Raw genomic sequence first — 72,089 nt, forward strand, 5'->3', positions numbered from 1 at the left:
ACTAGGAGTCAGCTCTTGTCCAGTGTGAGCCAGTTAAGGCTGGTTGGGACCACCGATCCTAAAACTGGGCCTGCACAGTTGTCTAAGGAACGGCATTTTGACATCAGAGGGCTGGAAAACTCTAGCCTCAGATCATGCTAAGTGCCTCCATCTTGAACATGCAGACACATGTAAACAAGATGCACCTGTGCAGAACACCGATTACCTCACCTTTTCTCTACATCCAGCCAACTTTCCCCATGTCTAAGACCACCCTGCTTATCCCATAAATATCCCAACCCCCTCACTTTCAGGGAGATAGATCTGAGACTTGTTCTCCCATTTCATCGCTTGGCTGCTTTGAGAATAAACTGTTTCTCTGCCACAAACCTTGGCATGTCAGCATTTGGCTTGCTAAGTGCCAGGCGAACAGACCTGATTCTGTAACAACCCCTGTTCTCGTTGTCAGTAGAAATGTTAGTGAAACTCAAGTAGACATATTATGGCTTTCACTGATAAATTAAAAAGTAGTCAAAATAAATATTCAGTTAAAAGAAATACAGGAATATCCATCTCCATTCATCCGTATTCACTAATGACCCTGGGCTCCAATTCCTACTTATATATCTGTGATGTTCTGTAAGGATTCTACTTAGAAGCCAAGAGGCTTTGGGCTTTCAGTGGCACAATCTGAGGCAAGGCATCTATTTCTCACGGGTCACAGACAGGTCCTTCTAGCGGCAGACAAGGCACCACTTCTTCAAAACATAACTAAGACTTCCAAAGTCACCTGTGGGAGAGCATACCCACCCCTGCCTGTCTGTAACACACTCTGCATCTTCCCAAGGTGGGAGTACTTTGGAAATGTGACCTTATTAACTAAGAGACCCGGCGGCCTGGCCATGAGGCCTGGCTCCCAAGGATTGAGTGAAGACTGCCTCCTCATAAGCTTGGCTTTCTAATACAATTTCCATCCACATTTCAAATTGTTTTTAATGAGTTTAAACATTGAGAAGGTAGAAATTGACTAAAAAGTGGAAAAGCATGGAATTTGGACCAGGAATTTGCTAGATGAAACTAATTTAAATGTAGAATGCACTGAGGCATTGGGAAGCCATCTGAAGAGTTAAGGTATTTGGAAAGTGGTTTGTGAACAAAATAATTTTCAAGATACAGCTGATTTAGAAAATGTAAAATTAGCAAAAGACACTTTGTAGATTGGAGAGCTTGGAGAAGACGGCTTACATCACTAACAGATGATAGAATGGACTCCCACTAGGGCAGGGGTGGATTTAGCCTGTTTTACTCAAATTAGAACCAGTAATCTTAATGTTTGAGGGATCACATGTGGTTCCTTTGGTTGAGTGGATCAACAGGAGTCTGAGAGGCAATCTGACCTGTAAGCTTTATTCTGTCACTGATTCACATAATGACCTCGAGACATCACTTCTTCTCTGTGGGGGAGATAAAAGTGTTAGTGTTCTTTGATCTAATAATGTTTCTTGGTGGAAACTCTCAGAAAATCATCCAAGATAATTCAAATAAAGAGGAGAATAGAATAGATGGTACTGAAATGATTCATAGTGATTGCATCTACATTAAATATACCTAGGCTTCATGGGAACTGTGAATGAGAAGTTAGAAACTGTCACAGGCCAAGCAGACATTCTCTAATCTCTCAATTCCTCTCTCCCATTCTCCCTTCACATGGAATCTCATCATTGGTTCTCTCTGTAAACTGATTCTATTTATGTGTCTTTCTGTATACAAACTTTCCCTTTCATCCAATCCCAACCCCACTAGTTGTATAATCTGAGTCCATTACCTAAACTATCTGAGCACCAAATCTAAGGTCATAGAATTGAGTTGCTTGCAGTGGCACATGGATTTCAGATCTTTCACCAGTGCAGGAAGAGAAAGGAATAACTATACTCACTGAATATTGCAGGATCCAAATGATATAATGTGCTAGTCAATGTTAACAGTGAATACTGCATCAATAAGTTGTTGCCATCTGAATCCAAGGGAAAGTAGTGAACAGAGTGTATGAATATTGGGTACTTTGTATCTCCCTTTCTGAGTTTAGCATGTCAGGCTGTATTACAGTTGATGTTTATTAAGAGAGGGATCCTCCCAATTGATCAAGGGCTCACCTGGTATAAGGAGTGAAGTGAACAACAAGCCTACCTTAAGACAGAGTTTCATATCAAGAATATTCAGGAGTCAAGAAGGACTCATATAAGGTTATTATATAGATATATATTTAATATAATATATGTGATTGTGGATACAGATACATATTTGGTGCTTTATCAAGAAGTATGAGTTACATAGTACACAACATATTGGTTACAAAATTAGAAGATAAACACATTGTTTCTAAATGAAAAACTTATGGGATAAATGCTGACAAATGGATTTCCAAACCTTTCATTTCTACACTTTTCTCTTGGCTGGTCTCCTGAAGATGAGTTGCGAGTTGCAGCATTCTTAAAAAATTTAGTCCCCCCACATTCTAATAACATATGACATGAAAAGAACTTTTGGCAAAAATTATCCAGATTACTTCTCTCCATTGGAAAAATTTTCAGCATTTCACATTGTTTTGTCATGCCTTAGTTTATACATTTTCCTAGATAGGGAGTTAAATGCTTTTAATTGTATTCATTATTAGATAACAGTGGTTAGACTCAACTATTTAAAATGTATCCTCACACAGGGTGAGAAAAGAAATGGAGATATAGGTGTGAGACAGAAAGGAAAATTGTCTCAGGTGAAAAAACAAGAGGCTTATCAAACTGGATATAAATGTTGGTTTTGTAGCTTCTCTACTAGAAATGATTATTATTAAACTGTGAGGTGAGGATAATATTCCAAAGTTCGGTTTTCTGTCTTTTTCCCTTTACTCTCTGCTATGAGTTTCCATTCAAAGCTACAAATGTCTGTGTTGGAAGTCTTGATCTTTTCTGTTCCAGTATGCTGGGGAAAGCCTTTCTTTGGATATCTATTGCTCTGGTCTGCCATATAACCTATTTGAATGAAAATATGTTTAGCACAAGGAGTAGTTGCTAAATTGCTAAAGAGCCTTATCCAAGGCAAGAATTGAACACATTCTTATAGAATGGAGAGCCTGGGAAACCCATACACTGAGATGTATCAAGACATCGTGTCCAGAACCTACAGAGAGTTGCCTGACCCTTGGGTTTGGACATTTGGATGTTAGAAACTGGGTTATCCATGCTTGCTCTCTGGCACATGCAAGCCCACTGGGGAAAGAAAATCCTCCATGTTTCTTCTTTTATCTAATCAAGAATCCCTAGGATATTAAAATGGATTTTCACATCAATCTGCATTGTTAGTCAAGAAAAGCGTTCCTGCAAATCTTGGTGGTGACAGCAAAAACTATTTGATTTTCAATCAAGTGGACCTGCTTTTAAATGTCTCCTAGTGAATGGACTCACTTTGTAGGTCTGGGCACTTACTTCGTTACCACTTCCCATCTCTCCTTTCCCCCCTTTCTTTTCTCATGACCCTATTTCTCTCAAACTTGTTAAATTACCAGGAAACAAGGAAAATGGCCTGCTAGAGGGAATGATTTCAGGGATAAAAATGATTCCTCTGAAATATGATAGCCTTTGAAATGATTCTCAAATTATCAAATTTGTGATGGGACAGATAGCTTGACAAAGCCCTGGGAGGGAATGTTTATTAGTTAACCAATTGATTTACTAATGGTCAAGTTTTTATTGAAACTTCTGGATATCTATTATTCTTTGGGAAATAATAACAAGTCCACCCTGTTGAAAGGGAGTGTATACAGAGAGCACATCAACCAAGCATAACCCATGGCTTTGTAGAGAACAAAAGTAAAAACAATTTCTTTAACAACTTCTTCTCTTTATGCACTAAAAACTGAAATCTGCTTAAAGCATAATTTATACCATAGAGAATTAGAGTACATAGGTGGTATGGGGAGTGGGGCAAAAAATGTTTTCATAAATTTGATTCTATTGATTTGAAAGCAAAGTTACTGAAACATCTCAGTTCTGCATTTCAGAAGGTGTCTATCTAAGAGAAAGAAAATGTGTGTGTGTGTGCATGTGTGCATGTGTGTGTAGGGGGTTGTTCACATGAAAAAGCATTGCTTTAGCAGATGAACATGGAACACGGCCTCCTAATTTACTCTGAGAGTTGATAGTCTGTCTCTCTCTTCTGGTCAAGTTTAGATCCTAATCAGACACCAACCACAAACTATATCAAACCCAGGCAGAAAAACAGGTTATGGTGGTTACCTGACCTACCTACCTAATCTTAGGTTTCTCTCAAGGATGAGAAGCATATACTCCTATTCCCATTGACCACCTCTCTACATCCCAGATCCACTTATGACTGTTACATTTTCACAAGGGAGGAAAATACCAGCACCACAGGGCTCGCTCTTGCATTGAGTTTCAGAGTTTCCCAGGCAATTTACTCAAGGGAGAGTGGGGAGGAAGGGGAGGAGGCAAGGGGAGTGATAAACAGATGTTACACATTTTTTTTCCTGGAAAGATCATCCCAGTTTTCCTAATTTCCCAAAATTTAAAAGAATGTTTATTTTGTGCTACTATAGCAACTTCTAGTAGCTCAGTTTTTTTCCTAAGTTTAAAAACACCAAAGATTTCAAAGAATTTTCTAGGGCAATTTTTATACATTTGCTTTTTCATTTGGGGCTGTGATATTTGTATTCCTTTTAATTTTATTATTTAGAAGAGAGTATGTGTGTGTGTGTGTGTGTGTGTGTGTGTGTGTGTGTGTGTGTGTACTGCTTTAAATTTAAAATCATATTTACATATATATTACATGTCACTGGTTGACTGCAAGGCATTCATGCTTCTTATAGCCTTTACAGCGTTGCCCTCCTGGTGCTTTTCCTGCCCTCTGTCTCCTGGGTTCAGCTTATGAAAAGGTGAAGGTCCTTCTTATCCTTCACTGACAAGTCTACCCACTTACATAGGATGTGCAGTCAATTTGTGAATACAGTCAGTCCGAGTCTTTGTCACATCAACCATCTTGGTGAACTCTGTAATCTCCAGTTAATTCTCTGGGTATTTTCAAACATTTTGTTGTTTCAAATAATATGAATAAAATATTTGAAATATTAATGACATCAAAATTTTTCTTAAAAATGTTTTGGCATTCAAGAAAAAAATAACTCACCTAGATTCTTCAGGTCTTAAATTTTCTAGCTGCATTAGCAAGTAAAGCATTGGTGATTTTATACTGATTTGGGGCAGCACAGACAGATGCTGAGGATGGTTGTGCTGGGAATTCTTGTTGTGAGTTGCTTGTCACTCCTACACGAATAGACATGGTGAGAACTTCTTTTTCATGCTCACAATGTTGATCTGGCCTAGCTGCCGACTGCTTGATGACGGAGTTTCTTTGAAGTGAGCAATACTGACAAATATGAATGAACTCATACCAGACTAGCAAGAGTTGGCAGTAGAGACCCAGTCACTCCGACCCATTTTCAGAGTTTGAAATGGCAAGTATTCAGGAAGGGCACATTAGCCTTTGAAATACCAAAAAAAAAAAAGGAAAACCCAACAAATACAGTCAGTGTTTACTCAAAGAATACAGTCATATAGTTGCTTCACTTTCAATATTCTTAGGAATTAGCTGAATAAATGGGCTACAAACATGTGAAACTAGGAGTGTGTGAAAGAAAAAAAGAAACAAAAGGAGTAAATACAAGACTAAACAATGTAGTCTTCTACTTAAACATTTCAGATTTTTATTAATCCTTTAAAAATTACTTGTTTAGTTAACTCAGTGTCCTCACCTTGGTTATACTCATACATAGTTTGACTCTCTTTATTACTAGATTAAGTAAATCATTGCTTAATCAAATCTACTAAAGATAAGAAAAAAATTCTAGCGAGACTTATAATAATGAAATACAGAATTAAAAGTTTAAACCTACTAAAAAAATACCATGGCTTATCAATTGGCTGTGTGTAAGGCATGTTAGGGGTATAAATGTGCATTTTGACTATAAATACAATTCATTAATGCAGCGAGCAAAATAGGGAGGGAAGTGAGGGGTTGCTAAAAGATCAGATTATTTTGCAAAATGCAGGGTACTTTAAAATTCTATCTCACTTAGAACGTCTCTGCATTTAGTCAAATTAAGTTTTCCAAAGATAATTTGGTGTTTTAAAGATAATCGTCACTTAGTAAACAAACTGATGGCATCATAGGACAACTAATCATTTTAGGCTTGACAAGGTTTTTCCATCTTAGTGTACAGCCCTCTTGATATTGAGGTGGGAGACCACTGCAATGAGTAGCAACTGTTTTATATGATTGGAGTCAGAAATTTTGGAATTTTATACTCACAAGAATTTTAACTAATTTGAAAATTGAAACTTTGTGCCTATATACTAGAGGCATAGATACATTTATAAAGTAGTCCCTTGTCAATCTCAGGTCATTGATTTAATACAGAATTTGATAACTTTATGCATGGGAAGGGATGAGGGAAGTATAGGGAAAGAAGCTATATGGGTGGTGTTCAGATCGATTTTATATAAACACAGCATATTTATGTATCTATATCTCTTGTTTATAATCTCTAGCTAACACAAAGATGCTCTCAGAAGAAGATCAGTATTTTTTAACAATGTATTTGCTTAAAAAATCCAATAGTGGCTGCCTCATAAAATTCTTAGCAACTTTTACTAACCAAGTTCAGAAATAATGAGAGGGGTGACCCCCTCATGGATCAGAATTTTTTAAAAAATGAGATCAATTAGTCTCAGTTGAAACTGGTCTTTCCACATCCACATTCTTTTTCATACCAATTTAGGCGGAGATCCATTACCTAAACCAAATGGACCTACATTCAATGATATCATATTCTTGTCTTATATTTCCTTTGATAGATTTTTTTCTGTCGTTCTGATTGAGTTTCACAACAACATACAAGAGTAGAGCTTAATTAAGAATGGGGGCAGGAAGAGGAAATTGGAAAAGGAAGGCATTTGGGCAATAGATAAACATCCAAAACAATGTGGGCAAAGGAGGAAGCAACACTCCCTGGGGTTTTCTGTTTGAGAGTCTTTGAGCAAGCTGCTATAGGAAAATATGTGGGTTGCTGGAAAGTGCAGGGTTATTGTGGAGGAAATAACTCTCAGGATGATTCTCACAGACCAACTACATTGCTACTTGATGAACTCCTGATAAAACCCAGAGCGCACAAAGCGAGGCAGTGAATCCTTTTCCATCAGGGCATGGATTCTCTTCTGGGCCACATCAAAGCTGCTTGGGGAAGGTTCCTCCAGGTTCTTCACTGTGATGTCCTTCGTGAAATGATCAATATTCACCTGTGAGACAGGAAACAGGGTCACTGAGTCAGCCAGGTTGTGGGATTTGAGGAGGGATTGGGAGAGAAGTGGAATTTCTCACCAGTATAACACATGAGGGGAAGAGAGTCATAGAAAGTGAGAAATATCATTTCTATTTTATACGCAGTGGGGTAAGGCAACTGGTGCTTCAACAAATGCATGACTCAGATTAAGATCAACCAGTTTTAGACATCCACTGTTAGAAACAAGCAGCCAACACATGCAGACCTCATATAATCCTCACAATAACCCTAAGAATGAGTCTTTCCTTTTGTAGGGGAAAGATAGATAGATAGATAGATAGATAGATGATAGATAGATAGATAGAGAGAGAGAGAGAGAGACTTCTTCAAGATCACAGAACTAATAAATGTATTTGAATGCAGAGACTCTGAATTTGAATCCAAGTATCCTGATGCCTAATCCCACAATTCTCCTACCACAGCATTTGGTTTCACACCTAGTGGGGAGAATGAAGAGAGAGAAAGAACTTCTGACCAGGGATCCAAGACCTTTTGCATGGTTCTCGAAGAATAAAGAAACTTGGTCTTTTCCTGAAACTAAGTGGGAAACAATGGTTCTAGCACAATAATCACAATAGCAGCTAATACTTACTGAGGGTGGAGAACTTAACTTTTACAGGCACTGTGCTATGAACTCATTGAATCTTACAACTCTAGGAGGTAATACTGACACCTACATTTTACACCCGAAGAGCAGGAATGTTAAGTGACTTGCCCAAGATCATAAGTGCTAGAGAGAAGACTCAAAAGCCCAGCAATGTTGCTTTTACCCAGTAGACTGCAGTGTTGGAAGGCATTATGGCGTATTTGTCCTGAATGCAGGGCTACTACATCGAGCCACTCCCAGGGACACCATTCATGTTAGGGTCCGTGTAAATGGTCCCCTGGAGTTGTACAGTGTACAGCCTGCCTGGGCTTGTCTGAGTATGATTTGAGAGAAATCACTGTACATCACGTTGTATGTTTCAATGACTCTTAAGGTGTCTGCATGTAAAAGAGAAAGAAACAAATCAACCAATAATTCTGAATTGGAACATGAGAAAAATGTTTTAGGTCTCTCCTGGGCTGCTAGAAGTTCTTGATACTGAGAAAAGCTATTTGGGCTCAGAGAATTATGAAGCACCTTTAGGTCAGAGTCAGGGACAAACACATGATTGGGAGTACCAGGCCAGAACAGACAGGAGTGACTGTGACTGAAGGTCCAGGATGAAGTGAGTTGAGGCTATGACATGTTTTCCACAGGTGAGAGGGGCCTGTGTGCTTTATGCAGGAATGGCAGAAGACTATGCAGGCAGCACTGGAAACAGCCTCAGAGGTGAGGTAGTCTGACTCCTGCCTTCACGGCTGAAGACTCCGAGACCCAGAGAGGTCGTTACATGCCCACAAACAGCTAGTGAGGGACAGAGGTGAGGCTATCACGTATATTTCTCTATTCTCAGTCTGTTATTCTTCCCGCCACACAAAAGCAATGTTTCTTCCTTCTTTTAAATATATACTGAACTAAGTGGGCAGCCTTACTCAAATAGTTGCATTTCTAAAAATTATAAAATTATCTCCTAATCCTATTTTTTAAAGAAGTGATGTATTTAAAACTCTCTAACACATTGTACACACCAGCAAAAACAGCTATTTATCTTATTATTTTTATGTGCATGGGCTCCTCTAATGAATCATTTTGATATATACTCATCTGTTTACTAGAGAGCCAAGAAAATATTTTTCATTAATTTAAAATATGGACAGTTGACAATTTGCAATATACGAGTTTTCTACTTATTGAACTATGCAGGGTCACTTCTCTTTTTTTAATCTTAGTTCCAATTTTTTTACAACTGTATCTCTCCTTCAGTTCTTTATCTTAAAGAACTGAGGTGAATATTCAGAGAAAGAAAATTTAGATTACTATTTGCCTGGGTAAATTTGTTTTATAGGTCAATCTGCTGGTCATCCAAATGAAATAGTAAATTTTGGGGTCAAAATACAAGATTTGGAGAATTTTAAAAATAACAGCTACAATTTATTAAACATCCTCTAGGTACACATACATATATGTGAGATGATTACAGTTAAAGGAACTGAGAATTAGAGAGCTTTAGTGAGAAACTTGCCCAAAGTTACACATTGAGAAAGGTCTGGGTTGGGACATCTGCACCCATTCATCTCACAAATATCACTGAATGCTTATTACGTGTCAGAGCAGGATTCACATTCTCTCTGATGCCCAGCTCAGAGACTGGAGGCCAAGGCTATTTTAATTTGAGCTCACAGGTCCTCATAATGAGGACCACCATTTGTGTGTTCTAGTAACTCAGCCAGGGTTTTGTTTATTTTGAAACTTCATTTTTAATGTTTCATATTTTCATGATAACCACCAATGTTCTAATAAGGAACCTCGAGAACAATGTTTTCCTGGAGCTCAAAGCAATAGTCCATATGGATCTCCACGATGTGCAGATATTGCAACAAATCCTAGACTTCTGTAAAGAGGAATGATGTTGGTGGGAAGATAGGCTGGAAATGGGGGATCAGTTGAAGTCAGGAAATGGGTGTCAAATTTAATACTAATCTCCTTGGTAACGTCACAAATAGAGATTCCATGTGGATAGAAGAATAATGTCCCAGCACAAAAGGCATCAGAAGTAGGGGAAGCTAACATATATGCATAGGGTGGGAGCCTGAGGGGTAGAAGAGGAGATCTGGATAGGATTCCACAGCAAGACTAAGCCCAGTTCCATCTTAGGACTCTCACTTTCTCCACCTTGACCCATGGTGCTCTATACTCTCATGTCCTAGACCTCCACCTCCTGTGTCATGGAGGGAGCTCATCTGTTGGTATTAGGTATACAATTTGTCCATCCATTCAAACATATTTATCTTTCAAAAAGGATCAGTGATGAGTAATGCATTACCAAAGGAATAAATATCAAATGGTGGGACCTCAAGAGTCTAGAGCACCTGTGAGAGAAAAAGGATATTGGGAATTTTCCCCTCTCAAATAATCTTAAGTTAATTACTGCCTACCTAGAGGGTTTGCTCAGATCACCCCTGTGATTGACCCCAAATCTTGATGAAATGTTTGATTTCCAGATTGGATTGTGGGGTGCAATGTGAAATTAGTGACCTGACCAAAACATGATGAACAGGTCTTGCTGAGGCCATCCTGAATTCCACAGAAAGCTTTTTCAATTCAGTTTCATGAACAGCAAAGGGCAGATAAACTACCCCAAATCCTCTTTGAAATCAACACACATCTTGTCTTTAGCAGTCAGTTAACGGTATATTGTCTTCTGACATCTCTAGCACTATTATCTTGTAATCATTTGATTTTTGTAAGTAGAAACCCTGTTTCCCCCAACTAGAGTGTAAATGGAAAAGGCCTGGGGGAAACAACGGGATGGGGGAGAATAGAAGGGAAAAGAGAGAGTTTTCATAAAAAAAGAAAGGGAAGGGAGGAGAAGGGGAAGAGGAATAGAGAAGAAATTAAGTGGTAGAAACATTTAGTAAGCATTAATTAGTTCAAATGCTGAGATATATATTTTCACGTCTGCTCTTTAATTTCATCCTCACAACAATCCTGCAAAAATAGTCTTCATTACCCTCATTTTCCCAAAGAAAGAAGTTAAGTTCAGACAGACTCAATAATTTATCTACGATCATACAACTAGTATCATTCTGACTTGGGATTACATCCTACTGAAAAGAGACCCATGATTGCTTAGAAAGTGGCCTAAACAGAGTTCAAGTTCGTACCTGCTCTACTGTATTGCTCTGCCTTTGCACTCAGTAGGTGCTTATGAAAGGTGGCCCACTCTCAAATAGGAATAGCCTGTAGCTGCAAAGTGTACTGCAGTTGGAAATCCTTCCTGGGAAGTTGTTGAGCTGACCCCCACTGACCACACCCACCCACCTTCCCATCAGGACCAACCTCTTTAGGAGCCTCCGCTTGGATGAATTCTTCATAAATTTTCTTTGCCTTCTCAGCCATCTTGACAGGGGACTTGATCTTCTTGTAATCCTCACAGGCCATCCAGAACTCAAGGTTTTCCTCACTAAATTCAGACTTCAGGAAACTTTTGAAACTGGCAAGTCCGTCTAACAAGGAAAAAGGTTATTCGAGGAAATGTATTCACCCTATCTATCTATCATCTATCTATCTATCTAACACTATATCCCACGTTGTAGCCTAGGTTTATTTACTGTATATTCCTGTCATTTATGCCATAACCTTACAAAAGTTAACTCATTTGCTCCTCATTACACATCTATTTTACAAATGAAGTCAGAGAGATCAAGTAACTTGCCCTTAGTTAACCATCTGGTAAGTGGCAGAGCTGGGATTCAAATCCAGACAGTCTATATTTAGGTGATGAAGGTTTACCTGTATACAACATCGAGGGACACTGTGAACACTAATGCCATTCTGGATACTTATCAATTACCAAAAAGAAAAAAATACATTTAAAACTTGATTTGGTAGTGTAAGTAACATTAATGTTGATTCTCGTGTATGAACTACTTACAGTCTTTTTTTTTTCTACAGATGATTTTTGAGCAAATATCATGTTCTGGGAATTATGGTAAGTAAAATAGACATGGTTCCGGCCCTAATGAAGTTTATAGATCCTGGGGGAGGTAAAAGAGAAAATGAAGAAACACACACAAATAAATGTACACAACAAAAGAAAACCATACGAAAGATAGTAAGAGTAACAAAAGGGGTCCTAACCTCGTTTTAGGTTTAGGGAAAGCCTCCATGAGAAAGTGACATTCCATTTGAGACCTGAAGGAGGAGTGGGAAGGGGCCCGATGAAGTCACCACTTGCAGAGTAGTTACTATGCCCATCAATTATACATCAGTCTATAAACATATTAAATTCAGTACAATTATTATAACTACTGTGATTCTGTTTTCAGTGCACTGTTGCTCATATAGAATATATTTCAGCTTATAATTTAAATATATATATATCTATATATGAATATCTATCTATCTATCTATCTATCTATCTATCTATCTATCTATCTATCTATTAGAGATTCTTGGGCCTGATCCTTTTGTTTTCTTTTTCTTTCCTACCCCTCCAGCTCTAACCTCCAAAGTGGTAGATAAGTAGAAGGCAAGGTCTGGATTTAGGAAGACACTGGAGAGGAACAAAGGAAAAATCACTCTATATCGTCAATATTTTCTTCCTTTTAAAGCCGACTCTTTCTCTCTCTCTCTCTCTCTCTATATATATATATATACATATACACATATGCTTTTTTTAAACCCAAATTCTAACAAATGCATATGTACTGAGAGAGAATCCATGTCCATTTACTATGTAGGGAAAGTAGATTTCTAAAGGAAGGAGAGAAAATTCTAGTTTTCCACAGACTGTATCACAATTACAGGCATACCTGGCATGTCATCTGCCTCTCAGGACAGAAGGTTGGACTGACTGTAACCAGTACATCAGGGTCCACTTTTCTAACTTGTTCTCCATCAGGAGACACTTCTGCAATTCATTAGTTTTACTTGCAGACATATTCATGTACTGAATTCATTTCCTTTGTCCTAATTTCTATCTATTTCCTTTCCCCTTGAGTATTTCTCCCTACTCCTTTTTATGGACTCTAAATTTTCATTCATTAGTCATTGCTTAATACATCGATTTCATACAATATGCACAAAATGTGATGATTAAGCCTGAAATATATGGTTGTTTTTTTTCAATTTTCCTTCTGTGCATTTTTATTGTCTTCATACCCCTTACAGTTCCCTGAAACTGTATTCAGTTCTAAAGAAACAGAATGGCTAAGTTATAATTAATTGGATTAGGGTCACCAGTGATTCTGAATACAAACAAGACACTTTGCATTTTAATCCCCTCTCCCTGTACTTAACCTAAAAACATTTTTTATTGATCAACACCTAAAAATACATTGGGAAGTGATGGTAGGTATGATAAACAGTTTTCTCTAGAAACCCAGCTAGAAGAATTACTTTGAAACCACTTGATAATGTTTACCTGGATAACATCAGATGTATTTTCCCTCTCTCCCTGCCCGTATTTCCCACCATATTTCCGGCACTATTTGTTATCATTTAGTGGCACGGGAGTCAATGGTACATGCTGAAAGAAGAAATAACCTCCGAATTCTCTCTCTATCATTCTTAAAGTTTTCATTGTTTCTTAAACAAAAGGTGTCAGGTAGTCTTTGTTGAAATGAGAAAATTCCCAGGCACTTTCTAGCTACCGGGAAATGATGATAGGAATGAAGTCTTATGAGCGCCCACACAATCAGGTCTAAGATTGTAGACAAAGCAATAACTTCACAGAATAAGTCTGGCCAATTTATTCTCATTAGCCCCATGTCCCCACAACATGGTGATTCAGGCACTCTGAATCACCCTCTCCACATCTTTGAAAAAGGTAGAGATAAAATTCTAGTCCTCAGAAACATTTATGGCCTGAGGATACATTCCAGGATTCCACAGCAACGTTAACATTTACCATATATTTACCAAGTCGTCCTATCCAGAAAATGCACTTGGAAAATAACTTTCCAGTGTATTGAGTCCATTTCCTGGGTACTGGTTTCATCATTCTCTTGAATCCCATGATGTTATCTCAAGGCTTTTTGTCAATGTACGCACTCTCAATCAAGACTCATAAAGTGGATTTATTATTTATTTATTGGTCTGGGAGATGTTTAAAGCTATTCTTTCTCTCATCTGGATTTTGAGGATTCTCTAGAGGGTCTCTTCCTAGGACCCTCTAACACCACTCCCCAGATGATTTCTCCTCCTTAACCTCTGGTTTTCTACTGGTCCATTCCTCAGAGACCCTGAGGAATTCCCATTACCCCTGAGGAAGTCCTCTTGGGTCAGAGTCAAATCTACTCTAGACCAAAGTCTCTATTCTGCGAGGAACACACATGTCTTCTTTGTCTCACACTATTCCCCTGCCCACTCCACACCCCAGTAGAGCCCTCAGTACACAGCCCTGAAAAATCCCTACATTATTCCTTGCTGAGCCCTCACAGAGCCTCAAAATACCATTCCACACACATCTTCGGGCATCCTTTTCCTAAGAAGTAGATGAAACCCACCTGATCTTCTGGTCTGGTGGGAACACTCTGGGTTGTGACCCACATTATAATCCCAGAGCTGGCCCTAATGAGTGATGTCACTTTTGACATCCCTGTAAAATAAAATAACAACCCTGCCAAAGAATAAAATGAAACCACCTATAAAACCACTTTAAAAATAAAAAGAATATAAGACAAATCCAAATCCAACTGGTATAAAGGAAAAAAATACTGAAAAGTAGATTAGCACAAATCTCTTCTCCTAGAGGAAAACAGTGAAACATTACTGATAGTTGATAAATATCATTACATAGTTTATTTTCAAAGCGTGGACTCTAGAGTTCAGATTGCCTGGAGGTTGATCCTTACACACCACACTACTACAGTAACTTGGGCAAGTAATCTAACCTCTCCAAGCCTCAGTTGCCACATCTGGTAAGTGGGGTACTAATGGAAACTACCTGACAGGGTTGTTATAAGGGTTAAATAATTCATGGAAAGCTCTTACATGATGTTGAATATAATGATAGCTCAATAAATGCTGACTTTCATCATTATTATTCATGCCCAATTTAAAAGTAATCTTTATCACCATTCAAAACCCAACTCAAATGTTGCCTCATACACAAGGTAGACTTTACCCAGTACCTTCAACTTGCTGTTGAGGATTTTTATCATCATAAGAGGAGAGATCACTTTCTCATTTTTTGTTGGGATTATTTGCTTCTATGGCTATCTTTCCCAGGAGGCTGTTGATGATTTGAGTTCAAGGTTTGAGTTTCATTTATCTTTGCCCTTCTTTTGAAAGCATCCCACCTCCTAGTCTAAATCTGTGGGCCTAACATTTAATAGAGGTTCAAACTGAATAAAATAAGACCCATTGAGACAAAAGTTTCCTCCCAAGTCTCAAAACTGAAGAACACAAACATTAAGGAAAAATAAAATGACTGATTTTGCTATTGCTGTAGTATTTTATTTCATGGGCAAGTTACCTAAGCTCTCTAGGTCTCAGTTCCCTTTTCTGAAAAAATACGGATTGTTTTTGTACGTAAGTCCTAAAATTATTGAAATCGTTAGATAAACTAATAAATGCAAAGTGCATAGGACAGTGCCTGGCACATGGTGAATAATAAATGTAAGCTATTGCTTTTATTATTATAATTGTTGCTTTAAAGGGAATTGTGGCTACCAGTGAGTAAGATGATGATAAATATTAGCCAGAAAAGAGAAGGGAGAAAATTGGAAACAAAAGAAGAGAAGCAGAAGGAGAATGCAAAGACGGAAACAAAAGGAGGAGCCAGGAGCCAGGCTATTCCATTCCCCATGCAAGAGTCCAAATCTCAAGAGGGTCTCAAGGAAATGTTCTGACATTTTGAACCTCCTGGGGCAAAAAGATTCACATAAAAACTTTGCTACTACTGGGTTGTGTTTCATTCTTCATCTGCTCTTAAAGACAGTCATGTGGAAGAGTTTAATGTCACTGTCTTATTTAAACTCCCACGTGCAATCTGTTTTTGTGTTTAAAAAGCAATACACCAGTTATGTGCCCCATGGACCTTCAAAAAGAAAACAGATGGTGCCATATATAAAACTGAAGACAAAAACGTAAGAAATTGATGTTCTTTCAGAACAGAGTCAAATACACTGGGCTATTAAAAATTATTTTTAATAGGTTATTAGGTAATGCCTAATAGGTTTTAATAGGTTTAATAGGTTATTACCTTGTAATAACCTATAACAGAATATAATCTAAAAAATGAATCATTCTGTACACAATGCAGTATTGTAACTCAACTATATTTCAATAAAAAAAAGATTTTTAAAAACTGAGGAAAGAAAGAGGAATCTTGTGGAAGAGAAAAGATTGAGTAGCAGCTTAACCGTCCTTTTTTTAGAGGTTTGGTACCAATTGATTTCATTTCCACTCAAGAAAATTTAAGAAAAATGTGGATTTAAGAAATGCTTGGGGAACTGAATCAATATCTTACATTAGCACAAGAGAATGCCAAATGTTCCTCATAAATCAGCAAATATGCCGTTCCTTGAGGTTAAATGATTTAATTTATCAAATCAAACATGCAAGAAGGGATTGTGAAGTTTTAAATACGCATTTTTCAAATGTATCTTTCTTCATTACCTATTCTGCATCAATCACAGCTAATGTCAGAACTATCATAGTTCTGGTTATAGACCGTTAGTTTTTGCAGATTCAAATAAGAATATCTCATAAGAACTGAGTTGCCAGAGTTTGGCTTAAAAGTTATTCACGCTGCACGAAAGCTGGTGTTTGGGGAAATAGGTCAAAAATTGTTTCTTTAGGTTGATGGTGTTGTTGGGGTAGAATTACTTGGGCATGCCTGTCATTCCACTAATCCTCTTCTAGAAATAGCTGGACAGAGAGCAGCAGAGACAAAGTGGCAAGAGACAGACACAGCAAGTGGGAGAGTCATCGAAGCAGAGATAGAGGGAAAAATGGAAAGAGAGGAAGAGACAGAGACACAGAACAGAGAAACAGAGGCAGAGGGAGGGAGAAGCTGTCTTGTTCGCTCATGGCATCACCTCCCATAGGGCATGGCACTCTTTTGTTTCTGTGAGATCTCTGTATCCATACCAGAAACCCTCTTTTTCATTCATCCTAGTTTGAATGGATAGATATCTTCTCAAGGAAAGAATTTTGACTAGAACAGTTATCAAATGCTTTTCCATTTATTGCTTGGGGAAATCACCCAAGTCTTAGAAGTGTTAATTACTTAAGAGGATAATGATGCGGAACTTAAGAACACACATATATATACACAGACATATACTATATATATAACATATATGGTATATATAATTTTAAAATATATCTAATTAAATAAAACATTGTGAATTTTATATATATTTACACACACATGCATATACATATTTCCCCTCTAAGAAGCAGAAAATATTACTGTGAGACTCTCAGGCCTCAAGCTCACATCATGAAAATCATCTATTTGCAAGCTGAAAAACTTCAGTCCCTCAACAAATGCTAAGGTGTTAACACTAACTGCCTCTGGCTTAACTTATTCCAATAGTTCTCTGTCTCCTGAAAGCCTGAAATATCTGAACATGTGGCCCTAAGGATTAGTATGACTGAAAAGGATTTTATATGGCCACATAAATATATATCCTTCTCTTTAATGGTTTTAAAAACATGGAAATGGTTCTGCTAATTCTCAGGTTTGTTGACAGTAGCAATAAATACCTGTACCCAGGGTACTTAGAATTCATAATATATAATATGTCATCTGTCAGGTTGCTACTGGCCCTAAAACCACTGTGTAACACAATAAACAAGTCAATTGATAAACATAAATATTTTTCCCCTAGTTGTCTTCATGGAATTTCTGTGTCCTAGAAGGATAATGAAGTCATTCATTAACCCAGTTATTCAATAAGCATTCGTGGAACACTTTATATGTGTCAGGACTGGGTACTCTGTTTAACACAAGAAATAAAAAGAAAATAAAAAATGGATAATATTGAGAAAGTTCCAAACCAGAGGCTTTGGTGTTCTGCCTCCAAATATAAGATATTGATTCTGTCACAAGTAAGCGGAAGATTACCTCACCAAAAACAAGAAATAAAAAAATGTTTGTATACAATTCAACATACATTCTTTGCTATCTACCCTGTGTCTATTAATCTTGATGGTCCTGTGGGAAATATTTTTTAAATCCTTATTTTTGCAAAGCATTTAACAAAGTTTCATATTCCATCTTGTGGTGGAAATGGAAAAATATGGGTTAGATATCTTACATTGAATCCTATTTTTAGAGTGAACGATTCAACAAATATTTGTTTTCCTATTACTGTGCACTTCCTGTTGTGAAATTATCCAGAAGAAAAAGACTAAATCCTGGCTGTCAATGAGTTTATAATCTGTCATAGGAGGGAGACGGCTATGATCAGAGTACAATGTAGCAAGTAACAGCGGCATAAAAATGTGCAGACAAGTTGCACTGGAACCTCAGAGGGAGGATACATCATTCCAGAAGGTCAAGGAAGACTAGGCATTTAGTATTTAGATTCACTTTTATAGGAGAGGAGAATTTCAACAGATAGAGGTATGAATACAAAGTATTCCAGCCAAAGGGAATACATGTAGAAATCCTATATGGAGGGGAGAACAGTTCAATTTGACTGCAGACCAGCCATATCATCATTATTATGGAGAATCCTAAACATTGGAAATTTGAACTTGATACTTTAGGCCTGGGAATCAGTAAGGATTTTGTATTGGGGAAAGGCAAATGGTGCTCAGGTATATTGGTATTAGCTTGGAGAGGAGTTCTTGCTGGCACTTTTTTCATGTCTTGAATGGAGATATAAAAGGCCTGCTGCCAGAAGAGGAAACTGTGGTTAAGGGAGGGTAACAGCCCATGGCAGGTTGCAAAAGCAATTAATAGCAATTTGAACTAGGACATACAGCCAATCCATTCCCATAGTCCAGTGATATGTACCCTGCTACACCGAATCCACGGCAAGCCATTATGAGGCCAAGCTGGAAGAGGCAGTATCTCTGTGTTACTGATGAAAATTTTAAGAACTACACAGATCAAGCCACTAGCTCCGCTCACACAAGTAAGCAGGACAGATGGGAATACAACCTGCACTCAGGAGTCCTCAGGACACCTTATTTTCACACTCTCCCGCCATGAGCTAGATAACTACACTCCCCTGGCATTCTTCCAAAATTGAAGAAACGTCAAAATTGGGGAAGAAGAACATGGGCAGCCTAAAGCTTTTTTTTTTTTTTGCCTCTGTCCTTCCCCTGACCTTTATAAAGATAATTCAGACTTACAGTTGTTCTGCAAGAGCTTGTCCAGGGAATCACGCCACTGCAGGGCCTTGTCCAACGAGGGTCTAAATCAAGTATTAAGAAAGAGAAAGGAGACAGCCATAAGAAAGGAGTTAATCACGTACACCAACAATGACTTGGATTTGCTTTTCTTTGAAATGTTACAGTTGATGACCCATTCTCAGGACAAGGGAGTTAGAGCTGTTTTATTCTGAACAAGTGAGTAGGATGAGCTGGGTTTGCTTGCCTACATCTATCTTGCATATTTTCATCTCTTGTTGAACAACTGGGTCAGGCCTCTCCCTTTTCAGAAGCAGAGTCTATTTGTCATGAAGCCATGTCTTGATATTCTTGTGTATCCCATAACAGTGTCTCCAATTATGGTCTTTTTTTCCAAAAGTAACTGAATAAAATCCAGTTGTCCCGTTATAGGGCTTGAACTCATGTTCCCTGCTTCACTAGTGCTGCACTTTAAACACCCACTTAATCCGCAAAGGGCGTCAGATTCCACATCCACAGCCCTTCGCCACCTTATTGGGGTTGACGGAAGATGCAAGGTGTGAAGTTGCCTCGTGTTGGGAATGTGATTCACAGGAAGTCTACGTTTTAAAAACTCTGGGTGCATTTTCCTGCCAAATTAGAACAGGATAATTTTTTTTTTTTTTAAAGATTTACTCTTTCTGAGAAGAGAAGTGGTTAGACACCGTGAAAAGGAACGTTGTACACAAATGCTCAGGATGCTGAAGGTAATAGTCAACACATAATTCCCCCTTAGGCTGTTTTTATTTTAACGTTTATATATGCAGAAACCCTGCAGCTCTTTCGTTTTAACTACCAATTTTTCCTTTCACAGTAGAATTGTGTCAAGGAGGGCTGGTATTGTCTGGGAAAAATGGCTGACAGGGCTCTCCCGGGGTTCCCCCCTCAGCCCCCGCTCTCACTCTTGTGTTACAATGTGAGTTCTTCATTGTCAAATGAAAACAGACTAACAAGGCATTTATTAGAACATTAAGGCCAATGAAGGTGTTTTTCCTAAATTGGAATTTCCTTAGCTCTTAACTTGTTGATCAACTGTTCAGACAACCCAGGAAAATTCCTGCTTCTGGCTTTTAAAAAATAATATCTTAGGGCTTTAATTCTTTAGGTTATCAGTGAGATTGATAAGACAATCGCTGATTCTCCTTTTCGTTTTGCTCTCCAGGCTCAGAGTCAGTCTCACTTTATCTACGTAAGGAATGCAGGATGGCAGTAGATTTTTTGGCTAAAATGCTGTGACTAATTCCTTCCATTCTCTATTCCTCTCTGTGGAGCACGTGCAGATTTTGAGTCTTAATTATACGACTTTCCATAAAGTTTTACGCTTTTACGATTTGAAGGTTAAAACATGCCAAAACTGAGAGTAACAAACCTGGTGGAATAATCTTAAGTGGTTTCATTTTCCTGGCTAGAAACATAGGTATCGTAGATCAAAAACTCAACACTAATTCCTTGGAAACTTATTTTTAATGAGTGAACTACCTTCTCTCCTCCCGTTTTCTTCTGGTTAGTGTAAAGGAACACAGGGAGGAGAAATGACCTGAGGAAGGAATGATAAGCATGCGCATATATTTTTCTGCCTCATTTTATTTCTAACAAGAAAAGGAGCTATTTTCTAGAGGTCAATAACTCCTTTTGGCTCTTCTATATTACTTCACGCTGAGAATTCTTCCTATGTATATATTGTTTTGTACCAACATTTTTAGCACAGTCTTATAAACCTTAATTTCTTCACTGCAGTGGGTTCAACTTTGTACATATGACACCCGCCAAGTCTTTATTGTTGACAGAAACAACAAGACATTAAATAATTGAACAAAAGAAACAGAGCAAAGGGAAGGCTGAATCGCCTTCTGGTTTTGTAAATACCCCTCGTAAAATGAAATCACCTTCCTGCCCTCCATTTCCTCTGGCTAGCATGGAGGGGCACAGGAAGAAGAAATGGCAAGAGCAGGTGCACCGAACTTAAGCCTGTTACCAGATCCAAGCTGTCCCAAATGGTCTTGTTAGAACCAGACTAATGGTCACAATCAGCAGCGCCTCACAGCCAAGATTAAATTCCTGAAAAGGATATGTGCAGAACCCGCTTGGGGGTAATATTAGTCCAAATTGTTTCAAGGACACAGTCAAGCAGAACACATCCTCCACACCTCGAAGCCCAGTGTTCTGATTCCCAGACTAGGAGGTGCCACAAGTTCATCCTGTCCTGATTCTCAGAATCTGCCATTAAGTCTGACTTCTTTGAAACGAGATAGATGCAGATCTAAGTGACCAATAAGTATTCCGGTTTGCAAGGTCGTAGCTGACCACAGGGAGTGGGCATGGAGTTTCTGTGTGTGGGTGTGGAGGGAAAGAGGAACCCAGTTCCAATGAAAGGCAAAATAAACATTTATAGAGATGATTAACTGTTTTATAATGGCCAGTGTAAATGCCACTTGGTCCAGGAAATGATGATCTCAGCTGGAAGTGTTCTCTCCCTCTTTACTGTACTCTTACCACATTTATTTCTTGAATCTCCTACAAGGCACTCACTGCCTGGAGGTATAGTGTGTCAGCCATGGAGAACTTTTCCCATTCTACCCTGTCCGACAGTGCGTTCCCTGCAGTATTAATCTACCCAGCAATGTGCATGTCAGATTAATGTGTAAATTAATAATGGTTCAGTTTGCTCAGAGTTAGTCTGGTTGATGAAAGTCACAAATAACCCAACACTTAGAGTACAGAATTTTTAGCCCCATGAACCATGACTACAGTTATAAGCAACTCTGACATTTACTAGCTCTAACCTTCGGAGACTATTTTAACCTCTCTAAGCACCGGTGGTTTTCTTTTTTGTTTTCTTCCTTTTTAAAAATATCTACACAGTCCCTGGCACATATTTAAACACCCCTGATAATGTTTTAACGTGCTCTCGCCCTTGACAAGGAAAGTGAAATCCAAGTTATTTTTTGGCACTTAAGTGCCTGTTCAGTTCTCCCCTCCTTCCTGCAACGTGTCTGTTCATGTCCAGTCTCAAGTTCATGGACATTTATTGAGCCCTCCCCCCAGGGCCAACAGTGACTTGGGCACCATGGATGGGGATGCAGATAAATACACCTGCCACTTTTTGATGTCTATCCACTGGCCAAACATTGTGCATCCATCTTTAATCCGCACAGTAAGGCTTACTCTGCAGTTTACCAGGCCGGAGTTTATGTAGGACAACAGTTTGTAATGGTTCTCCCCCGTGCACAGGCTAGGGACTGTTTATGTGTGGAGGTCATTCTAGAGTTATAAAGTGGCAAAACAACAGCAACAACAAAAGGTAGTTAAAATTAGTGACATCAACAGAGAGTAAATGAACATCTAGAATATAAAATAAACTATAAAAATATCTACACCAGCTCTTGAGTATTTTGCAATTGATTATATTATGAGCCATGATAATAGTTACTGTAAACTAAATTTACATGGTCTTGTAACATGTTTATTTTTCATTATGAGGACCTACAGCAGAGCCTTAGGGAATGCTCACATATAGAGGGTGGACAAAAGTGGGAGCCCTTAGAGAGAGAGAAGGCCGCGGGAGAATTCAAAATTAGAAGTTAAGGTGGAGAGTTTTAAGGTTGGCAACTGGTGAGAAGAGTCAAATGCTGTCCACGAGTCAGGAGTTAGCCCTTGGTGATGATGGTTTCAGTTAGGTAGTAAGGTTTAGACCCGACAAAAGGAGTTAAAGAAGAAATTGAAAGCAGTGACTTTCCATTTCTAGAGTTTTCCAGTGTAAGCAAGAGGAAGAGATATGAGTAGAAGGGGTGAGGGGATGGCAGGGTGTTTTTCAGAGTGGAATATGGTACTTGCTTGTTCTAGTGGAAGAGGGTCCAGAGGGAAAAAGAGCAGTTAAGAATACTAAAATGGTAACAGAAGCTGGCCTTGGGTGGTAGGGATATAGGAAACTTTTTTCTGTTTTTTGAAACGGTTCAATTTATTTCTAATAAGAATAAAAATATATTTAAAAAAGAGAAAATGCTTTTTTAAAAAGGGATTGCTTTTTTTAAAAAGATGAGAGGAGTTAAAAATACCTTCCATCCGGAGAAGGTCTATTTTCTCCTCTGAGATTTATGTTCTTCTCCTTGAGAAGAATGTGGGTAAAAAAATACAGAGAAACTTTAAAGTGAGGAGGAGTGAGATCAGCCGAGCTCCTGCAGAACACAGTCTTTTCCTGCTTGTTAAAAGGCATGGAAATTTGCCAAATATGAGTGAAATGGGGTTTAGGAGTTTGGAAGAGGATAGGAAAGCTTTGTAATGGTCACTGTTAAAAATGCAGTAGAGATGCACAAATATTCTCTAGGGATAAGAAAGATTTTTCCAAAACAATTCAAACTTCTGGAAGAAAAAGGGGGCTGGAAGACAAGAGAAGAAAATAATCCAATAAATGTCAGCCCCAAGTTATCTTCCAAAACTGCTTCTCTCCAAATCCTTGTTAAGCCAAATAGTTCAAGTGTCTGTGTGGGATATTAAAGCAGAGAATCAAAGCAGGAAATGTAACACTGTATTTATTTTTTAAAAGTTAATTCCAACAGATCAATAACCACCACACTGTTTATTTCAAAATAGACTTTTTGATCTTTTGCTATTATGAAATGTGGTTCTTATTCTCTCCCCGTGCCTGGTGCCTGCCACTCCACATTGAATTAACTTCCCTTTTCTAAACGCAGAATACTCAATTATGCCTCATTTCCGGTTTGGGATCACTGTGAAGTAATAAAAAGAGAATGGAAACATCCACTTAGATTGATGAAAAAAATTTTAAAGGAATAACCTGTCTCTCTATCCCCCAACCAATCCAGCTATATTAATTTGAAGGTCATTTGGAGAAAAGATTGGCCAATTTATACAAATATTAAATTTTAAAAGAAATGGAGGTTAAAAGGGATTCCTATATTTTTACCACACTTCTGTGATCTCTTCAAAGCTTTTAGGTAGTAGAGTGAAGGGGTTTGAATACATTTGGCTTATCTTCTTCCCACTTTCCTTTTTGGTTTTAACGGTGTCTCTGTTTTAAAGCGAAGATGGAGTGTATCTGTCTAGTCGATGTCGGGCTGTGTAGCTAGTGGAACAACGGTAAACACCGTGAATGCTGTGAGTAGTGTTATTAAGTTAGAGTAATGCCAATGAAATTGTGGGCTATGTTCACTGCCATAACATCGTGAATATTCAGAATTATAGCTTCCCTCCATGCCTAAATTGATAGAAGTATGTGTGTGGGGGGGTGTGGCTAGGGACTGCAGAAGTCCTGTCAGGACTATTAATTTATGGACTAGGGAAAAATTGCTTGATGTGCATTAAATAGGAGTATCTGGTCAAGTATTCATTCCTCCACTAAGGAACAGAACTCTGGTCCTCTTTTAGACCTTGAAGGGACAATATCTTGGAGAAGAAACCTTTAGGCTTAATAATCTGCCTTGATCTTAGCCTCTTCTTGAGGGAAATGTCACCACTTGTATCTCCCTGCTGAGGAAGTAGCCCTCAGGATATTTCCTGAGCAGGTGAGCATCCAGGGATCATAATTAATTGCATCAGGAATGCTCACCTGACCCAAGGATAGCAAGTGAACAGGTATTTTTAACCACACTTCCGTGTGATGAGGTGGCTGGTGCCATTTTATAAGATACGGCCTGTTTCTCCAATGATGTCCCAAGATGTGGTCTTATCTTCATTTTTTAAGCATCCTGCCAGTAAGCAATACTATGCTCCATACACGAAAGAGTGAAAAAAATATCCTATTCACAAACCAATTCTCTGAGTACTCTTATGATCTCCAATGAGTCACTGAAGGGGGGAGTTCTACAGAGGAGGGATGGTGCTATACACTTGAAGAATAGCCATCCCCTGGAGGAAAAGAGTGGAATCCATAATCAGGACTCACTTCTGGGTCTTGGCTGGTTTCTCCGCCTTCTCATTGTATGGAATGACAAGGTCACCAGCAGACTCCGGCTTCTGGAGGAGAATTCCCAACTTGATCTTAATCTCCTTGGCCCTGAAAGAAGAGATGTATGAGGGGAAATGGACATCATATGAGCATAAAGATATAAAAAAGAGGTTTCATTCTGTGTCAAAGAAACAAAAATGAGCAAAACCCCATTTCACTGTTTTGGCAGAAAGAATACTAATGTAGAAATTGGGACACCTTGAGTTCTAATAACATTTATCAAGCTCTTAACATGTCCCTGGCTAATATGCATTGTCTCATTTTAATCTTAATTATTGTTTTATATGTATTCTTTCATGTTATATATGGCAGATACTATAGTAGTCCTATTTTACAGGTGAAGAAACTAATGACAGAGAATTCAAATAACTTACTTAAGGTAACCCAGCCAGTATGTGATGGAAATGGACTTGACCCCAAGCTGTCTGACTTTAAGTTTACAGGTGGAACTCACTGTATTGCCTACCAGTCTTCTGAGGGCTCTGGTCCCAGCTCTGCCATTAATTAGACGTATAACATTTGAAAAAGTAATCATGTTTTATTGCCAGACCTCAGTTCCCTCATCCGTAAGATGACAGAGTTAACCTAGATGTTTTTTTTTCAGCCATTTGTACCTATAAAATTAAATTATTCTGCTTGATGATTACTCCTCTGTAAATTGTTCTTCTTTTATACGGATTTGATTTTTTTCCAACCCCTTGCCCATTGTTCCACAATGGCTATTGCAGTATCTTACATGCAGTAAGCCTTCAATAGATGAGTATTAATTACCAACAGACTGACAGCATCGTATTACTCCTTTCTATCTTCAACATTTTAGTGAACAGACATGGTCAGAATTCTGGGCACTTCTCCATCCTAGAATGCAACTGTTTTCATGCCCAGTTCAAAACTAATCTCCTAAGTTACCCATCATTTTATCACAAGTCTGAATTCAAAAACACCAAGCAAATCTTAAGCATTAATCCATATGACAAGCCATTGTATATTGAAAGACCCAAAAAGCTGTCCTTTCACTGTCCCCTTGGCACTTCATACATGCTTTTAAGATAGGGTTTATCATATTGCGTTATGGTTACTGATTTATGTGTCTGTTTTCCAAGCTGGATATAAGAACTTTTTGCAGGTGGGAATTGAGTCTTAAATACCTTTCAACCCTGTGCATAGCACAAAGCTTGGCAGCATAGTCAATATTCAAAAATATTTGCCAAAGTGAACTAAAACTTTCTTGATTTTTGTTCCTCACAAACCTGCCGACATTTATTTCCCAGTCAATGCTGATCATAACCGAAGCCTTACAGAGCTGTGTCGGGATTAGGATATCATGTTGCTGCCAGATAGAGTTTTGTTACTATAAACACACTTTCCTCATCCATTCACACGGAGACAGTGATGAGACAATTTAAATAAATAAAATGTGTGACATTAGCAATTATGGATATTAGGGAGAAAAAGTTAAGGACATATACTGTATAACTTAAAAAAACATAAATATTCAATCATATCATAGGTTCCTTTAGTATAGTAAATGTTATTTTGAAACTCTGATTTAGAATTAGTAACCTCCACAATGTCTTTTCCTTTTCATTTCTTCCTGCCTCTGTTCTTTCCCTAGGACTCGCTCTCCAGCTTAAGCCAACTCAGGCACCACATGACAGCAGATCAAGCTCAGCTGAGCACATTATGGCCGAAACAGAATGTTCTGCTGAGGGAGCTTATATAAAACATGAGAATAAGAATAAGTGTACTTTGATTCCAGGCTCTGCAATCTGCTTAAATTACCTAATGTTAAGTTTTTTCACCTAGAAAGTGGGACTGATAAAATAGTACGTACTTATACAATTTTTGTGATGATTAAATATGTTAATGCATGTGAATCACTTAAAGCAGCATTTGGCATATAATACTGCTTCTTCCAAGTTAGTTCTAACTGCATAATCGTTTTTTTCCAGCCAAACTCAAGCCATGTTCCCTAGCTTTGACTACCAAATTAAAACATTCAGAAATTTCCCACATGTTACTAAGAATTAATACACCTACTGCCTCCCATATTCTACCTCTGGAGACAAGAACTGCCAATTTTATATTTATCTGAAGGATGAAGAAAACAGTATTTGGGGGGGAAAATGTATGCAATACGTGTGGCTACCCTCTGCTGGCCAGTGTATAGTACTACAGCCAGAAGCACCAGGTTCATCTTTTCCATCAAGACATGCTATCCCACCCAGCACTTGAAGAACTCCATCCATAATACCTCTTCTGCTTGCTCCACATGCCCCTCAGTTCCTGCCCATAAGGGGAAGTCGTGAAGCAACTGTTTGAGTTTCACTTGACCCAATAGTTCGCTCACCAATATTTAGCTAAAGATTATCTAATGCATGTCTAATGAATGTTTCTCCTGTGCTTGGTAATTTGGTTGGTTCTTTAGATTTTTGTTTTGCATTTTTTCCCCCCATCTCAACTTCTGTTTCTTTTTTCTTTTTCTCTTTTGCTCCATTTGAGCCATTTGCTTTTGTAAAAGCTGGAGAGATATTTGTGTTTGATTGCCTAGTGAAAGAGTAAGTTGGACATGAAGAGGTTATTAGAATGAAGGGGTTGAGCGTTTTTAAATTTCATTTATTCATATTACTTTACTCCTTGATCATGTTACTGTGTCATCAGTACACAGTAAACAGACAAACTCTCACAGGGTTTTGTCTTTGCCTTCAGGGTACTTACAGCCTATTGAAGTCTCAAGCTTGTGAGCAATCACAAGCAGGTATTAAAGAAGAAGATGCCCAGAGAGCAGCATCTCTCTGGGCATCCAGTGTCCACAAAGGTGAACAGCAGAGCACTGGGGGAGGACCCCAATGTCCACAAGGGTGAGTCAGTGGGGCTTCTCAGAAGAGGCAGGGGTAGAATAGCAGTTAGCCAGGTGGGCAAGAAAAGGCTGGGACTTCCGGATAGGAAGAGGATAATGTGCATATCATTTGAAGGGATGCAAAAGTGGTTCTGCATTGCCTGAGTGTAAAGTGTGATTGGAGAGAGCAGAATGCCATGTTAGATGAAGCCTGCTCACTCTGTCTCCCCTTCCTGATGGGAGGCTGGATGATGGAGGACCTCTGTATAGTATGCAGCCTTCAGCAAATTTGGTATGAAAACCAAAACAAGCTAAAACTATTGAAAGATGCCTTCAAAGACTGTCTCTACATGAAGAAGTAGCATCCTGTCTTACAAATCTGTTTCAAATTTTTCTTTTGCTAATTCTTTCAGGATGCATTTTCCCATGAAAACACTGTCTATAAATGGTGGTTAAATTCTCCAAGACATCCCACAAAAGACTTTTAAAACCAGAATGAACCAGAACCCTCGTATAATTTTATCTATATCACTATTTAAATTGTCTTTTTGTGGGATAATCTGGAAATCAACTGCCATTTATAACACTGCCCATAGAAAATCAGATTCCACTTCCTCAAAGTAGAGAAACATGCCAGAACATCAGATTACTCTTTTCCTCATACTTCCCCTGGGGATGTAAGGGAGAAAGGAAATGCAGTGCTTCGGAAAATACTTCTCTCTATGGTTTAGTATAGGTTCAAACATAGGACGTTAAAATGTTAACGCACATAAGTTGGGAAGACCATTTGGTTGAATTAGGAGTTTGACAGCATATAGGGAGTGAATAACATTATTGTCTCTCTTATAAAACAGTGAATGTTTAAAAGCTGAAGAGTTGACCAGTGCTGAGATTGAAACTACTTGAAACATTTTACTCTTTCTGTAGGAATAAACTGTGTTACTATGTTTGTTTTTCTCCTTAAGAGTTCCTGGAATAGTATTTCATTCCCACCTCTCCCCTTCCTCCCCACCATAGGGACATATCCAAATATGGGAATGAAAAAAACAACAACAACAAATGGAAAATCAAACAAAACAAAAGCTCAAAGCTTCCATTTTATTTCCTCCTTTAAAAATAAGCCTGAATGTATCTGACATTCATTTAATGTCAAAAACAACCCCATCCAGAGAAGAAAACTTTTTAACGTGTTTATGATTTCAGTTCAGTCCTTGGCTCTATTTGTTTGCCCACCAGGCAGTTTTCCGGGCTACATTGCATTAATGCTTGTTAACAAGAAACGATTTGCATCTCTTCTCATCTCACCCCCAACCTTGTTATCCTTTGGTTTTACAAAGAAAAACTTGTTTTGAAATAAAATCATTGGAAATTCCTGGGTGAAATTTTAATTAAGGGTTCAGAGGAAGATAATCCTTTCACTAGATGGTTCACATTAGTGATTTCAAACTGAAAAGAGTTTGAATAATTGCAGGGTTGTGCAATTTTAAATCTGTGCCCTGTGTGGGTAGGCTTTCAAAAGGCCCTGGGCCACCTCTGTCCTTCCGACTAATTGGTGAATTGAGGTGAAAGTTATTACCTTAGGATGAATAAGTGTGGAAAACAGTACAAGCAATCACTAAAACAAAAACATAGCTGAATTTTTAAAAATACAATTTTATTCAAGTAAAATTTATCAGTAACCAGCTATATATAGAGTCCTGTGCTCGGTGTTTCAAGGATTACAAAGATGTTCCTTGCTTCAGAGACACGTGGAACAAGGGAATGTAGGACACATACATGTAAACTATATGCTAGATATTTTTCTAGTCATTGATAAAAGTGGAGGGGATATATTAATAAAAGAACATAGACCCTAGCCTCAAGGGGCTCAAATGTGATAACATGAAGATAGTGTAATAGGAGACACATGCTTTAACAGCTGCCCCTACTATATTCTCAGAGGCCTCTGTATTTTTCCTCCATGGTCCTCATCGATTTGCATTATGTCTCTGTGTATTTATTTGAGTACTGTCTGTCTCTCCCATGAGAATGTCAGGTCCCCAAGAGCAGGGTCAATATCTGTTTTGTGCACAGCTCCAGTCTCAGCACTTCGCCCAGGGCCTGGCACTTAACAGACATGCAATAAATATTTACCATATAAATTGATGCATCAGCAAACGAATGAATGAATTGAATTGCTAGGTTATAGTAAAACTGCATTTTGGGGTGGGTGGGTGAAATATTGGGGTGTAGCACAAAATAAGCCATCAAGGACTAAGACGTCTCTGATTTGGTTAACGGCAGAGGGGTAGTGTCATTAAATGACTACAAGGACTCTACCTGAACTCGATTTCTGTCTGTTAGAGAAGCTGGAAATAGACGAATGGGGGCTGAAACGGAGTATCCTCTTCAGTCCCTCACACTGGACAAGACACGCTCTGATGAGAAGAGGCAGGGAGGGTAATTACAATCACTCAGTCTGATCAGAATACATCATGAGACCAAAATTGATCAGGATTTACTTAAACAGAAGTATTCCAGAGGCACAGACTAGTTCTGAGATTGGACGTATGTCGGGAACAGCCAGGAAGGAAGACGGGACGGAGAAAAATTGGGAAGTACATAGGACAGGGGATTTAGGACACATTTCTGAAAGAGGTGTTCCAACCTGTCCCCTGTCAAGGACAATCCAATTTAAATCCAATCCAACTGAAATCTGTGTTGCAGACGCCCCCTGCTGGACATGGGAAATTGTGAGCATCAGTGAAAAACAGCAGATCTGTTCCAGGCCGCTGCCTTCTGAAGAAATACCACAAAGCTTGTTTCTACAGGAGCAAAAAGGACATGCTTTTTCTTGGCTCCAAAAAATGTGATAAATACCCATTAAAGATAAATAAAAGTTCCTAAAACACTTGTTAGCAACAAGATTCCACAGCTGGAGAGTACTACAGCCGGATCTGAAAAGCAGAGGAAGAAATGAGCTTTCTAAGTTCTTTTCAGCCAAGATCTGAGTCACGTAGACAGAACCCCAGCAGATGCTGACGGAGAGAAGGGAGGCCAGAGGACTTATGTCCACTGTGCTGGACCCATCTAGAGAGATTCATTTGGTTCAACAGTGGAAAAGCCTTCTTGTTGACTGCTCATTGAAAACTTGAGATCAATGGAGTTTGTTACCGATAGATGGCTCATGAGACACAAGGTGATCTTGAAAACCCTTAGTAGAATATAAGGAAACATCTGTGGAAAATCAGGTCAATTCTAGAACTGAAATTCTCAACTCCCCAGGATCCTCCATACATGGCCCCTTAAAATCAAGATTGACTCTCAAGTGCAGGGGGAAGCCCCTCCAGGGTCATTTTGGTGGAGAGAGAATGTATGAGTTTGGCATCTACCATTTTCCTGAATTAACCTACTTCTATCTGAACTAAAGAAAATCCACCCATTGCTTATGTTTTAGCAGAAAATGAAAAAGTAGTTTACTAATGCAATGTGATATCATGTTAAAAGTCTGTATTTTTTTATCTGACATATAAATATATGATACATTATGAAAAATGACTCTAGGTTAGTTAATATGAAATACTCCTCAGTGGTCCAAATGATAGAAAGATGAAGAAAATGATAAAGAATATACGGTATTATTATTATTCATGCATTAGGATATAACTCCAGAAATGACAGCTCTGTTTCCAAACACAATTGAATCATTCCCTGGTAGAGGTTTAGGTTTTCACTTATATTAATCATGAATTAAATAACAAGCCATGTCAAACTGTAAGATGGTTGAAAAAATGGAATTGACGGGGACTTCCCTGGTGGTGCAGTGGTTAAGAATCCACCTGCCAATGCAGGGGACACAGGTTCGATCCCTGGGCCGGTAAGATCGCACATGTCACGGAGCGACTAAGTCCGTGCGCCACAACTACTGAGCCTGCGCTCTAGAGCCTGCGAGCCACCACTACTGAGCTCGCATGCCACAACTACTGAAGCCTGCATACCTAGAGCCCATGCTCCACAACAAGAGAAGCCACCACAATGAGAAGCCCGCACACCACAACGAAGAGTAGCCCCCGCTCTCTGCAACTAGAGAAAGCCGCATGCAGCAATGAAGATCCAACGCAGCCAAAAATAAAAATAAATTAATTTAAAAAAAAAAAGAATTGACAATGTCAGTTGTGTCAAATGTGTGCATAGAAGTCACTTTTGTCTATTATAACCTTCCAACACAGTATTTTCTAACCTCTTCTTTCAGTAAGTTCTCTTAATGATAGCTATTTTCATTATGTTCAAGCTCTTACCTCAACTACCCCAGATTAATTCGTCACCAGGGCCCCTCACAGGCAACCTGCTGTAAAAGACGAGGGATTCCGTGTACAAGCTTACTGACTTGGTTTCATAGGATCACAGTTGAGATTGAGAAGACTGGCCTCAATAGCTTCTCCTTTTGCTCACTTATTTTTTCAACAAATTAAAAGTATGCTTATTAAATGCTTGCCATGTGCCGTAGACTATTACAGGTTTTTAAATCCCCAGTGAAACAAAAAGACAAGAGCCTCTCATGGAGTTTATATTTCAGTTGGGCAAGACAAGCACAAAATAAGGAATCCAAACAATGAAATGAAACATTTCAGCTGCTTGTAATTGCTACAGTGTGACACTGGGTAAGCCTTAGCTTCAGCTACTTGCTCTAATCACAGTGGCAGTCAGCAGGCTTGTGAAAAAGGCCCCACTCCAAAGGCGGCCGATGTTAAGTGCCTCAGCTGTCTTTATAGAGAGCAATACCAGTTGCTTTGTCAATTAGCAGAGCATATTAGAAGTGAGTTTTCACATGTAGGTTTGTTCAATAGGGAATGGGCTCTCTCCAGTCATAATAATGATATTCAAGTCATTTGTACTAGAGACACTATTGTGGAAACTCACACCCACTCCATAGAAAGGTTGTAAGAATGTAAATAGTTCTTCACTCTTAGAGATGGCACCTGTGGCTTGATCCCTAAGTAGTCCTATATCTAGGCCTTGATACAGAGATTTCTTGTCGCCTGATACCAGCTACAAAGATATTAGAATCCAACCTCAGAATATTATTGTCAGAGTGAAATTTTCCTACACGTTATAGTTGGAGCACAAAGAATTATGCCTTTATTGAGATTACAGAACCAGTTGTATAAATATTTTGCACCAACTTGTTAGTAACTATCTGCCTAAGTAAGTACGGAACAATTGGGTTTCATTATATATATATGGTGGTCTTGCTTTCATTAGCTGGTAGTGAAGTTGTGGAGAAATAACTAACCATCACCCACCACTAACCATTAATAGCTACAGTTATCTACCAAAAAGAACCTAAGAGTTGGATATGAATAAATTGATTTAGGCTAGTTTTCAATAGCCACTTACAATCTATGCGACCTTATGCAAGCTATATAATGTCTCTCGGCCTCAGTTCCGTCATTTGTAAAATGAAGATAACGTTAGTACCTGCTGTAAAAAGTTTCCGGGTGGAGGGCATGAGATGACGCATGTAAAAGTCAGCCCAGTGCCTGGCACATAAATAGCATGTCATACACGGTCACCATCATCACCATCATCATCATTTCTACTTATTTAATACCTATCTCATACCACTTAGTGGTACAGTTTATAGCAGTTTCCCTTAACTTCTGGCGTATTAATATTTGATTGCATTAAGCTCATTTTCTCTTCATTGGATGAGTGAATTATATGCCTTAAACAGTACTTTCCTGGCGAAAAGCCAGAAGCAATTTCTGGAGACTCTGTACTGGGGAAGATAGGAGGAAAACTACATGTTAAAAGCCAGTAAGGTATTGGGCTGCAAAGCAAGGACGAAAAAAGAAAGCGAGGCCCTGACTCACTTAGCAGCAGTGGGGAAAAGTCTATCTTCGCAGCACCTTTGTTTACTCCCTGTCAGTCAAATGTAGGCTGGATGTAGGCAGGTTAATAGAGCCTGGCCCTACTTGATGATGTATCCTCTGCCTCCATCACCTGGGGTAGAAACACACTCTGTCTCCCCCACATCCCTGATATTTCCAAGTGTCGAAGACCACGTGAGGTCACTGGACTTTCATTTTAATCACAGGATCCCTGAATCTAGGTGCAAGCACGCCAGCTGTGGGCAAGAGTTCACTCCTCACGGCACACAGGCAGAAAACAGGTGGCCTGTAGCAACTCTTAAAAGTAATAATAATAACATATAAAATATTAAGGTATTGAGGTGTTAATTCATGTTTTCCTCTACTTATAGTTTTTCTTCTGACTTTCAAGAAGGTAGCTAGGCATTTGTTCTTTCTTACCTCTGAGGGAGTTGTGTTGTGAGGCCGAAAGCAGGTATTGATTGAAGATGGCATCCCATCCCATTTCTGGCCTTTGTTTTCCAGGACCCTAAACTCACTGGGGAGATATGCTGGCTTCGTCCCAAAGAGAAGGATTGCTTTTGATGAGTGGTAAAGGAAGAGGCAGAAAAAACAGAGAGGGAAAATAGGGAACCCCTGCGACAAGGTCAGAAGACTGTGGTTTAGGGTTCTCTAACTAATCGACACCCCACTCTCCCCTGTCACACACACCTTTGTGGGACTCCAGGGAGGTGGGGGGATCACAGAGGGGGATAGTTATATGCTGCCCATAATGAGACTTCGCCCTTAGCCCCAGAGCTCCCAGCTTTACCCAAGCTGATACCCAGACCCAAGCAAGAGTTCCTGGAATGACTTTAAGGCACAGTGATGCTTCAAACAAGAAAGATATAAATAATGATATATCCATTGAAAAATTGTTCAAAAGCCAGCCACCTCTAAGTGTGAAAAAGCCCTCACAAAAAAACCAGGAGTGTTCAGGAGAACTTACTAACTGTATGGTGATAAAACCATGGAAATAGTGAACTAAATGTGGCCAACTTTCCATTGCTGAAGGAAATTCATCAAGAAAAGACAAAACCAGCTGTTTTGAATAACAGCTAAGTCATATGACAACTGGATCTGTCCAGATGATTTCATTAGATACTTTCCAGATCTTGAATCCATTATTATAGTCACAAGCAGCATGTTGGATTGTGCTCAATCTCTCCCCGACCTTGGCAGAGAAAATGTCCAACTCCTAATTGTGGCAAAACTCCCGTCTCAGGTTATATAACTGGAAGAATTTGCAAAGCAAGTAGGATACGGGTCAAAGAGGCTGTTCCCAGAGAGAAAGTGAAGTGAAACGTTGAGGTATTCCCCAGAGAATGTAGCTAATGCCAACACTAAGCAATTTTTCCTAAAAGGCAATAGGGAGTATAGCACAGTGGTTAAGGGCATGAATGTTGAAGCCAAACTGACCAGATTTATCTTACTACATGTGTGACTTTTGGCAAATTTCTAAGCCTCAGTTTTCTCATCTGTAAATTGGAGATGATAATGGTACCTACCTCAAAAGGTTCTTATGTTTATGAAATTAGTTATTATATGTGAAGCACTTACATTAATGCCTAGCACATTAACGATGCACTCCATAAATGACAGGGTGTGTTATTTACTATTATTATTATTATTATTATCTCACAGAAAATCCTGTGCCAATGAAGGAACATTTACACACAAAAAAACATATAACATATTGTGTAACAGTAGGAAGGAAATTTAGGAAAGAAACAGTAAACATGGTAATATTTGCCCTTAACTAAACCCTATTTTCAACTCAGTCACTAATTTGCTCCGTGATCTTAAGAAAGTTATCTGAGTTCTCTTGTCTTCAGTGAAAAATAAGAAAAGAGAGAGAGGAAGGAAAGATGGAAGAAAGGAAGGAAGGAAGGGAGGAAAGAAGGCAGGAAGGAGGGAGAGAAAGAAGGAAGGGAGGGAGAGAGGAAGGGAGGGAGGGAGGAAGGAAGGAAGGAAGGAAGGGAGGGAGGAAACAAGTTTAGTGAGAAAACCTCTAATATCTTCTCTAGCTATTATAAACTAAGACTTCAAGATCATCACACTCAACATCTTGAGAATATAAATGAGAAAGCAAGGACCTGAGCTGTGAAATGACTTGTGAATGGTACCATAGATTCCTTTTCTATTCTGTCCTCCTTCCCAACATCCCATGTTTATCTGTAATTACAATTTCTCCTTCCCATAACTTATAAACTCTCTGATTCACATTAAACTGTTTGTCTTCTTCATTCCCAGTAGCTAATCTATCACAAATGTTGTTCTTTCTTCCTAGAAAATTCTTTTAAATGTGCCTTTTCCTCTCCATATCAAAATTTAGCACCTTTCTCCAGGCCTGAGTTACTGGGACATCCCACCTTATCATTTCCTTCTTCCTACTTGAATACATCCTGCACTCACTACCAGAGTACAAACACTTTCCTACTTGCTTGTAATGGCTTTCTATTATTTACCATGAAGTTTCTCAAACTTGAATATATACCCCAATCACCAGGAAGTCTGGTTAAAACACAGATTTCTCAGCCCCATCCCAGAGTTTCTCATTCAAGAGGTCGGAAGTGGGACCGTAGAATTTATATCTCTGGTCCCAGGACCACACTTCTGAGAACTGCTGATCAACTGATGCAGTTTCAAACATCACTTTCTTGCTTCCAAAGTCCTCCACTTCTAAGCTTATTTCCCTTGGTTCCCCATAACTACTTGTATAGCTAGTCCCATTGGCTTCCTCCTTAACCTGCCTCCTGACTTCCACCCATATGACAATTAAAACTCTTCTAATGCTCTAGGACCAGAACAATCTCACTTTTTTTCCTGAAACCTCTGTAACTGCAAAAGCCTAGAGTGCTTTCTCTCTCCTCTAACATAAGATCACAAAACAGAGGTATATTTAATGGACCTTACAGAGCTTTTAATTTGCCCTACCCTTATTTTAAAAGTAGAAAAATTGAGGTTTGTGTAAATTAAAATATTTTTCAAAGATCTCATACGTTGTTATTCTTAGATTTCTAGTAAGTTGCAGAGCAAGGGATAGAATACTTTCCTTCTGCTAAAGTTATGGACAGCACATTTTCACCCAATTACTCTACTTTCTCGTGAATGCATGTCTAAGAGTTCCATGTGTATGTACTCCCAGTGAGATAACAAGCCCATTGAGGGTGGGTACCATATTTTACTTCTTTGGTCTCCCAGAGAATCTAGAAAATAACTTTAAAGTTGCTTTAACTCCTAGGATGGTATAGAGGATAAAAGTACAGTTCTATACTGCTTTCGTTTATATTCCAACTCTTACTTACTAGTGGAGTGACTTTGGGCAAGTTACTTAAATTCTAAGCTTCTAATTGTCTATGTAAAATAGTGACAATATAGTTCCCACCTCACATATATATTATAGAGCTAAATACATTAAGGCATTAAAGTGTTTAGAAGAGCAATTAGCACATAGTAAATATTCCTTAAAAGTTACCTATTATTATTACTGTTCTACTGTATTTGTCCTACTATCCTATCACAGCATCTTGCACATGGGTGTTGGATAATGTTTATTGAATAAATAGAATAGAATAGAACTCAACAAAGATCTTTTTGACTGACATGCAAGATAAACTCCTTTCAGACAATCTCCACCTTGACATAATGCAACTAATTCTGAAAGCATAGAGGATATGCATTTCTGGACAGCACTCCTACAGAGAGACAAAGAAAGCAAATTTGGAGACCTCTGCTGCTGCCTAGCATAGCTCAGAGTTACATTATAATATCACCAGCCTTGTGCTGTTATTTTAAAATGAAAAAAAAAAAAAAAGTATTGTTTTTCCCAAGCACTGGCTACTCCCTACTCAAGGATTCCCGTGGAAATTGAGATAATTCCCATGCTTTTATGGCCTGTCTCTGACATAGTCATCACTCAGAGTAGGTTATTAGGGGTAATGAAAGAGACAGTGGAGGAACAAGACAGACAGGGTAGAAGTCTTTTTTTCCCTTTGACCTTAAATTCTCTGTCTTATTCAAAATATTGTTGGCAGGATTTCTGGACTTTCTGTAATTCAGTTTGGAAGCCAGATAATGAACAGTGGGAAACTGGTCTTCAAGTTGAGGAAGACAGAAATTTGTGGTTTATTTTGAGCTCCAAAGGTGGAGGGGTCAGAAGGCATTCCCACGAGACCCTCTCTGAACACTGGTGTGACCCATAGTCTTTGAACATCTCCATCTCATTCTGTTTTAAATTATAAAGAAGAACTTTCTAGAATGAAGTTTCTAGTTGTACATGGACTTTAGCTGTTTTATATCTTATAAAAGCAGGAAATAAAAGTGGTAATAAAGAGTATCAGAAAAGAGGGAAAGAAAGAAGAGTAAAGTAAAATTTACCTAAACCTTAACCAACATGAACATATATTACATCACTTAATAAAACTACAGTTCCCAAAACTTAGTGTGTCCGCTGGCAATGAATTTATGTAATAGATACAAGTTCATTGCCTTGAATAATCAGAACACTTGGTCAACATTTATCTTTGCCAACTTATTACGTGTTGAGCAAAATAATGACATAACGATGAGGAATAAGAGGACCGTTCCTTCTCTGAAGTACAGAATTATATTTCAAACCATTTCTTCTCTCCCTCTCCTAACATACTGTAACAATACCTTATTATTCTCAAGATTTCTATTTTCAAGAATTATCTATTTATTGCTTCATAAATTCACTTATCCATTCACTTATCAGACTCTAATAGAGCAGCCACTGTTTGTCAGGCAGTGTACCAGATAGTATGGGGAGTGCTTTACAAAATTAATAAGAGATTGTTCCAGACCTCAAGTAGTTCCCATTTTATAAAGAAGATATATGTACAGTTGTCACTCAGTATCCTCAGAAGATTGGTTCCAGGACCCCTACTCCCCACGGATATAAAAATCTGCAAGTGCTCAAACATTTTATTTTCATATAAAATAGTGTAGTACTTGCATATAACCTATACACATCCTCCTATGTACTTTAAATCATCTCTAGATTACATATACTACCTAATACAATATGCATGCCATGTAAATAGTTGGAAATACAATGTAAATGCTATCAAAATAGTTGCCAGCACTTAGCAGATCCATGTTTTGCTTTGTGGAGCTTTCTTGATTTTTTTTCGCATGCCTTTGATCCCTGGTTGGTTGAATCTGCAGAACCCCCAGGGACGACAGGCCAATTACATACATAGTTTTATTCGGATGCAGCTATGACAGATAGAATGAGTCCCAGGTTTGAAATTGGCACCCCAGAACTCAGGCATGTGGAGTGTATTGTCTGACCTTGGACCAGATGTTTAACTTATCTGTGCTTCTTTATTGGTAAAATAGTAATGTTGATAATATCTACCTTGCAGGGTTAGACTAAGAATTAAATTAGATAATGTCAAATACCTAACCAAAGTTGAATCTGAGGAAAGTTGGTTAAGAAGCGATAAGAAATACAGGGACGACGGAAAAGTTCTGTGAGAGTTCAATGGATGGATTGTTAGCTTCTCCATGAAGGAGAAAAGAGAAAGCTTCTCAGAAGGGTTGAGATTTGGGGATGTATGATTTGGTTGGAATCCTGTGTGATCAGAGAGGAGAGGGTATTGGTTGGATCCCAAAGCAGCTGCTCTCTTCCTGTCTTTCTCCCAGCTCCCCAGGGATCCTTCCAAAAGTTTAATATGGAAGTCCCCATCTTCCTAATATGTTTTCTAAAAATTCCAAAGATGCTTTCAAGGTCCATGCATATGTCACAGGTCAATGCATATGTTATTGCATTCCATGCAATGCTGGAAACTTCTATCCAGCATTCTTATAGCATTCCCTCATTTTTCTCCCAATGAGCAATGAATTCTGACCTGTGGCACTCACACATCAAGGCTTGGTGAACAGGGATCCTTCCAATTGTGTGGTTATTGGGATAGGAGTTACTAAGTTAGAAGTCTGGGTGCTGGGTGGGGAAAGGGTCCAGGAACCAAGCAGATGGTCACCTAGCTGCTTTGCTGCAAGAAAGATGCAAAGCAGCTGTCTTTGAACTGAGCTCTCTCCTCTAGATTGAACACATAGCAATCTTAGACAAATGCAAGTGTAATTTTATGTACTGCAGATGCAAATCACAGCTGATAGGAGACCATCAGCTATAAAATGCAACAAGAGAAAAAAGACCCGAGGATTTGGGGAAGCAGGCCCAGAGAGCGTGCTAGGGACGTCCCACAGAAAAAAGAAGGAAAGAACAATGCCTTCTATAGGGAAAGTATCTAGTTAACCCTTTGAGACGTAGCCTGCAACCTGAGAAATTTTCAATTAAGATGACAGAAGAATGGTCTGCAGAGCATAGAAACAGGCATAGAAGGAGAAGGGGGAGCGAGTCACATGACAGAAGTTCCATTCTCATGTCTTCCTTGGTGGTAGGCTAAATAATAGCTCCCCAAGATGTCTACATCCTAATCCCTGGGACATGTGGATATGTTGCTTTATGTGGCAAAAGGAATTTTGCAGATGTGATAAAGTTAAGGAACTTTAGGTAGAGAGATTATCCTGGATTATCTGGATGGGCCCAATGTAATCACAAGGGTCCTTGTAAGGGGAAGGCAAGAGGGTCAGAGTCTGAAAGCAATGTGTCAATGGAAGCAGAGCGAGAGATATTGGAAGATGCTACACTGCTGGCTTTGAAGATCAAGGATGGAGCCATGAGCCAAGGAATGTAGCTGTCTTCCAGATGTTAGACAAAGCAAGAAAATGACTTCTTCCCTAGACCCCCCAGAAAGAATCCTGCCCTAGGACCCATTTTAGACTTCTACTTTCCAGAACTATATGAGAATAAATTTGCATTGTTTTAAGCTACTAAGCTTCTGGCAGTTGTTACAGCAGCAATAGGAACCAAATATATCCTCTCTTAGCTTCTGTTTTTCAGACTCGATTCACTACAGAAAATAGATTTAAGGTAGTCAGACTTTTCTCATCCCCATTTTACTTTTCTATTTTCAGTTAACAGTTAATCTCAATTCTTTTCACCTTTACTGAATGGTCTATATTTCAACATTTAGTTTTCTGAATTTCCTCCCTAGACCGGCTATTCTTTTCTGATCTTTCTCCTTCTCTCCTAGCCCCAGAAGCTCAAACCAGACACGGCATTCTATAGGCTTCACTTTCATGGCATAGCTAGCTAAAAGTTATTCCCTAGAGTCTTGCGTTTGGCAGTTACAGTTGGGCTGTTTTTGTTTTTTTTTTTGAAATCAAATTAATTTAGTAACTATAAAACTATCAGGAAAGTCAGGATAAGGTGTTCTGACTTGACATTATCTAAGAATTCCTAAAGGAGAAGACCTGAGTTCAGAGGAAAAAACTCATTACCTACTCCTAAAAAGAATATCCCCTCCAGGCTACCAAATTCTGTCAATAGTCCATTTATTCTATCAACACCCAGGCTCAGAGGGGTTATCTGTGATCCCCCTTCTCTCCTGCTTCCTGTCATCTATTTGTCTCATTTGCTTTCTAATGTTCCATGCAATGGGCCCTTCCATTTGAGTCCCACTTCCATACATCCTGTTTAGCTCTGTACGGAGATGAAGGTAGTTTGGGATGCTTTCCAGTTCCCTGCTCTGACCCCATTCTGAGACATGGCTGCAAGAGTGGCCCAACATGAAAATAACTAAGAAACATCACACACTTAGAAAAAGCACATGTTCCCCAGCTAACTAAATGGTTTACTCAACCCATATAATGCATAACCCTATTTAGTGTTTATAACAACCCTGAGAGAGGTATAAATGTTATTCCCATCTTGCAGATGGGAAAACTGAGTCACAGAGAAGTTAGGTGATTTGCCCAAAAATCATCCAGTAAATGACAGTGGTAGGAGTCACACCCAATCTCACTTCAGCTCCTGAGCTCTTAATTACTATGCAACACCTCTCTCCTGTGTTCAGATGTTGTAATTGGCAGTTATAGGCATCTGGTAAATAGAAATTTTGTTCAAACTCATTTTTTTTCTTAAAGACTACTGTTTGTTTCCTAATCAAAACCTTTTGAAAGATGGTGTCTATGGAAGAATAAATATCTTAAAAGTGAAGACACACAAAATTCATAAATTAAAGTTCATCAGATAAAATAAAATGAAGGTGATATGGAAATCCAGAGACCTTGAATTACCTCCAACTCTAACCAGCTATGTGGTCTTGGACAAGTCACCAAACAGTTTGGACATGTTTTCTCATCTATAAGAGAAGGAATTTGTCTGTGACACTGATCCTGTTCTCATTCTGTGATTCTAAGCTGGTCATCTTAGAGAAGGGGAAAAATAAATCACATCCATCTCAAGGGGCAGAACCTATGATTTCGAGTCACTAGACCTTTATTGTGTGTATGCGTGTGATCAAAATTTTGCTAGGTACTCAATTCTACACTGTCACAATTGTCAGTTGTCTTTGTTAATCTTGTCTTTTTTCATGCTCTTAAACTGGTATCCATTTAATAAAATATTAAAATAAGTAGCTAATGAGAGTTACATATTCCTTTCCCTCAGCTGCAGTCCAGCCATCTGCACTCACATTTCAGCGTAATTGCAAACATCAAGGCCCTGTCTGAACCAGGAAGGGAGACAAAGGTTAAGTTATTCTTAGAGGATCTGGAAGATAAATGTTAGAGGGCAATTAAAAAAATGTTAAAGGCTTTTTGAACAGTCAAATTACAATTTTGAGAAAATCTCAACTTACAGAAAGTTTTTTTCTTCACTGTTGCCTGCGAAAGGAAAAGTGTAAAATTCAACCTGTGAAGGGAGGAAAAAAATCCCCATTGATCTACATTCATCTATATGAAAAAAATATTGCTTCCTCCTAGCCAGCTCAGACACTTTCAAGCTGTCTGTGTGAATCTCTGATTTCAACAGTCCATCTTTTTTCCAAGTCATAAAAAATATCAGGGGGGTGTGTGTGCACATGTGCACATGCATGCATGTGTGTGTGTTCAAGTGACATACTGTTTTGGACTTGGGGGATTCAGAAACAAAGTCCAATACTCTGAAAGCTTGTTATCCAGAAAGCACCAGACCTTAGATAGTGGGCTGTCCTGGGAAAGTCTTCAGTGTGACCTGCACTATTGACCTTATCTTAAAGTGCACAGGTCATTCAGTCCCATGTTCCTGTTGACCCAGGTATCTCTTGTAAACTATTACTTAAAATAAGTTACCAAAATACAACAAACTACTTTGTTAATGAGACATCTTGATTCTTTCTAAACTTCCTGAATCCCCACAGACAAGTGACTCATCAAGAAACAGATGGTCTGCACAAAAAAATGTCAAAAAGTAGTAACTTGACGAAAACAGCTCCACACACTTCAGTACCAATAATGAGCACTTACACAGAAGAGCACTTCACATTTTTTTCAAGTATTCTACTTCATGTTTCATTTCTTCCTCAGACTCTAATATGATAGTTCCCACAACTTTCTAGAATGTAAAATTTAGGGATCTGAGTGATATTTTGTCCAGATGGGTTAGGAATTGTTTTGAGAAGTGTCTGGGGAAGCAGTTGGAAAAGAGAAAGGAAAGCACGTAGAATACAGAATAATGGTCTTAGCCTTATTTGCTATTTATGAAGCCAGCTGATTATCAAGTATCTACTGTCCAAAGTGTTCAAAGACTGCTTAGCTGAATCTTTTCAACCCTGAAATATTTTCTCTTTGAAGGAGAAAAAAATGTCAGGGCAAGGTATTTTATCTCAGCATGGCAACTGAATAGAATGCTTTGCAAGGAAATACCTTGTCTGGACTTTCCAGGAGAACGATGGTCAGGGTGAGTAAGCTCGAAGTCGCATGTGCATTAGATGTGTTGGTGGTGCATATATCCTATGATTAGGCTGGCCACATCTACAGATTTTCTAGGGAAGACCCAATTTCGAATGCCTGGTCTAGAGGCAAGCTATATGTCCTCATTCTAGTTGGAAATTGCAGTCATTGTGCATATATGTGTCTGACATGAATTCATGTAGTCAGAGGCAGTCTTCATGCCACTTGAAGAATTGTCTATACTCTAGTATCTACTCAACTGGTAGATGAAAATTGGTTAATTATGTAAAAGCCTAGAAACCCCAATTCACCCTTCTTATTCCAGCCTCAAGGATGGAAACTCTTTCACTGTTAAGTTGATGGATGAGTCTCCTTCTGGGCAGCATTCAGAAGGGCATGAGTGGACCACAGTTTCCACTGACTGAAGAAACACGTGACCTAGTGTGAAAGCAGTCAAGGTGGGCACTGCACACCCAAGGTGAGGCATGTCTGTGTCCTTATTTCACTTTTCCTCCCTGCCCTCAAGGAAGTTATACTCTTGAGATAAGAGAAAACAAAATTAAATGTAAACAAAATACAGTGACCCTTGAACAACAGGGGTTTGACCGGCACAGGTCCACTTCTATGTGGATTCTTTCAATAGTAAATACTATAGTACTACACCATTCAGCAGATGCAGAACCATGGATACAAAGGAGCAAGTGGATTTTCCATTCCAAGGAGGGTTGGTCCCCTAACGCCCCGAGTTGTTCAAGGGTCAACTGTACAAGAATCATAGACTGTTATAATCCATGATCTTTGAACCTAATTCACCCTCGAATTTTACAAGAAACTGAAACCATCTGTTCCTTTCATGGAATTTGTCAAAATAAAAACAGAGTCACCTTCCACTATTTATAAATATATGTTTTTCACAAACTGGGAGTTTATTCTGAATTTGATACAAGTATTTTTAAGACATAGGGTACTGAATTTGGTTCATTGAGATCCTAAGTGACTGGAAGAAAATTTCACACTTTTAATCACTGCTTTCAAGCTACATCCAGAAGTTAGTTTCTGGGCCTTCCTGTAGGACTTGGGAAGAGCTGGAAAATTAAAATAAAAATACAATCTTTCTTCAGAGTACACGGTGTCCAAATCAAGAACAATGAAGTAGTGGAGCTAGAAGGAGTGAAGAGGATCATATAATTGATTTCTCACCTTTTACAAATACAGTAATGAGGCCTGGGGAGGGAACTGACTCATAACTCACCCTCTGCTATTTAATAGAAGCCAAGTTTACAGCTCAGGACCCTGGATTCCCCACCCAACACCTTTTCCACATGTTACGTAGCCTTTTATACTTAAATATAAAAATTCTGTGTTCTACAAATAAATTGCAAGGAAAAAAGAAATAAAAGACCAGAAGCCCATTGATTAGGAAAGATATAAGAGGCTCTGGACCAATCTCAGTGTGTGACCCTGAGGTTTATGTGGTGTTGGTACCTGGGTGGTGACTTGGGGTTACTCTTTCAGTTTTAAAAAAGTAGGGTGATTGCATGTGAATCAGTTCAACAGTACCTCAGGGAAGACGGCTTTGTTTCCTCACTGTTGTGAAGTAAAAAAGCAGAAAAAGGATCTGTGCCCCAGCGGCTTCCAGCTCCAGGCATGGTGTGTGCTGCAGGCAGTAGGATCTTAGTAAACATGATTTGATGTGGAGGAGCCGGTGGGAGGCTCAGTGAGGGGCTTTCTGCAGTCACTTAAGGGATGTGAAAGGTGGGTGAAAGGGCACTGGAGATAAACCCCTCAGGTCATCTTGTTTATGAACCGTGGATGCCTCACCACACTCTATCAAGCAGCTCCAAATTAAGACGGCTAAAGTGCCCCCACCAGATAGAAGGCACTGGTCTCTCAGTCTCTCTGGAACCTTAAAGTGCCTTTGCAATAAGTGCTTTTCCATAACTAGAGCCCAATTAATTGTAGAAAGAACACTAGATTAGTGACTAGTGATTATCACTCTAATAATAAAATTTAACAGTAGTCCAAAAAAAATCTGTGACCCTCTTTTGGACCCCGAGGGGTCAAACAATCCAACTGCAAAAAGATCATTGAGGATATTTGGATGCTTACTGAATATTTAAGGATATTAAAGAATTGTTAATTTTTCAGTATAATCATGGTTTTTAATGTCTTTTAATGTTTTGTAAAGAGCTTTTAAACGGTATACTCGCTGAAAGAATTATGGGCAAAATCGTAAAAATACTGTATTATTATACAAACTCATCATTATTTTTTTTAATGAGGCTATGATGAGGAAGGAGGAAAAGAAATAAGCTTTATCAAAAGCCGTGGCACAGGGTTTCCGCCGCCTCTCCCACCACCTCTGCTGCCTCAGAACCTGCCACCGCGGCAGCTGCCGCCACCTCCTTCTCCAGCCCCTCTGCCACCTCCACACGACCCAGGTCCTCTGTCCTTGAGAGGAAGCTGTATTCAGTCTCCCTCGCGGGCCTGGGGCGCAGCCATGGCAGACAGCGGGGGCGGTGGAGGCACCCGCATGGTGGGCGGCGGCCCCATCCACCCGGCCTCACTGCTTCCCGGAGACCCGCAGCTCATAGCGCTCATCCTGGAGCAGCTCAAGAGCCGGGGCCTGATTGACAGCTTTTGCCGGGACTGCCTGGCCGACGTGGACACCAAGTCAGCTTACCAAAACCTGAGGCAGAATGTGGATAATTTTGCATCAACACATCTGGAGAAGCAGGAATGGAATCCTACGATGAACAAAAACCAATTGCGAAATGGTCTGAGATGTTGGAAGCTGGAGTGGACAGAATTATTTACCGGATGGTGGATCCCAAGCTAAACCACATCTTCAGGCCACAGACAGAACGAGCAACTCATGAGTTTCTGGCGGCCCAGAAAAAAGAAGCTGTGCCAGCACCCCCTCCAGAGCCTGAAAGCCAGGACCCTCCAGCTCCATCCCAGGATGCTTCCTAAGAATAGGCCTGACACGTTTTGGAAGCTGCATTGAATTAATGGTGAAGAATTGGATTCAGTTACATAAGAGTACAACTTCAGAATGAAGACAGGCTAAGGTCATCACTGACTTCAAGATTCAACGTTGACTGTGGGGAGGTGTCCAGATAAAATAGGGAGCAAGTGGGCCAGTAGGAAAGTTGACCATGTGGGCCCCCATATTGTGTTGCCATCTGGCCAGCCTGTCCAAGGGTATGACCCCCAGTAGACCCTACAGATATATTAAGAAACACTACATCAACTTGGGGTTGTCCTGAAACGAACCTTTGTACTTGAACTTAGAAACTGTGTGTGAATTTTAGGGTTTGTGCGTGGGGATAAGCAAAAGCTACAATGAAGGAACATAACCAGTCCCAAAGATGCAATTTCAAAGAATGACAGTAAAGGTTCACCAGGAGTAAGTATTGGACAATGCTTATTTGATATTCTTTCTCAGAGTTGTACAAGTCATTAGCAACAAATAGCTTTAAGATTTTTGTGACCCTCTTGTGCATGACTCTTTGTAGCTTCCATTTCCTTTCACCTGTAAGGTGTCAAAACATGGGACCTTAGAATGCATGAGAAAATGTAGACTTAGATGTAAGGAAAAACATTTGCATGCTCTCTGTCCAAGGCTTCTTCCTATCCTACAAGGGCTAGTGAGTCCTGGGTGTGTTTATTTTATTCTCATGTTTGTGTTTTTTAGAAGGTGAATAATTAACGAGTGGCTTAAGTTTTGTAATTAAATCATGTGATACTCTGGGGAAAAAAAAAGCCGTGGCACATAACTGAAATTTAAAAGATGTTTTTCTGACTACCTATAAAGAAGAAAAGAAGGATGGAAGGAAATTAAGTATTTAATAAGGGTCTGCCTACTAAAAACTAGTTACCTTATATACAATACATTATTTCATTTATTTTTTATAGCATCTCTCCCCAACAAGATAAATATCCTCATTTATGGATAAGGAATGAAAGTCAGAGAGGTTTAGTTTCTGGAGTTTATACAACTAAGGAAGTAATAGAGGTGGAGTTACCACCTCCATGTTTTTTTCACTCCACCACATTGCCGATGTTAAGGCAGGAGATAGACTGTGAACTTACATCCTTCCTTACTCTGGGTTTTCTTTAATATCCCTAAAATGTGTAACTTTAGGAGTTACTTTCTCAGTGAAAAACAATCAGGCTTTCACCATCTTTATCCTCTGGGTGACTCAGCCTTTAAAACAGAGTGCAGGTTTAATGTTATCTGAGACTCTATTTGAATGAACTTTAAAGGAAGAAAGAGATAGGAACCTGTTATCTTCTGGCCTCCAGCCATATTCTGGTTCCTGTTACTAATGATTGATCCTGACTGAACTAATTAAAAGTTTAGTTCCTTTGCTTTCTGGCCAGCAGGACAGACAAAAGCCATTAACACACAGCCCCAGAAATATAAACTCCCTCCCTAGATAGCATCTATCCCATAATAGTGTGTAGTCCTTGCTAAAGAAGGAGAAACAAATTAGATAACCTTTCATATTAGCCTTCCAAATTTAAGATTCTGGGATCTAAAAGCGTTTTGAATTGATATCTGGTGTTTCAACATAGCTCAGAGTAAATGAAAGAAAAAATAGGAAGAGGCAACAGAATACAGAATGTAATTCATTAAAGAAGCTGGGACAGTACTGCATGAGAAATAGCCAGAGTGATATAATTTCATGAGGTTCATCTTGCATTAGAAGCAAAAAAAGACTCACCTCTTTAACAAGGTTCTCCTGATGAAATTATAGAAAAGCTTTCTTCCTCTCCCAGTCTCCTCCACTCCACCCCCCAAACAGGAAGCCCTCTTTATTTTACAACCTACACTCTTTATCTTATTGTAGCCTAAAAGTCACTGCTCTTGTCCTTCTCAATCCCTTTGGAAGCAGAGAAAGCACCAGGACAACCTGGAAGCAGGTCTGTCTCCACTTGCTATACATTTATTTGTGCATTCTTTTGACAAAATATTTAAGTGCCTACTACGTGCCAAGTACAGATTGTCTTTTTAGTAATTGAAGTCTTTAGGCAAAAGGGGGGAAAATCTTTTTCGTGAACAGATCTTTTCAGTCCTCACAGTTGGAGTGGATGGGCACTGGACAAGTTCCAAGGAAACAGTATGCAGGACGAGGTGCATGGGAGGTTAACTGTGGCTGGAAATCCAAAGTTTCCTCCTTGCTTGCATGAGAGAGACAATACAGACTGCACAAAGATGTCATAACATCAATGCCCTCTCACCTCCCAGCCTTTGCACGTGCAGACGTGCCCCTTGGCCTGGGATGACTTCCTTCTCTCTCCTTTTCCTCTCTGGACCTGACCAACTCCTCAGTCCTTTCAGGCTTAGTTCATAAACCTGAGGCATCATCCCCTGTCACTTCTTACAGTTTTCCATAACAACCCAAAGCTCTATGAGCTCCCCACCCATTCCCCCCACTTTTGTGCTTCTTAGCACTTGGTGCATTTATTCCTCTATAGTGGATCTCAACACAGAGGGCTACTTTCTTCTTATTTATCTCCTTACCTGGACTGAAATTTCCCTGAGAGGTCTTTCACCCTTATGCCTAAGGCAAGTATGGAGGTTTGAAAGGCAATCCAGAGAAACAATAGAAATTGTTTCATCAGTAAGAATTGAAATAAAGTTTTTCTTAGGGACATCCCCTTGCTGTTTTGTTAAATAGTTTATTCACTTCCTTAAGATTGCAGGGTTTCACTGAAATATTTGCAATTATGTCACAAGACTCTTTATCAGCAATAGCAAGCTTCAAATTCATACTTGTTCCCAGAAAGCATGATCCGAAACCCTACTATCTCTTTAGGCTTCTTTGATGATCCTATGTCCATTCTGATTCATTTATCATTTATTCAAGTTCATTGCTACAGTCTTTAACTCACTAGATGCTTATCTTTTCTCTACAATTGGTCCAAGGATATGCTCATGCCTTTGGAAAAAGCTGTATTTACTTAATCCTGTGGACTCAGGAACCTTGACCCACTCTGTTTGTTGCTTCTGTGTGGCTTGACAACCTTACAAGATTAGCTGATTAGGTACTTTTCTACTCTAAATTGTCCATACTTAGACCCACATAAATTGAAGAAGATGGGGAAAAATTGAATGTTTAGTAAAATGATAATAAACAACAAAACAAAACATCACTTTCCCCATTTACTTTCTATAGCTCCTGAAATTCCCAGCATTGCCACACACTTGAGGTGGCCAGAAGCCCCTGTGTGAACTATGGATTAAACACATTCCACAACTAGCAGCCTTTATAATCTTAAACAGAAATCAGATGTAGGTCAGATATCTATAGAAGAGTTTGTGACACTTTATTAACAGCCCAGGGAAAATTCTTTGCCAGTAGCTGCCTTCATTACTCCTTTACTCTGCTTTTTTAGTTTAGTAGAGACTGTAAATTTGGTATCAGGAGTGGTCAACCCCGATGGACAAAAACAATAATAATCACACTGGTTGCTTTATATAATGGTGACAACTTTGGGGGAATCACAATGATAACACTTTTTATTTCAGAAGACTTCCATCTATTTCCAAAGAGCAATATTTACTTTAAAAATTAAACTTGTTGGGGCTTCCCTGGTGGCGCAGTGGTTGGGAGTCTGCCTGCCAATGCAGGGGACACGGGTTCGAGCCCTGGTCTGGGAAGATCCCGCATGCCGCGGAGCAGCTGGGCCCGTGAGCCACAGTTGCTGAGCCTGCGCGTCTGGAGCCTGTGCTCCGCAACAAGAGAGGCCGCGATGGTGAGAGGCCTGCGCACCGCGGTGAAGAGTGGCCCCCACTTGCCGCAACTAGAGAAAAGCCCTCGCACAGAAACGAAGACCCAGCACAGCCATAAATAAATAAATAATTTAAAAAAAAAAATTAAACTTGTTCAGAGAAATTCAAGACACTTAAAATGAATTTTTTAAAAGAAGCCTAAAACTCATAGCGGAAAATCACTGGTAAAAATAAGACTTTCAATTGACTCAACTCTTTCCTTTTCCATTGACTCTCTAAGATTCCCACTCATACAGCACAGGTTTCAATAGGCTAGAAGGTAAAAATTGTGGGGTGGTGGCCATTTATTGCCCAAATATTTGGGTTATTGGTCTCTTTAAATATATAAAAAATGTGAGGTCAAGTTTGAGTTTTAATGAGCAATAGTCTTAAAAATATAAATAAATAGCAAAAGAATAGTTTCTACAAATACGTCAAAGTTGACTCTGGCTTAATGCTTCCGTAAACATTGAGAAAGGACTATTTTCCAAAGCTCCTCTTACATTAAGTAAATGTTGCTTTCTTGGAAGTCAGATTCTCACTGAGTAGATTGCTTCTGCCACAGCAATGATTTCAAAACAGGGTTGAATTCTTGACGATTTTCATTAATTGACTCCCAAACTTTTGGAGAGAAATAAATTAGGAAAAATTTTCCTTTACTTGCATCTCTTGCTAGTCACTGAAACCAGGTGTATTTCACTTTATTTAAACTATGTTATGATTGGAAAGGATGTTAGAGAACAGCTAATCCAACATTCATTTACTAAATAAGAAAATAAAATCCCAGGACAGTGAAATCACTTGCTCGTGGACACAAATTAGTTAATGACAAAACTAAGTCTGTTCTTTACTCCGTAACCAGTATTCTTTCCACTATGAATAGAGCCAAGGAAGGCAGGTTTGGAAGGATTTATTCAAGTATCATTTTTCCCTTAGAGTAGACAGTTTTAGGTTCTTTCCATGAGTGTGTGCTAACAGCTCCCTAGCTCTACAATTCCACTTCTCCAAATCACTCATTACAGTCATTGGAAATATGACTATATTTGCAATGGTAACAGATCATGAAAAGAAAAATGTAATAGGACACAATAATCACAGGATTCTACCATATGCCTTAAAAGTTTCAGGCAATCTATGCAAAAAAGCTTGCTCCTTGGTCAGTCTATAATATACTATGTGAACATTAGTTATATCCTGGAGCAGAAGAATTTACTGTGAATTAAAAGGTTTGTAAAGTGAATCAATAACCATGTTGGTAGTGAATTAGTGAATCAGATATGAAACAGTTATAGGAATCAATGAAAGAAATGTGCAATCCATGTGCCTCAGTAAACATTATGCATATTTACAAAAACAAATCGGGCAATATTAGTAACAATGCCAAACTTTCAACAAACATTTATTGCTTTTTCACTAAATGCCAAGCAGTGGGTCATAGGATCACAAAATGACTGGCAGACCGATGTTGCAATCATTCTGAGGCAATAGTTCACCAATTAACAAGGTAAGATTTACCCATTACATGAAAGTACATGATTTCAAACAATAAGTGGGCTAAAGACATGTGTTAAAATTGTTGTAAAAGTCAAATCTGCAATTCTCAGAGTTGCAAACATGGAAAAGGAAAAAAATTATGCATTGTCATGTTCAAGGAATTGCCTTTCACCCCTGTATTCCCCCTGTTTCTCAAGCTTTCTCTAGAGGGAGAGATAGGCTGATAAACAGTATCCAGCACTGAAACCTGTCTTCCCCCCTGAGGATGGTCCAATGGCCAATATTGCCCACCTAGTTACAATCTAGTCCTAGTCTAGTTACTTAAGTCCTACTTTACTTTTTTAAAAAATATATACGTCTTTTAAAAATAATCTGTGTTTTTGACAGCACAAAGTGAGAGAGGTCTTTATTTCCAGTCACTAGACAGTATTGTTGGAGACAAATTCCTTTGCTAGGATGTTATCTCTTTAAAAATCATTTTGAGATTATTTCTAGGGTCGAAGTCATCAAAAAGAAAACCTGAACTTGTAAGAGACAGAAGTACAGATCCATTGAACAACACAACCTTCTTAGGCAAACATTGACAGTGCCTTTAGGGATGAAGTTAGGCTATACAAGGATCACCTTTATTTCCTTTAAATAATGTAGGATCAAACAAAATTTAATCAAATTCATTCTTAAGAAATAAGAAGAGGAGAAATATCCCTAATTCTCTGCATCAGGTAGGATTGCTGGGTTAAATTTTCTAACAAGTCAGATATTTGTTCTCCTCCTGTTTACTTAGTCTAGATACTTAGGATTCCCTCCAGAACATTGTCCAGTCTGAAGACAACCACAGAGCCTCAAAGGTGCTCCTCTGTATCTAAAAAACAATGCTAGCTAATAAATAATCTCTATGTCCCAAGAGCTGTCTTCTGTCCAGCAATCCAGCTCCTTCTATCTGATGGTATCCAGACACAAAGAACAATGAGAAGTCCTCTCTGCCTCATTGCAAATCTCAGTCTTCCTTTCCTAGTCCATGTACATTAATAAAGGTTAACATTTACACATTTCTCATATGTGCCAGACAGTGTTCTGAGCGTTTCACATACAGTAATTCAATCCTCATAACCAGCTAGTGAGGAAGATACTTAGTAGATCCATTTTTACCAGTAAGGAAACTGAGATACAGAATTTAAATAAATTGTCCAACGCCACACAAATAGTAAGTAATGGAGCCAGGATTCAAGCCCAGGCCGTTTGATGTTGGAATCCATGCTCTTAACCATACACTTCTGAGTCTGAACAAGTGCTTATAAAATAGGCATCTCCTCAGAGGAAATGATGTTCTGGATATAAATGGTGTATGATATATCTCATATTGTATCAGTCTGCTAGCTCAGATCTTTCAAAACCTTGCCATTAACAGAGAGGAGGCAATTCCCAGTCTACAATCAACCACCTGTTTTGCCACAAACTACAGTGGCCCTCTATTGCCTCTGGTATCCTCCCCTGAGTGAAGATTCTCCTTATCTCCACCTCTTAAGTCGAAATAACTCACCTTTCCAGGCATGAGTGGGGCAAGGCTGCAAGTCCTTTGCACATTTTGGCAAGTGGCTTAGGTCCTCAGCTTTGAGCACAAGTCCTTATCAGCAGAGTAAGTCTTTTTGAAAACTTCAAAACCGTCTGGGACTGCCTTTTTCTCTGAGGAATATATAGAGGCTCTTTCCCAGCCCTCTGTCACTCTGTGGACCAATCCAGAGCCTTAGAGGAAATTGCAGGCTGGAGAACAGCAGCAGTTGTGTGGGAGGTGGAGGCTGGAATCTTTTCTGCAGGCGCTGCTGCATTAGGCTTTCAACTGCTCGTATCAGAACACTTACTCTGCCAGGGCAAGGGTAGTCCCTAAACTGTGCACAAATCATTCATGTTTTAACTCATAATTTTGAACTAACCACAGCAGAGATGTGGGCTTTGTTATGAAGCAGAGTGCCTTGGGCTACTTCAGATATGTCAAAGTCATAGATTGTTAGGACTGTAAGGGCCTTTGCAGATCATATAGCCCAACTTTGTTTCACAGTGGAGGAAACAGTATTAGAGAAGTCCAGGGGACATGTACATGAGTCCCTATGATGTGCCAGGCACTCAGCTAGATGCTAGGAATTCAAAGAAGAAGGTACTCTCTGCTCTCAAGATCCCCAAACATCATATCAGTACGATATAAGTGAGCAATAGAGGCAGGTCCAGGATGTTGTGTTTTCAAGCACCACAAGGGAAGATTTTTCTTGGAGGCAATAACCCCTGAGCTGAGTGATGAAAGAGACAAAATACCTTACATGATTCTATCTACTAGATTTTACCCCCCAAGTTCCCCTAATTCTATAAGCGGTATTCTGATTGATCTTTACTTTGATGACTAGGTTAGGTAATTCTTTGGAGCACCACCCCCATCAACTCACTCATCCTTAGCTAGGTTTGTCATGCCTTCCCCTTCAACATTTTCCTGCTTCCCACCATTCAAGGATTATTTTCACCAAAATTTATTTTATTTGTGTTTCATCCTGTCAGGACCCAAGGGGCTGATAAATTAATATGTAAATGCAAATGCCTAAAGGGTAGGCATGAATCCCAGCTAAAAATAAAGAGCATCACATAATCTGTAAGTAAAGCTCTAAATTTGGAATTAAATATGATGCTCATAATGTTCCCTGTTATCTGAAATTATTTGTTTTAAGCTGTTTTAACTGTTGATCAGGAACTGTAAAGTCAATATAGTGTATTATGACCTCGTGCTTTAAATTAAATAAATAGAAGATAATAGGCAAATATCCAATTGCATTGCATGAAGAAAGTTAGGCATTTTTTTCCGAAATTTTTACTTTAATTATCCATATATATGTGTGAACAGGGTCATTAGATAAACTGTATTTCTAACTATAAATCATAATCAAAAAGGCTTGAAAGCTATAGCTCTATACCATACATTTTTTAAAGTAAGGAACCCTGTTGTATTCACCTCTGTACCCCAAGCACTTCATACAACATCAGACACATAAACATTTATAAAGATTGCTTGAACTAAATGCAACTGTCCAAGTTCTGCTGTTACTGGCTACTTAAAGCCAGAAAATCAATTAATCTGAGTGACAGAACACTCAGTGTTCATAGAGGTATAAACCCTGCTGTTGACTATTGAGTCTCATAGTGGGAATATGTGTAAAACAAGCAGAGGAGACTCCTTGGAGCCAGAGCCTAAATTACTGTTTGATACCCAAGGGACCTTGAGGAGAGAATAATATGGAAAAAAAAAAAACCCAGATTAACGTAGAACATTGGAGAGTGATGTCTTGCCCAGGGCTGGGGATCAAAGCAGGTTTCTGACTATCCCAGAAGAGTTCATGTGATGGGTGGACTATTCAAAAATCAAAATTATATCAATCATAGTAAATGATGGACTAGAACGCAAAATGAAAAAGAAAAAAAAAAGCAAACTTCAATAGAAATAAATATTAATCCAGCATATATTTGTTTTAAAAACATCATAAGGATGAGATAACCAGAGGGCATATAAAAGAGCTTGCTCATTGTATTAGTGTTCTACAGAGAAATTGGCAGAGATTTATTATAAGGAACTGGCTCACATGATTATGGAGGCTGAGAAGTCCCAAGATATGCAGTCAGCAAGCTGAAGACTCAGGAGAGCCAATGGTCTGTGGTCCTAGTCCAAAGGCCTGAGAAGCAGAACCGATGGTATAAGTTCCAGTCTGAAGACAGGAGAAGATCCATGTCCCAGCAAAGACAATCAGGAAGAAAGGATGAATTGTCCCTTCCTCTGCCTTTATATTGTACTCAGACCTTCAACGGATTGGGCGAGGCTCACCCATGTTAGGGAGGGCAATCAGGTTTACTTAGTCTTCTGATTCAAATGTTAATCTCATCCAGAAACACCCTCAAAGACACACCCAGAATAATGCTTGACCAAATATCTGAGTGCCTGGTGGTCCAATCAACTTGACACATAAAATTAACCATCACATACAAATGAACTTACTTACAAAACAGAAATAGAGTCACAGATGTAGAAAACAAAGTTATGGCTACCAGGGGAGAAAGGGGAGGGGAGGGATAAATTGGGAGACTGGGATTGACATATATACACTACTATATATAAAATAGATAACTAATAAGGACCTACTGTATAGCACAGGGAACTCTGCTCAATACCCTGTAAGGACCTATATGGGAAAAGAATCTAAAAAAGAGTAGATTATGTATATGTATAACTGATTCACTTTTCTGTACGGTAGAAACTTAAACAATATTGTAAATCAACTATACTCCAATAAAAGTTAAAGTGACACATATATACAATGGAATATTACTCAGCCATATAAAGAAATGAAATCAAGTTATTTGTAGTGAGGTGGATGGACCTAGAGTCTGCCATACAGAGTGAAGTAAGTCAGAAAGAGAAAAACAAATACCGTATCCTAACACATATATATGGAATCTAAAAAAAAAAAAAAGGTTCTGAAGAACCTAGGGGTAGGACAGGAATAAAGAGGCAGATGTAGAGAATGGACTTGAGGACATGGGGAGAGGGAAGGGTAAACTGGGAAGAAGTGAGATAGTGGCACTGACATATATACACTACCAAATGTAAAATAGAGAGCTAGTGGGAAGCAGCCGTATAGCACAGGGAGATCAGCTCCGTGCTTTGTGACCACCTAGAGGGGTGGGATAGAGAGAGTGGGAGGGAGACACAAGAAGGAGGGGATATGGGGATATATGTATACTTATAGCTGTTCACTTTGTTATACAGCAGAAACTAACACAACAATGTAAAGCAATTATACTCCAAAAAGATTTAAAAAAAAAATTAATCATCACACTCTGTAAAATAACTTTGTAATTCTTTTTAAAACAAACATTTTTTTTCTCCTCTCCCTCCTGAACACCTCTCAAAATGATAGTAAATGTATGAAAAAGGTATAAAGCTATAATAACACAGAGAAAGGGAAACAGGCAATCACATTCTGAGTGGTTTCAATCTCTTTATCAGAGGAGGAAAGATGGTTAGGAGTGTAACTAAAGAAACAAGGGAAAGAATTCAGAGAACACTCCAAAAAAAGGTATCCATTTGCCTTGCAGGAATAACCCCACAGGGGTTCAGACCCAAATGCTAGATAATACAGGGGACAGGAATTAGCTGAGGAGATGGAAATGGTGGGAGTAATTGAAAGTTTTCATCAGATGAAAGGGTCTCCTGCCCACACACCTCTCGCCCCACACACAACTGCTCTGTTTCATTTCTAATTCATTTTCTTAGCTAAATCATGTATTGATTTATTTAGCTATTATTAGCAACACATTTATTGAGACACATTTTACAGCCAGTGATGGCACCACAAGGAGAACGTCCAATCTGGTGACCTCTGGGATGTGTGGTGGACGGTGAAGAGGCATCTTTCACCCACTGATTCATCTCCCTTATTGCTGCCGAGTTCCACCCTCAGGCCAGCTAGGAGCACACCTTACATGTTGCTTGATTGCTTTCTTTCTTTCTGATAAATTTTTAAAATTATATACAAGTTCAATTTTCAGTTCCACCACCCAGAAGTCAACACTGTCAACAAGTTGTGATATTTGCTTCCAGGCTTTTTTTTTTTTTTTTTTTTCTTTAAATTAAGCAGCAATAGATAGAGCTAAGCTTTTAAAAGACCATTCCTATTTCCATTTTTTCCCCATTTTCACACACACAATCCCTATTAATACTTTGATATGTGATTTTCTTTCAGATCATTTTTTTTAATGCTTTCACATACATTGGATTCATCAAAAGTATATAGTAATAATTTATGTTTTGATTTATATATATGGTAATGTAATCTCCATCTTAATTTTTTATTTCAAATTATACATTCTTGGTTTTTGTTTTTAGGATGCAGTGTTAGCTAACACTTATGGAACATTTTCTATGAACCAGGAACTTTTAAAAACACTCTTCATACATTTGTGTATTTAACGTTCACAATAAAACCATGAGATAAGTGGTGTAGTTATCATTTTAAAAATGAGGGAGCACTTTGATCTTTTAAATAAAGACGAACGTGTTGAGCGTTAAAAAGCATTGATATTAACACTGCAAGTATGGAGCCTACACTCTACCTCTGGTGTGTCTTTTTTAACTGGTGGAGAGAATTTATCATATGCATATATAATTGCATTTGTCTACAGACCAGCTGTTGAACATTTAGGTCATTCCCATTTTTTTACTTCTCGCAAAAGTACTTCAATTAATGTCACAGTTTATGTCTTCTGGAACAGTTTATCTACAAAGTATTTCATAAAGCGCAATTGCTAGATCATGAGATATAATACTACAAAATTATAAAATGGTCAGACCAATGTAGATCCCCCCAACAGAAAGGTATGACTGCATCATTTTCTTCTCATTTTCACCAATACACAACATTTGCCAGGCTTTAATTTTTTGCCACTGCCAGGCAAAAAAATATCATTTTGATTTTTGACTTTCTGATTACTGATGAATTCGAACTTCTGTTCATATTTGTATTGGCCATAGCTGTTCTTTTCTTCCATTTGTTGTATATTCTCATTTATTAAACAATCTTACTATTTTGCTGTTTGGCTTTTCAGTATTGATGTGTAATAATTCTTTATATAAAAAATAAAACTAAAAATGGGAAAAGGGGGAAGAAAACAAGGTAGAATTAGATTATTGCTTGTTGTATAGGCAATAGGTTAGAGTTAAAGGAGACCAATAAAATCTGATAAGCCAGATAACAACAGGTTAAATAAGAAACAGGAGGGGGGGGCTTCAAGATGGCAGAGGAATAAGACGTGGAGATCACCTTCCTCCTCACAAATACATCAGAAATACATCTACATGTGGAACAACTCCTACAGAGCATCTACTGAACCCTGGCAGAAGACCTCAGACCTCCCAAAAGGCAAGAAAATCCCCACGTACCTGGGTAGGGCAAAAGAAAAAAGAAAAAACAGAGACAAAAGAATAGGGATGGGACCCGCACCTCTGGGAGGGAGTGTGAAGGAGGAAAAGTTTCCACACACTAGAAAGCCCCTTCACTGGCAGAGACGGGGGTAGCAGGGGGGAAGCTTCAGAGCCACAGAGGAGAGTGCAGCAACAGGGGTGCAGAGGGCAAAGCAGAGAGATTCCCGCACAGAGGATCAGTGCCGACCAGCACTCACCAGCCCGAGAGGCTTGTCTGCTCACCTGCCGGGACAGGTGGGGGCTGGGAACTGAGGCTTGGGCTTCGGAGGTCAGACCCCAGGGAGAGGACTGGGTTGGCTGTGAGAACACAGCTTGAAGGGGGCTAGTGCGTCACAGCTACCTGGGAGGGAGTCCGGGAAAAAAGTCTGGAACTGCCTAAGATGCAAGAAACCATTGTTTCAATGTGCTCAAGGAAAGTGGGTTCAGAGCACCACCTAAACGAGCTCCAGAGATGATCGCGAGCCATGGCTATCAGCACGGACACCAGAGTCAAGCATGAAATGCTAAGGCTGCTGCTGAAGCCACCAAGAATCTTGTGTGCAAGCACAGGTCACTATCCACACCTCCCCTCCTGGGAGCCTGTGCAGCCTGCCACTGCCAGGGTCCCGTGATCCAGGGACAACTTCCCCGGGAGAGCATACAGTGCACCTCAGGCTGATGCAACATTACACTGGCCTCTGCCGCCACAGGCTCACCCTGCATTCCGTACCCTCCTCCCCCCACCCTGAGTGATCCAAAGCCCCCTAATCAGTGACTCCTTTAATCCCCTCTTGTCTGGGTGAGGAACAGAAGCCAGAGGGTTACCGACCTACAGAGGCGGGGCCAAATCCAAAGCTGAACCCCAGGAGCTGTACGAACAAAGAAGAGAAAGGGAAATTTCTCCCAGCAGCCTCAGGAGCAGTGGATTAAATCTCCACAATCAACTTAATGTACCCTGCATCTCTAGAATACCTGAATAGAAAATGAATCATCCCAAAATTGAGGCAATGGACTTTGAGAGCAACTGTAGACTTCGGGTTTGCTTTCTATACCTAATTTGTTCCTGGTTTTAGGTTTATATTTGTTTAGTATTTAGAGCTTATTATCACTGGTAGATTTGTTTATTGATTTGGTTGCTCTCTTCCTTTTTTTTATATATTTTTTTTCCTTTTTCTCTTTTTGTGAGTGTGTATGTGTATGCTACTTTGTGTGACTTTGTCTGTATAGCTTTGCTTTCACCATTTGTCCTAGGGTTCTGTCTGTCTTTTTTTTTTTTTTTTTTTAGTATAGTTTTTAGCGCTTGTTATCATTGGTAGATTTCTTTTTGGTTTCATTGCTCTCTTCTTTCTTTCTTTTTTAAAATTACTTTTTAATTTTTTAAATAATATTTTTTTAAAATTTTATTTTAATAACTTTATTTTATTTTATTTTACTTTTCTTTCTTTATTTCTGTTTTTCCTCCCTTTTCTTATGAGCCATGTGGAGACAGGGACTTTGTACTCCAGCTGGGTGTCAGGCCTGAGCCCCTGAGGTGGGAGAGCTGAGTTCAGGACATCGGTCCACCAGAGACCTCCTGGCTCCATGTAATATCAAATGGCGAAAGCTCTCCCACAGATCTCCATCTCAACACTAAGACCCAGTTCCACTCAACGACCAGCAAGCTCCAGTGCTGGACACCCCATGCCAAACAACTATCAAGACAGGAACACAGCCCCATCCATTAGCAGAGGGGCTGCCTAAAATCATAATAAGGTCACAGACATCCCCAAACACACCACCAAAGGTGGACCTGCCCACCAGAAAGACAAGATCCAGCCCCACTCACCAGAACACAGGCACCAGTCCCCTCCACCAGGAAGCCTGCACAACCCACTGAACGAACCTTACCCACTGGTGGAGACACCAAAAACAACAGAAACTATGAACCTGCAGTGTGCAAAAAGGAGACCCCAAATGCAGTAAGTTAAGCAAAATGAGGAGACAGAAAAATACATAGCAGATGGAGGAGCAAAGTAAAAACCCACCAGACCAAACAAATGAAGAGGAAATAGGCAGTCTACCTGAAAAAGAATTCAGAGTAATGATAGTAAAGATGATCCAAAATCTTGAAAATAGAATGGAGAAAACACAAGAAACATTTAACAAGGAACTAGAAGAACTAAAGAGCAAACAAACAATGATGAACAACACAATAAATGAAACTAAAAATTCTCTAGAAGGAATCAATAGCAGAACAACTGAGGCAGAAGAAGGTATAAGTGACCTGGAAGATAAAATAGTGGAAATAACTACTGCTGAGCAGAATAAAGAGAAAAGAATGAAAAGAATTGAGGACAGTCTCAGACACCTCTGGGACAACATTGAATAAACCAACATTTGAATTATAGGGGTCCCAGAAGAAGAAGAGAAAAAGAAAGGAACTGAGAAAATATTTGAAGAGATTAGAATTGAAAACTTCCCTAACATGGGAAAAGAAAGAGTCAATCAAGTCCAGGAAGCAGAGAGTCCCATAGAGGATAAATCCAAGGAGAAACTCCCAAGACTCATATTAACAAACTATCAAAAATTAAATACAATGAAAAAATATTAACAGCAGCAAGGGAAAAGCAACAAATAACATACAAGGAAATCCCCATAAGGTTAAAGCTGATTTCTCAGCAGAAACTCTGCAAGCCACAAGGGAGTGGCAGGACATATTTAAAGTGATGAAAGGGAAAAACTTATAACCAAGATTACTCTACCCAGCAAGGATCTCATTCAGATTTGACGGAGAATTTAAAATCTTTACAGACAAGCAAAAGCTAAGAGAATTCAGCACCACCAAACCAGTATTACAACAAATGCTAAAGGAACTTCTCTAGGCAGGAAACACAAGAGAAGGAAAAGACCCACAATAACAAACCCAAAACAATTAAGAAAATGGTAATAGGAACATACATATTGATAATTTCCTTAAATGTAAATGGATTAAATGCTCCAACCAGAAAACACAGACTGGCTGATTGGTTACAAAAACAAGACCCATATATATGCTGTCTACAAGAGACCCACTTCAGACCTAGGGACACATACTGACCAAAAGTGAGGGGATGGAAAAAGATATTCCATGCAAATATAAATCAAAAGAAAGCTGGAGTAGCAATTCTCAAATCAGACAAAATAGACTTTAAAATAAAGACAATTATAAGAGACAAAGAAGGACACTACATAATGATCAAGGGAGCAATCCAAGAAGAAGATATAACAATTGTAAATATTTATTCACCCAACAAAGGAGCACCTCAATACATAAGGAAAATGCTAACAACCATAAAAGGGGAAATTGACAGTACCACAATAATAGTAGGAGACATTAACACCCCACTTTCACCAATGGACAGATCATCCAAAATGAAAATAAATAAGGAAACACAGGCTTTAAATGACACATCAAGCAAGAGGGACTTAATTGATATTTATAGGACATTCCATCCAAAAATAACAAATACACTTTCTTCTCAAGTGCTCAAGGAACATTCTCCAAGATAGAGCATATCTTGGGTCAAAAATCAAGCCTTGGTAAATTTAAGAAAATTGAAATTGTATCAAGTATTGTTTCTGACCACAATGCTATGAGACTAGATATCAATTACAGGGAAAACACTGTAAAAAATACAAACCCATGGAGGCTCAACAATACACTACTAAATAATCAAGGGATCACTTTGAAGAAATCAAAGAGGAATTCAGAAAATACCTAGAAACAAATGACAATGAAAACACGATGACCTAAAACCTATGGGATTCAGCAAAAGCAGTTCTATGAGGGAAGTTTATAACAATAAAATCCTACCTTAAGAAACAAGAAACATCTCAAATAAACAACTTAACCTTACACCTAAAAGAATTAGAGAAAGAGGAACAAAAAAACCCCAAAGTTAGCAGAAGGAAAGAAATCATAAAAATCAGATCAGAAGTAAATGAAAAAGAAATGAAGAAAACAATAGCAAAGATCAATAAAACTAGAAGCTGGTTCTTTAAGAAGATAAACAAAATTGACAAACCATTAGCCAGACTCATCAAGAAAAAAAGGGAGAAGACTCAGATGAACAGAATTAGAAATGAAAAAGGAGAAGTAACAACTGACACTGCAGAAATACAAAGGATTGTGAGAGATTACTACAAGCAACTATATGCCAGTAAAACAGACAACCTGGAAGAAATGGACAAATTCTTAGAAAAGCACAACCTTCCAAAACTGAACCAGGAAGAAATAGAACATATAAACAGACCAATCACAAGCAGTGAAATAGAAACTGTGATTAAAAATCTTCCAACAGGGCTTCCCTGGTGGCGCAGTGGTTGAGAATCTGCCTGCCAATGCAGGGGACACGGGTTCGAGCCCTGGTCTGGGAAGATCCCACATGCCACGGAGCAACTGGGCCCGTGAGCCACAATTACTGAGCCTGCGCGTCTGAAGCCTGTGCTCCGCAAGAAGAGAGGCCGCAATAGTGAGAGGCCTGCGCACCGCAATGAAGAGTGGCCCCCGCTTGCCACAACTGGAGAAAGCCCTCGCACAGAAACGAAGACCCAACACAGCCATAAATTAAAAAAAAAAAAAAAAAAATCTTCCAACAAACAAAAACACAGGACCAGATGTCTTCACAGGTGAAGTCTATAAAACATTTAGAGAAGAGCTAACACCTATCCTTCTCAAACTCTTCCAAAATATAGCAGAGGGAGGAACACTCCCAAACTCATTCTACAAGGCCACCATCACCCTGATACCTAAACCAGAGAAAGATGTTACAAAAAAAGAAAACTACAGACCAATATCACTGATGAACATAGATGCAAAAATCCTCAACAAATTACTGGCGAACAGAATCCAACAGCCCATTAAAAGGATCATACACTATGATCAAGTGGGGTTTATCCCAGGAATGCAAGGATTCTTCAATATACGCAAATCAATCAATGTGATAAACCATATTAACAAATTGAAGGAGAAAAACCACATGATCATCTCAATAAATGCAGAAAAAGCTTTCGACAAAATTCAACACCCAGGGCTTCCCTGGTGGTGCAGTGGTTCAGAATCTGCCTGCCAATGCAGGGGACACGGGTTTGAGCCCTGGTCTGGGAAGATCCCACATGCCACGGAGCAACTGGGCCCATGAGCCACAATTGCTGAGCCTGCGCGTCTGGAGCCTGTGCTCCGCAACAAGAGAGGCCGCGATGGTGAGAGGCCCGTGCACCGCGATGAAGAGTGGTCCCCACTTGCTGCAACTAGAGAAAGCCCTCGCACAGAAACGAAGACTCAACAGTCATAAATAAATAAATAAATAAATAAAAGAACGTGAATTTCTTAAAAAAAAATTCAACACCCATTTATGATAAAAACCCTCCAGAAAGTAGGCATAGAGGGAACTTACCTCAACATAATAAAGGCCATATATGACAACCCCACAGCCAACATTATTCTCAATGGTGAAAAATTGAAACCATTTGCACTAAGATCAGGAACAAGACAAGGTTGTGCACTCTCATCGCTATTATCCAACATAGTTTTGGAAGTTTTAGCCACAGCAATCAGAGAAGAAAAGAAATAAAAGGAATCCAAATCGTAAAAGAAGAAGTAAAACTGTCACTCTTTGCACATGACATGATGCTATACATAGAGAATCCTAAAGATGCCACCAGAAAACTACTAGAGCTAATCAATGAATTTAGTAAAGTAGCAGGAGACGAAATTAATGCACAAAAATCACTTGCATTCCTATACACTAATGATGAAAAATCTGAAAGAGAAATTAAGGAAACACTGCCATTTACCATTGGAACAAAAAGAATAAAATACCTAGGAATAAACTTACCTAAGGAGACAAAAGACCTGTATGCAGAAAACTGTAAGACACTGATGAAAGAAATTAAAGATGATACAAACAGATGGAGAGATATACCATGTTCTTGGATTGGAAGAATCAACATTGTGAAAATGACTATATTACCCAAAGCAATCTACAGATTCAATGCAATCCCTATCAAACTACCAATGGCATTTTTCACAGAACTAGAACAAAAAATTGCACAATTTGTATGGTAATACAAAATACCCAGAATAGCCAAAGCAATCTTGAGAAAGAAAAACAGAGCTGGAGAAATCAGGCTCCCTGACTTCAGACTATACTACAAAGCTACAGTAATGAAGACAGTATGATACTGGAACAAAAACAGAAATATTGATCAAGGGAACAGGATAGAAAGCCCAGAGATTAACCCACGCACATATGGTCACCTTATCTTTGATAAAGGAGGCAAGAGTGTACAATTTAGAAAAGACAGCCTCTTCAATAAGTGGTGCTGGGAAAACTGGACAGCTACATGTAAAATAGTGAAATTAGGACACTTCCTAACACCATACAGAAAAATAAACTCAAAATGGATTAAAGACATAAATGTAAGGCCAGACACTATAAAACACTTAGAGGAAAACATAGGCAGAACACTCTATGACATAAATCACAGCAAGATCCTTTTTGATCCACCTCCTAGATAAAAGGATATAAAAACAAAAATAAACAAATGGGACCTAATGAAACTTAAAAGGTTTTGCACATCAAAGGAAACCATAAACAAGACAAAAAGACAACCCTTAGAATGGGAGAAAATATTTGCAAATGAAGCAACTGATGAAGGACTAATCTCTGAAATATACAAGCAGCTCATGCAGCTCAATATCAAAAAAACAACCAACCCAATCCAGAAATGGGCAGAAGACCTAAACAGACATTTCTCCAAAGAAGATATACAGATGGCCAACAAACACATGAAAGGATGCTCAACGTCACTAATCATTAGAGAAATGCAAATCAAAACCACAATGAGGTATCACCTCACACGGGTCAGAATGGCCATCATCAAAAAATCTACACACAATAAATGCTGGAGAGGGTGTGGAGAAAAGGGAACCCTGTTGCACTGTTGGTGGGAATGTAAATTGATACAGCCACTATGGAGAAGTATAGAGGCTCCTTAAAAACCTAAAAATAGAACTACCATATGACCCAGCAATCCCACTACTGAGCATATACCCTGTGAAAACCATAATTCAAAAAGAGTCATGTACCACAATGTTCATTGCAGCTCTATTTACAATAGCCAGGACATGGAAGCAACCTAAGTGTCCATCGACAGATGAATGGATAAAGAAGATGTGGCACATATATACAATGGAATATTACTCTGGCATAAAAAGAAACGAAACTGAGTTATTTGTAGTGAGGTGGATGGATCTAGAGACTCTCATACAGAGTGAGTTAAGTCAGGAAGAGAAAAACAAAGACAGTATGCTAACACATATATATGGAATCCAAAAAAAAAAAAAAATAGTTCTTAAGAACCTAGGGGCAGTACAGGAATAAAGATGCAGACGTAGAGAATGGACTTGAGGACACGGGGAGGGGAAAGGGTAAGCTGGGATGAAGTGAGAGAGTGTCATGGACATATATACACTACGAAATGTAAAATAGATAGCTAGTGGGAAGCCGCCGTATAGCACAGGGAGATCAGCTCCGTGCTTTGTGACCACCTAGAGGGGTGGGATAGGGAAGGTGGGAGAGAGACGCAGGAGGGAGGGGATATGGGGATATATGTATACACATAGGTGATTCACTTTGTTATACAGCAGAAACTAACACACCATTGTAAAGCAATTATACTCCAATAAAGATGTTAAATAAATAAATAAAGTAATAAAGTAATAAAGTAATCAAACTCCTAGAAGCAAAGTAGAATGGTGGTGGCTAGGAGATGGTGGTGCAGTGAGAGGTAAATTTAGAGGTATTAGTCAAAGGATACAAAGTTTTATTTATAAGATGAATAAGTCCTACAGAGCTACTATAGGTCACAGTGCCTATATATGGTTAACAATACTATATTGTATACTTAAAAATTAGCTAAGAGGATAGATCTTATTTAAGTGTTCTCATCACAAGACAGTAAAAATGATAATGGTAATAATAATAGATAAAGAGGATGGGAAGAAATTTTTGGAGGTAATGGATATATTTATGGCATAGATTGTGGTGATGATTTCATAGGGGTATAGTTATCTCCAAACTTATCAAGTTGTATACATTAATTATGTACAGTCTTTTTAATGACAATCATACTTCAACAAAGTGATTTTTTTTATTTTCAAAAAAAAATAAGAAACAGGAGATGAAAGGCACTAAGAACCACATAAGGGGATTCCCTGGTGGCGCAGTGGTAAAGAATCCATCTGCCAACGCAGGGGACATGGGTTTGAGCCCTGGTCTGGGAAGATCCCACATGCTGCACAGCAACTAAGCCCGTGCACCACAACTATTGAGCCCACGTGCCACAACTACTGAAGCCTGCATGCCTAGAGCCCATGCACTGCAATGAAGAGTAGCCCCCGCTCGCCACAACTAGAGAAAGCCCACGCACAGCAGCAAAGACCCAACATAGCCAAAAATAAATAAATAAATAAATACATTTATTAAAAAAAAGAAAAAAAGAACCATATAAGGATAAAGGTAACCATAAGTACAAAACTACAAACCTCCTAAGTACCAAAATTAAAGAAAAATTGTAGATTAAAGAATACAGATTTTGTACAGAGCAAAAAATAAGACATATTACAAAATACACTTAATTATACAATATTCTGATAGAGTTGAGACCAAACATGTAAGTCATATCAAAAATGTGAAAAGCCATTAATCATCACTTAAAAGAAAAGTTCCCATTAGGCTTATAAAGTAAGACCCAATATTGTCTATGAGATGGACGAGGGGATAATGGACATATGAAAACAACAAGAAAGTAAGAGAAGTAATTCTGACATAAGACAAAGAATTCAAGTCAAAAAGTATTAAACATGACAAAGATATATACTTTTTAGGCTTAAAAACCATAACTCTTACTGGAAATTTTAAAAATATAAATATTTTTGCACCAAATAACACAGGAACCACCTTTCTGATAGACAGAAACACACGAGTAATCAGAGACTAACACATTACTCTTAGTACAAGAGAAAGAGCAAAAAATAAATATGGAGATAAAAGTCCAAAACCACAAAAACAAAAGGTAGTTCTTATGAATATATATCAGACTCTACATCCTGATGACAGAGAATATTCCTTCTTCCCAATGCCTATGGAATATTCACCAAAAAATAAGCAAACAGTAATTTACAAAGAAAATTAATAAGTTCTATTAAATAGAAACAAATATTGCAACACTGTGATCACAATGAAATAAAATTAGAAGTGACTAACAAAAAGGAGGCAGGCCTTCCACCTGGAAATTTAAAAACCTTCTATTAAAACACTCTGAATGAAAAGGGGAAATACAAATTGAAATTACAGAATGTCTAAAAAGTAATAATTTGAAAACACTGCCTTATTCTAATTACTGAGATACATTTAAAGTAGTGGTCAGAAAAATCACAGAGAAAAAAATCACAGCACCAAATACTTTTAATGGTTAAAATGAAAAAAATCACAGCACCAAATACTTTTAATGGTTAAAACGAAAAAAGTGAAAATAATTAATTAAATACTCAGCTCAGAAAACTACAAAAAAGATCAATAAAAGAAATAAAAAGCTCAAAAGGAAATAATAAAAATAAAAGCAGAAGAATGGGGTGGAGAGAGAAAAAATAGTAAACCCAATTTGTAAACAAACTCCTGTTTTAAAAACAAATGAACAAGAAAGACAAATAACTAGCAAACTTTATCAAGAAAAAGGGAGAAATCACAAATAAATAATTAAGAATTGACAGGAGGAAAGAACTAATGAAAGAGAAGAAATTTTTTTTAATGAGACTTTTTTTAGACTTCTGTACAAATAAACTTAAAAACCTAGATGAAATGGATAATTTTCAATGGAAACACTGATTATTAAAATGAACCCCATTTAAGTTAGAAATCTTAAACTGTCCAATTTCCATAGAAAAAAAGTGGCATAAGTTATTAAGCACAAGGAACAGATTATTTCACAGGGGAATTCAACTAAATCTTCAAAAGCCAGACAGTCCCACTGCTCTATAAATTGTTCTAGCACATTGAAAATGAAGGAAAACTTTCCAATTCCTTATATGAGGTATGTTTAATATTAATATCTAAATGTAATAAAGACAGAACAAAAGAGAAAATTATAGACATGTATCACTCAAAAATATAAATATGAAAATACTAGATAAAATACTAACAGAATCAACATAAGAAAATAATACACTATATCAAAGTGGAATTTATTCTAGTAGGCAACGTTGGTTCAATATTAGTAAACCCATTAATATCATTTGCCATATTAATAAATCTAAGTGGCAAAATTCATATGATTACCTCCATAGATGCTGAAAATGTCTTTGGCAAAATTTTAACACTCTTGATAAAAATTGATAGATAACTCACATCTCCTTAACAAGAATATATATGCATTTATATATTTTTATATATTTATATTATCTAAATATAAATATATATACATATTTAATAAAGACATACCCCCAAAAGTAAATTACAGATCTAATTAACTACAAATCGAGGTTTTACTCCATAAGGAAACAATAGGAAATTTCCACTAAAACAAGAAATAAGGCAAAAGGATGACCTTCTCAATGTTGTACTGGAAGTATTATATGATGCAATCAAGAGAAATCATTTCGAGGCGTAACAGTTGCTAAAGAAAAAGGAAAAAGGATCTCTTTTTTGCAGAAGACATGGTAGTAGGCTTCAAATACCCTAAAGAATCAATGATAAAACTAACTCAAACAATAAAAATTCAGTAAGTTGTCATAATATACAATTAACAAGAAATTGATTAGAGGGCACAATGTTACAGAGAAAATCCACTTATAATAGAAACAAAGAAGATTAAATACTTAGGAACAAACTTAACAAGAAACGTATAAAACTAACACAAGGAAAATTTTAAAACACTTCTAACAGACACAAAAGTTGAGTCAATCAAGTGAAAAGACATCCTTCTCTTTGACTAGGATGACAACATTTTAAGGATGTCAGTTCTGCCTATGTTAACTTCTAAAATTAACACAATCCTCATAAGAATTCCAACAAACTTTTTTATGGAGTTAGCTAACTTGATAATAAAGTTCAACTTGGAAAAATAATCATGCATGAATATCAGAACATTAAATATTGTATAATTAAAACAATGTAGTATGGGTACATGAGTAGATAAATATATGGGGAAAACAAAATAGCTCAGAAATAGACCCAACTATGTATGAAAATTTAGTATATAAAAAAGATATCTCAAAACACTGGGACCAAAATAGACATAATAAATGGTGCCAGACAGTTGGTTTGCCATTTGGAAAAAGATAAAATTAGATCCATACCTCATATTCAAGAATATACTTCATATGGATTAAAGATCTAAAAGTACAAAATGAAACCCTGAGCACTAGAAGAAAACATGGGTGGATTTCTCTTTAACCTAAGTGTAGGGAAAGGCTTTCTAGCTAGCACTCAAAATTCAGACAATAAAGAAAAAAATTGGTAAATTTGATACATTAAAAACAAAGTCATGACAAAAATCAAAAAACTGAAATCAAAAGAAAACTGGCAGACTGAGAGAAAATTTGTAGCACAAATCCCAGACAAAGGGCTGATATCCCTAATCCCCATAATGAGCTTAAAAAATTGAAGACAAAAAGATCAAAATCAAATAGAAAAACTGATGAAAAGACGTACTGGCCTTTGCTTTTCAAAAGCATTAAAGTCATGAAAAGCAAAGAAAACTGAGATACCGTCACAGACTGGAGGAGACAGGCCATGTGGGGTCCTGGCTTAGTTCCTAGATAAGGAGAAAGGCATGAGTGGGACAACTGGCAAAATTCAAATAGTCTGTAGATTAGCTAATAGAATTTTATCAATGTTAAAATCCTGGTTTTGAACATTGTACTTGGGTTATGTAAGTTGTAACATTAAGAAAAGTTGGGTGAAGAGTATATAGGAATGCCACAGTTTTGCAACTTTTTCATAAGACTGAGAGTATTTCAAAATTTTAAAAAATTAAATTATTATTTATGTATTCTAATCTTAATTCAGTGTTTTGTAAATATATTCTCCCATTTTGTAGCTTATTATTTTACCTTGTTTATGGTACATTTTGATTTTGTCAAGTTTATCTAGTTTTTTCTTTACCATGTGAGGGTTTTGGTCTTATGCAAAAGAGCTTTTCACTACAACAAACTCACAGAGGTATTCTCCTATACTTTTGCTTAATAATTTGATACTTGCTGTTCACAAGAAGTTTACTCTCTCTTGTTAGCCTTCACAAAGAATTAATTTGTATTAGTGGTGACCATCTCTTTTGTTTCCTATTTTATTACTTTGTGTGTTTTTATCTTTATTGTTTCCTATTTTCTATTTTTTAATGTTTATTCTATAGTGTGTATTTTTAAAATTAGTTTATAGTTTAAACACTTGGCTAATTTATATTCAGTTTTCCTTTCATTTGAAGCCATAAATTACCTTCTAAATACCTGTATTATCTTCATTATACAAGTGTTGATATGTTATTTAGTCTAAATATTTATAATTTTCTTTTTTTTTTTTCCGGTCACACCACTCAGCTCATGGGATTTTAGTTCCCCCACCAGGGATTGAACCTGGGCCCTCTGCAGTGAGAACATGGAATCCTAACCACTGGACTGCCAGGGAATTCCCTATAATTTTCATTATAGTATTCTTTTAATCCATGATTACTAAGAAATGTGGGTTTTAGCTTCTGTATTTTACCTTCTAAATGTATAATTTTTAAAGAAAAATTTTCTATTGTGGACTTGTAATTTAATTGTATTGCAGTCAAGATAAATTCCTTATCTGCTTGGAAAAATGTATATTTTCTTTTTGTTGGTTACAGGCAAGGTTCTATACATCTCTTTATTGTAATTATTCATTGTATTCAAATCTTTGCTATGCTTATTTATTATTTCTGTTTATCAGTTCCTCA

General features: G+C 38.3%; 1 protein-coding gene and 1 pseudogene across 1 annotated transcript; one reads left to right on the forward strand and one right to left on the reverse strand.

Moving 5' to 3' along the window:
* Positions 1–4,522: 4,522 nt before the first annotated feature.
* Positions 4,523–53,766, reverse strand: RGS5 (regulator of G protein signaling 5). Its single transcript, XM_036823105.1, has 5 exons — positions 53,643–53,766; positions 25,234–25,344; positions 19,296–19,357; positions 11,316–11,482; positions 4,523–7,346 (listed from the first exon to the last, which is right to left on the reverse strand). Exons 1-5 carry the CDS (start codon positions 53,684–53,686, stop codon positions 7,185–7,187), a joined length of 546 nt encoding a protein of 181 aa, XP_036679000.1. The 5' UTR covers positions 53,687–53,766; the 3' UTR covers positions 4,523–7,184.
* On the forward strand, positions 46,328–46,813 carry LOC118901067 (annotated as a pseudogene).
* Positions 53,767–72,089: the final 18,323 nt, after the last annotated feature.

This window comes from Balaenoptera musculus, chromosome 1 (genome assembly GCF_009873245.2).
Source record: "Balaenoptera musculus isolate JJ_BM4_2016_0621 chromosome 1, mBalMus1.pri.v3, whole genome shotgun sequence".
Classification (NCBI taxonomy): Eukaryota; Metazoa; Chordata; class Mammalia; order Artiodactyla; family Balaenopteridae; genus Balaenoptera; species Balaenoptera musculus.

Coding starts and splice junctions, on each gene's coding strand:
- RGS5 (XM_036823105.1), bottom strand. CDS start 53,686: ATGTGCAAAGGACTTGCAGCCTTGCCCCACTCATGCCTGGAAAG. Junction 19,358..25,233: donor AAACCAGCCAAGACCCAGAA/GTGAGTCCTGAT, acceptor TACTTGATTTAG/ACCCTCGTTGGACAAGGCCC. Junction 7,347..11,315: donor AAGCGGAGGCTCCTAAAGAG/GTTGGTCCTGAT, acceptor CCTGTCTCACAG/GTGAATATTGATCATTTCAC.